Below are 72,089 nucleotides of genomic sequence, written 5' to 3'. Positions count from 1 at the left end.
AAGCTCAGTCGCCACCTGCCCTGTTGAGTTCGACTGTCGCCCCTCTCCACTACTTTGTCGTCGGTCACCACCACCACAACGCTGTTTCTGGTGACGCCGTGAGCGGCCAAGGGGACTACCGAGACCGAAGTTGAGTTGTGAACGACTAGAAGGCTCTCGGTAAGATTACTAGCCACCCACTCTCCCTTTTCTTCTTTTATTTTTTCGGTTAAACGTGGTGTACGTCCCAACTACCGCTGCCGACCTTGACCACCGAGCCTTTTAGCTCCGACGGCATTTCTACCGCCTTGTACGTGGTTGAGCGAGTACATTTTCGCATGTGGGGGTTGTTTTAGGAATTTATGGTGTAATGTGTACATTATTATGGCAGAGAATCAAGAAGAGCAAGAGGACCCAACACCACCACCACCATTATGGGGAAGCTGTCATCTCCAACCATCGGTTAACGTCATGAGGTTCCTGATTGAGCGTATATTCAAGTGTTGTTGTGCTTCAGGAGGGTGTGTTTGTGATGTAGTTTTGTTTAGCTGGAAAGCCAAGAATAGCCACCGCCACGAGCCACCGCCGACCGCCATGGTGTGGCTGTGTGTGTGATTAGTTTAGTGTGTGTGTGTGTGTGGGGGTATTGAGGTTTAGCATTGTAAAATGTAATTTGAAATTTGGAATAATGAAAATGAAGTAAACCACCACCGTAAGGTGGTGGCCACCGCCTCGAACCGCCATTGACCACCACTACCCGAGGTGGTAGTGGGTGGTGCCCCGCTAGCAAACCCTAATGGGCTTAGAGATTGGTTTTGGGCCTATTGGGCCATGTTTGGATGGAAAACCCTAATTATGAGTATTGGGCCTTAGACTTATTGGACCCACTTTTGGGCCATTGAGATGGGATTATGTATTAAGCCCAATCACTCCATCTCATTTATCTAGTAGAGTAAAGAACTTAATGGACTAAGTCCTTAATGAGCTAATTGAGAAAGTACTAATATTTGAGAGATTATCAGCACACACACGAGAATTATTTAATAAGTGAATATTAAATAATAATCATTGGCAGGAATTAATCTAAGCAATAAAGGACTTAATGGATTAAGTCCCTAGTGTGTTAAGTCCTTAATGGGTTAAGTGAGAAACGCTTAACCCTAATTGTCATTTCATGTGAAACCCTAATTTCACTTGGGCTTTGTGTTGGGCCATCCAAGAATAATTAAATAGACTAGAGTAATTAGTTGGGCTTTAGGGTAAGGCCCATATGAAGGATTGGGCCCAATTTGGAAAATTGGGCCATAGATGGGCCATAGTTGGGGCCTAGATGGTTGTAAGATATTGGGCCCTAGAATGATACATGTTGGACTGGACTGATCGATTGGGCCTTAAGGGAAGTCCATGTAGAGGTTTGGGCCCAATTTGGAAAATTGGGCCATATGTTGGGCTTTGATCCCTAGTTGACTTTGGGCCTATGGATTGGGCCTTGGGCTTGGGTAAGCCAAGCTAGGGGTAATGTAGCAATTATCCAAAGCATGTATTTTTAGTTATGTGTTAGAACCCAATTATTAATTAGGTGTTATTTGGTGTTGACAGTTCGGGAATCTGTCAGCCAGCAGCTGGGGTGGAGTCTGCGGGACTTCAGAAGTGTGGGATTGTGTCTACGGGACTTCAGCAGTGTGAGGTGAGTTTCCTTCCAGTAGGAATGGGTCTACAACCACAATGCCGGCCCGTTTAGTTAGCAGTAGTTCCGGACTTCAGTCTGATGCAGTAGTTCAGTATGTTTGGTGTCTTTGTGATACAGACACGGTATGAGTTATGTGTTCCGGACTATGGTCCAATGCAGTATGCAGTATATGTGTTTATATTATATACTATGATTATGTTATGCTATGTTCAGTTAGTTCTGGACCTCGGTCCGATGCAGTAGTTAGAGTGCTTGATGTCTTTGTGATTCAAGCATGTTTTGTGTTATGTGTTCCGGACTCTGTTCCGATGCAGTATGCAGTATATGTATTCATGCTAGTTGATATGTTTATGCTATGTTATGTTTAGTCAGTTCTGGACTTCGGTCCGATGTAGGGGACAAGGTCCCAATCAGTTCCGGACTTCGGTCCGATGCAGTTAGTTCCGGTCTTCGGTCCGATGTAGAGGGCAAGGCCCTGGTTAGTTCCAGACTCTGGTCCGATGCAGTTAGTTCCGGACTTCGGTCCGATGAATAGGGCAAGGCCCTGGTTAGTTCCGGACTCCGGTCCGATGCAGTTTCCGGACTTCGGTCCGATGCAGAGGGCAAGGCCCTGGTTAGTTTCCGGACTTCGGTCTGATGCAGTGGGCAAGGCCCAGTAGATGCTTTATATGTTATTGTATGGTATGTGGTAGTTTGGGGGAGCTCACTAAGCTTCGTGCTTACGGTTTTTCAGTTTTGGTTTTAGTTACTCAGTTTTCAAAAGAGGAGCTCGGGAAGATTGTAGTGCACACACCATTTGTTCAGCCTGGGATGTTTATACTCTGATATATTTGACAGTTGTTAAGATATTTTGAGATACATTCTTTATGATTCTTATATGACGATTGATGAATATGGTTTTATTACTATTTTAAAACGAAATTTTCAGACTGTATTTTTGGGATGTTACAAAGTTCTTGAGTAGTAAACTCAAGTTTACTCCCCAAAATTCTAGTTCAATGTGTTATAAGCTCCTTTGTGCAAGCCTACAAGTCATATCTAAGCCTTAGGGGCAATTTGGAGGGGTTTTGGGGCTTAAAAACCCCATTTAGGGGTGTTCACGGTCCAAGAGTGTTCTTGGGCCGTAAACACCTACTCTTGCCCCTATTTGATTCCTTAAACATGAATTTGCATGTTAGATAAGCTATACAACAAGTTAGGGTAGATGGCTTACTCATTTAGGGCTCGAAACGGGCGTTTTTTGCTCGAAATTAAGTTGTAGAGAAAGAGTGTAGAGAGAGGGTGAAAAGGGTGGAAATGAAGTCCACTCCCCCTTATATAGGGGTTTGAGTTGGGGATCAGTAGAAATCTACCCGATACTGTCGTTAAACGAGGCTTTTTGTCTCACCCGATTTAGTGGTCGTATGTTGACTTGGTTGAAACTAAACATTTTTAAGGGCATTTTGTGGGTGTTTCTAATTTGTTTCAACCCTTACCAAGTCATCATAAAAGTCCCAAATTAATTAACCTCTTCCAAAAGGTTAACAGACAGTTTAATAAAACGAGGCTTATTAACAGAAAAGGGGTTAAAAATGACGGAATAAATTTCGGGTTGTCACAATAACAGTTACAATATAACGCTATGTCATATACATATCAATATGACAGAAGCAAAGAGGGACAAAGAGCAACAAATGCATATGTGTATCATATCACAGACTTTCCATATCAACCAGTCATTTGATTACAAGGTTTACAATCAATGAAACATAACAATTTCAACTTGTTATACATCAATAAAACTTCAGCCCAAGTGGCACAAAAAACACAATTTCGGATTATCATTTTTCTAGAATATACAGGCTTTCAGCCCTATATAGCCCTATGCCAATACCAAAAGTTATGTGAGTCATGCTCTACATGGCCAAAGGCACAAAGCCAATACCAGAAGTGATACGAGACATGCTCTACATGGCCAAAGGCATAAATCCGATACCAGAATAATACTAGACATGCTCTACATGGCCAAAGGCTCAAAGCCAATACCAGAAGTGATACGAGTCATGCTGTACATGATCAACAGTATACAACCAGAATAACTCAGGAAAGAAAATTGAACATATAACACATAACATACAATTGTCCCTATATTGAAATCACTGTGAAATAACCGAATGATAAAATGGTAATTTGGGCAGCACTTTGTGTCTAAAAATGACTTTCTTTGACGAAACCGGGGGTTTTTGTAGAAAACTGGGCTTTGTGCTGGCAGAGTTTCGACTAAAAATATTATTTACTCCGGGTCTTCGGTGCACAGGGCCTTGCTTCGGGTGTTGGGGTAGTTCCCTAGGCTTCGGGGTGGTTTATAGTGGCTAGAGAAGTGTTTTGAAGTGTTTTAGAGCGAAAGAAGATGAAAATTAGCAACCATTTACGGAGGGCTTCGCTTGCTATTTATAGTAGAAGCCTGACCCTCGGTACGCTGGGCGTACCTGTGAGGACGCGAGGCGTTTGGTACGCTGGGCGTACTTGCGAGAACGTGGGGCGTCCAAGAGACGTGTCGCTGGTTTGGTTTTCGGGCCTCGGACGCATCGATGTGCGAGATACATGTCATCCGTCCGAAGAAAGAGGCGACATGGCCAACTTCAGACCTAGTCCGAGTACGCGGGGCGTAAACTCATACGTTGGGCGTACGACTTCGGATAAGTCTTAAATTTTATATTTAAAACTACAAAAGTTCATATATTTAGCATAAGGGCTCCGTTTTTTATGTTATTTATATCCACGCGTAGGTGAGAATATACTCTACAACTTTAGTTTAGACTCTGTCGGCTAATTTTGATTTCATTTTTAATATTATATTTTTAACAGGCCGGGACAGGAAAAGTCTGTTAAAAATTCATAACTTCTTCATCTAACGTCCATTTTCGTCTGTCTTTTTACTGTTGAACTACAATCGACAAGATCTTCGATTCTCGTTTAGATTGTGTCAACTAAAAATTGCTCGATATATAATTCGAAATTCGAGTTGTACACAGTAATGCCGAATCTTAGAAAAATCATAACTTCCTCATACGAAGTTAGATTTGGACGTTCTTTTTATGAAAGTTTTCGGTTTAACAAATACTACGACTTTCATTTCGATCACTAAGGCTAAAAAGTAGTTTATCGTAAACTCACATTTTACGTCATATGGCGTCGTGCCGGTTCTATCATGAAACTTCAACAAGTCATAACTTCTTCATTATAACTCGGATTTCAGTGAGGTTTTCGCCTAAATGTTTTTCTGAATGATTCTAAACATAGTTTTACTTTAAATCTCATAAAAATATCTTGTTAGAACTCAACACTCAAAATCATATCTTATTTAATAATATTCATTTTTAAACAAAACATGATAACTGAACGTGTATATTACATATAGGCAACAATGGACTTCGTGCCTATTCCTTAGGAGAATCCTTAGGAATGAATGAGTGAATGATAGATGATTCATAGGGTAGATACTTTAGAAATAAAGAAGATAATGGGGATGGGTAATTGGGTTAATTGTGTGATGATAAAGCGTAATAAATTTATTATTGTGGGTTGCAAACCCTATGTACTCACCAGGTTTCCCAACCTGACCCACTCAGTTTATTTGTATCACAAGTGTCGATACGAGGCTACATTACACTGAGAGATTAAAAGAGATGTAGATCACTACTGTAAATGAATGTAAGGTCTGTGATGAGAATAAAATTATCTTAGATCGATAGATTCAAACAGATATTAAAAGGATAATGACAAGAACAGAAAACGTTAAACACAAAGATGAATCAAACGAATGTCGAATGATTAATATGCTCCACCTCAAAAGAATTCAATGTCAATTGCTACTGTAGAGGTGTGCTAGGGTTACAATACAAGATCTTTTCTAAATGATAATCAATGAGCGTGTTTAATATAATGCATGCATGCGCTATATATATGTTCTAAACCCTAAAACAAAACACGGTTGGACAGGCCCAAACCGAGAACACAAATGGACCGAACACAAAGCCTAATGACACAATCACTTGGACCCAACAATCTCCCCATTTGCGTCAATTAGGTCGAGAGATCACTTCAGTTGAGTAATGGTGGTTTTCTTCACATTCTTGAACAGTTTCGATATGAGGGCAAGTAGAGTTTGACGAAAGTTGATATATGTGACATCCCCAATTTCACGGCCAGAAAAGACCGATTTGTTTATGCTTTGTTTTATAAATCAGAGTGATCGTTTAAAGAAAACGGTTGCGGAATTTGTTCCCAAAATAAAATATGATAACCTTTTATCAAAACATTTCTCAAAGAGAATGTATTTCCATTTAATAATAAAACCTCGGGGTGTCATGTTCTGATACAGACATATAAGCATAAGCAGAACTTACATTTAATTACACAATTGATTTATATCTCCTTTAAATCTCTCTGTGAAATATGTCTTTGTATTTAATACCTGTGATACAAAGAAAACTGAGTGGGTCAGGCTTGGGAGCCTGGTGAGCATATAGGGTTTTCATCCCACAATGTTATATCATATAAATATATATATATATATATATATATATATATATATATATATATATATATATATATATATATATATATAGAACATCCAAAATTATATAATTTCACCATATAAAAGCAACTCTTATCCCACCCCATCGATCCTCACAACGACACGATCTAAACTCTCGTATCTAAACTTTTCCTCTTTATCTGATCCCTACTCACGGATCTAAACTAATCTCTCCACCTGATCCATACTCTCGGACCTAAAACTAACCTCTTGGTCTAATCCATACTCCCGAATCTAAACTAATCTCTTGGTCGGATCCATACTCCCGGATCTAAAACTGTGCCCAATCCATACTCCCGGACTAGGGACAATTAACTATGTCTTAATCCATACTCCCGGATTAATAACAAGTTTACCTATTGGTCTAATCCATACTCCCGGATCTAAAACTGTGCCCAATCCATACTCCCGGACTAGGGACAATTAACTATGTCTTAATCCATACTCCCGGATTAATAACAAGTTAACCTATTGGTCTGATCCATACTCCCGGATCTAAAACGGCACCCAATCCATACTCCCGGACTGGGGACAATTAACTATACCTTAATCCTGATCTGATCCATACTCCCGGATCTATAACTGTGCCCAATCCATACTCCCGGACTAGGGACAATTAACTTAGTCTTAATCCATACTCCCGGACTAATAGCAAGTTTATCTCTTTACCTGATCCATACTCACGGATCTAAACTAACCTCTTAATCTGATCCCTACTCATGGATCTAAACTGACCTCTCGATCTGATCCCTACTCACGGATCTAAACTAACATCGTGATCTGATCCCCACTCACGGATCTAAACTAACCTCTTGATCTGATCCCTACTCACGGATCTAAACTGACCTCTCGATCTGATCCCTACTCACGGATCTAAACTAACCTCTTGATCTGATCCCTACTCACGGATCTAAACTAACCTCTTGATCTGATCCCTACTCACGGATCTCATCTACCCACGTCCTACCCAACATATTTGTAGATATAAAATACATATATAGTTTAACTCATTAAAAATCTATATAGTTCATCCATTCCACTAATACCTCAATTAAACAACAATATATAAACACATAGCACGTATTTCGTAGCAAATACTTCATACTTATGTGTTAGAAGAAAGTAACCACACACTCACACATATAAATCACAATATACTTAATACACTCAAACCATACTTGTATTATTATCGTGTTTATGAAAGGTAGTATACACTCACACATATAAATCACAATATACATAATACACTCAAACCATACTTGTATTATTATCGTGTTTATGAAAGGTAGTATACACTCACACATATAAATCACAATATACTTAATACACTCAAACCATACTTGTATTATTATCGTGTTTATAAAAGGTAGTATACACTCACACATATAAATCACAATATACTTAATACACTCAAACCATACTTGTATTATTATCGTGTTTATGAAAGGTAGTATACACTCACTTGATCAGAAGATGATCGGACAGCACTACGACTTGTAGAAGTAGTAATCCTCAGCAGATCTGGAAGATCTCTTCAAAAATCGAACTTCTCGCGGGCAGAGCTTCGGCTCGGGAACCGCACTTCTCGGGATCTTCGGGATCTCGGGACTTGCCTCGGGGCTAGAGAATAATATCGGGGCTTCGGGGTATTTCTGGCATGCAAATCGATGCAAAACGGGAGAGAGAAGAGAGAAAATAGCAACCCTAAACGGCTGGCCCTTCAAATCTATTTATAAGGCAAATTTGGCCCTTGCCACGTCGTGGCAACCTTGTTCCACGTCGTGGGCTTGGTCGTCACTGCATGCGTCATCCCAAGTTGCATCTGGGGGCCTCCCGGAGGTGTCAGGACACTTGCCACGTCGTGGCAAACTTGTTCCACATCGTGGGCTCTGACAGTTTTGGGGTTTCGCGCCCCGAGCTTCAGAAATTCATAACTTTTGCATACGAACTCCGTTTTCGACGTTCTTTATATCGCCGTGAAGGTGAGATTATGCTCTACAACTCTTGTTTAGACTCCATTGGCTAATTTTGAATTGATTTTTAATATATTATAAGTATATTACTTATATAGTATTTTTAGTAGGCCGGGACAGGAAAACTTCGTTCGAAATTCATAACTCCTTCATCTGAACTCCGTTTTCGTCTGTCTTTTTATCGTTGGACTACTATCGAAGAAATCTTCGACTCTCGTTTAGATTACTAAGGATAGATATCTATCTACCTTAAATTTACTATTTACGTCGCGCTGGGTCGCGCTAGGTCGTGTCGATTCTGTCGCGAAACTTCGACAGGTCATAACTTCTTCGTTATAACTCGGATTTTGGCGTTCTTTATATGCACGGAAACCTTGTGACATATACTAAAACTTGGTTAAGATTAATCCTTCTAAATAATCTTCCATCAAAAAGTCATTTTGATGCTTATCGTCTCTAAATCGACTAGCCCTAATCTACGGGCGTTACAATTATCTCCCCCTTAGGATGATTACGTCCCGGAATCATCAACGAAATAGGACTTGCATAATGATTCCACATGTTATTTATTCATCCTAGGTAATAACCGTAACTTCTATGTTTCCTCGAAAGAGTATTTAACTCTACGGATTTCTTGATCGCAGAAGATGCCCAAATCTTGCAACTGCTTATCGTACTATGGTGTACTTTCAATCGTAACCCTCGAGTTACCAAATAAGTCCTTATTGTGGACTCCTTCTTCTTCTTAGGATAAATACTTTCCTTTATCTATTGTAATAGATCGATGGGTCATGCTCCATTGACCTCTCATCGCATGATGCAACGCTTTGACTCAAGTCTCTTAGAGTCAAATTCCAAAATGGAATATACCTTCCTTCATATTCTAATGTGATATAATCACATTTCAGCATGTAGCATTTCTAGCTACAAACTTTATGAACAACGAGTGCGATACCAATGATCGCATTAACTTCAATCTCTGACCTAAGTCAGATGTTACATCTAACTCGGTCCTCTAGACCACGTACATACTCCTCGCCGTCGAACTCAAATTTAAATATGACCACTAGGGTCGGAACAAGAACCATATTACTAGTCATTACTGAAACAAGGGTAATGACACACTTGAACAAAACGGAATCAATTACTAGTTTCTTGGTAACCTTGTGACTTTCCCTGATCCAAGTGCGAGTCCTGTGCTTCCGGTAGTATATGCATCTACTACCTTTCACACCTAATCATACTCGTCCCAAGTATTGTCCCGCAGTCGACCAAGTCACCATACAAGAAAATCACATAATCAATCAACACGTCAGATAGCAAAACTAGGGTTTATATTATTTCTTGAAACGATTACACAAAGGTTCAAGTTCACCTTATACTACGCCTCTAGTAGGCTACACCACATGTTACTGTTCATATCGTTACTTTATAACTTGATCTTTGGATATAAAATCCTCATTCCTGATTCCTTGCATTGACATCTGCTTCATCAAGGATCATGTGGAATGCTTTTGGCTTTGGTGGTGCATTTGGCCTTATAGCCTCTTCTCTTCTTGGGCAGTTTTGCTTGAAGTGCCCTTCTTCGCCACACTTAAAACAAACTTCTCTTTTGGTTGGGCATTTGCTGGCGTAATGACCAGTCTTCCCGCATTTAAAGCAGGTCATTTCTTTAGAGCATTCCCCAATGTGCTTCCTTTCGCACTTGTCACACCATTGTGCTCCTCCCTTGAGCTTCTTCGAATCATACTTCGAAAATTTTATCTTCTCATCGGACCTTGAAGATCCTTCCATCTTTCTTTTCTCACCCACCTCATTTCTCTCCAGACCCCTTTCCTTTAACTGGGTCTCCACATTTTTAGCTGCTCGGACTGCTGTCTTCAAAGTAGTTGCCATCTTGACCGTTGGGCCAAAGTCGCCAGGCCGTCCATTTGCGAACCTCTCAATTTTTGAGAGTTCAGTCGGCACTAAGTATGGAAATAACTTCATCTTTTCGGTAAATGCAGTAGCATAATCATCAATGCTCAATTTACCTTTCTTCAGGTTCTGGAATTCATTGTTCAGATCAATCAGATCTATCTCTGAGCAGTACTGCATCTTTAACTGCTCCAGGAATGATTCCCAAGACATCTTCAGGGCTTCCCCTCGAGGCATCATATCTGCCAGTAACTTCCACCAGCTCAAGACTCCGGTCTTCAGTTGTCTAACTGCAAAGACAATCTTCTGTTTGTTGCTACAATCGCAACTCTCAAACACCATCTCCATTTCGGAGATCCAGTCCATAATCTCAACAGGCTTTGGGCTTCCAGAAAGACTTGGCGGCTTGGCGCCCAAGAAATTTTTATACATACGCCCATCCCTGTTTCTTTCCCTCTCTGGGTCATTCCTTTCTACTACTGGGGGTTCTGCTCGTCCAACCGTCCCACTGTAGTTACCTCCCTCTGAATGCCCTCCATTCACTTCAGGCTCTTCCACTTGAAGTGACACTTCCTCACGATTCTGTTGGAGTAATCGCCTTGTCTCCTCCATTTGGCGATCCAACATCATCTGTATCATCGCTTGCATCCCAGCCATTGTCATCGGCTCTGGTGCTGCTGCTACAACAGGTACTTGCGCAACCACATGTGGTTGATTCATGTTTTCATCAGCATTTCCAACCCCACTTCTTGTTCTCACCATTTTTGATCTACACACCCAATAAGGTGAAATTAGATCCTTAATCACGATAGATATTCAAATCATCTTTATCTCTCCGAAACGTTTACATGCTAGTTCTAATATCGTAGACGTACGCTTAGAATCCTATACACATAAGGTTTCCAGATCCGGTCGGCAACAGACCATAGATCCGAACAAATAATAGCACCAATATAGCTGTCACACAAAACATTTAGCACATAAAAGCATTTTAGGCATCACTCCTAAAATAAAATAGTGCTTGTGTCTATTTAGGTGTACTACCTAACATATTTTAGACACACTCCTCACAATCATTACTTAGCATTCTAAGTTTAAGTCTAGAAATTTCCTACAATTCCTAGTTCGCTTAAACTAACGCTCTAATACCAACTGTGACATCCCCAATTTCACGGCCAGAAAAGACCGATTTTTTTATGCTTTGTTTTATAAATCAGAGTGATCGTTTAAAGAAAACGGTTGCGGAATTTGTTCCCAAAATAAAATATGATAACCTTTTATCAAAACATTTCTCAAAGAGAATGTATTTCCATTAAATAATAAAACCTCGGGGTGTCATGTTCTGATACAGACATATAAGCATAAGCAGAACTTACATTTAATTACACAATTGATTTATATCTCCTTTAAATCTCTCTGTGAAATATGTCTTCGTATTTAATACCTGTGATACAAAGAAAACTGAGTGGGTCAGGCTTGGGAGCCTGGTGAGCATATAGGGTTTTCATCCCACAATGTTATATCATATATATATATATATATATATATATATATATATATATATATATATATATATATATATATATATATAGAACATCCAAAATTATATAATTTCACCATATAAAAGCAATAACTCTTATCCCACCCCATCGATCCTCACAACGACATGATCTAAACTCTCGTATCTAAACTTTTCCTCTTTATCTGATCCCTACTCACAGATCTAAACTAATCTCTCCACCTGATCCATACTCTCGGACCTAAAACTAACCTCTTGGTCTAATCCATACTCCCGGATCTAAACTAATCTCTTGGTCGGATCCATACTCCCGGATCTAAAACTGTGCCCAATCCATACTCCCGGACTAGAGACAATTAACTATGTCTTAATCCATACTCCCGGATTAATAACAAGTTTACCTATTGGTCTGATCCATACTCCCGGATCTAAAACTGTGCCCAATCCATACTCCCGGACTAGGGACAATAAACTATGTCTTAATCCATACTCCCGGATTAATAACAAGTTTACCTATTGGTCTGATCCATACTCCCGGATCTAAAACTGCGCCCAATCCATACTCCCGGACTGCGGACAATTAACTATACCTTAATCCTGATCTGATCCATACTCCCGGATCTATAATTGTGCCCAATCCATACTCCCGGACTAGGGACAATTAACTTAGTCTTAATCCATACTCCCGGACTAATAGCAAGTTTATCTCTTTACCTGATCCATACTCACGGATCTAAACTAACCTCTTAATCTGATCCCTACTCACGGATCTAAACTGACCTCTCGATCTGATCCCTACTCACGGATCTAAACTAACCTCTTGATCTGATCCCTACTCACGGATCTAAACTAACCTCTTGATCTGATCCCTACTCACGGATCTAAACTGACCTCTCGATCTGATCCCTACTCACGGATCTAAACTAACCTCTTGATCTGATCCCTACTCACGGATCTAAACTAACCTCTTGATCTGATCCCTACTCACGGATCTCATCTACCCACGTCCTACCCAACATATTTGTAGATATAAAATACATATATAGTTTAACTCATTAAAAATCTATATAGTTCATCCATTCCACTAATACCTCAATTAAACAACAATATATAAACACATAGCACGTATTTCGTAGCAAATACTTCATACTTATGTGTTAGAAGAAAGTAACCACACACTCACACATATAAATCACAATATACTTAATACACTCAAACCATACTTGTATTATTATCGTGTTTATGAAAGGTAGTATACACTCACACATATAAATCACAATATACTTAATACACTCAAACCATACTTGTATTATTATCGTGTTTATGAAAGGTAGTATACACTCACACATATAAATCACAATATACTTAATACACTCAAACCATACTTGTATTATTATCGTGTTTATGAAAGGTAGTATACACTCACACATATAAATCACAATATACTTAATACACTCAAACCATACTTGTATTATTATCGTGTTTATGAAAGGTAGTATACACTCACTTGATCAGAAGATGATCGGACAGCACTACGACTTGCAGAAGTAGTAATCCTCAGCAGATCTGGAAGATCTCTTCAAAAATCGAACTTCTCGCGGGCAGAGCTTCGGCTCGGGAACCGCACTTCTCGGGATCTTCGGGATCTCGGGACTTGCCTCGGGGCTAGAGAATAATATCGGGGCTTCGGGGTATTTCTGGCACGCAAATCGATGCAAAACGGGAGAGAGAAGAGAGAAAATAGCAACCCTAAACGGCTGGCCCTTCAAATCTATTTATAGGGCAAATTTGGCCCTTGCCACGTCGTGGCAACCTTGTTCCACGTCGTGGGCTTGGTCGTCACTGCATGCGTCATCCCAAGTTGCATCTGGGGGCCTCCCGGAGGTGTCAGGACACTTGCCACATCGTGGCAACCTTGTTCCACGTCGTGGGCTCTGACAGTTTTGGGGTTTCGCGCCCCAAACTTCAGAAATTCATAACTTTCGCATACGAACTCCGTTTTCGACGTTCTTTATATCGCCGCGAAGGTGAGATTATGCTCTACAACTCTCGTTTAGACTCCATTGGCTAATTTTGAATTGATTTTTAATATATTATAAGTATATTACTTATATAGTATTTTTAGTAGGCCGGGACAGGAAAACTTCGTTCGAAATTCATAACTCCTTCATCTGAACTCCGTTTTCGTCTGTCTTTTTATCGTTGGACTACTATCGAAGAAATCTTCGACTCTCGTTTAGATTACTAAGGATAGATATCTATCTACCTTAAATTTACTATTTACGTCGCGCTGGGTCGCGCTAGGTCGTGTCGGTTCTGTCGCGAAACTTCGACAGGTCATAACTTCTTCGTTATAACTCGGATTTTGGCGTTCTTTATATGCACGGAAACCTTGTGACATATACTACAACTTGGTTAAGATTAATCCTTCTAAATAATCTTCCATCAAAAAGTCATTTTGATGCTTATCGTCTCTAAATCGACTAGCCTAATCTACGGGCGTTACAATATACCACTGAAGCATCTCCGAAAATAGCTTCCTGTCTACATCCCTGTTCTGATCGCACCTGTATATGATCTCAACAATATGCTCCAAGCATGAAGTGGAGAAGAGGCGTTTGTCAGCAAGAGCGAATAGGAATTTTTGACCTTCGCCCCTGGTGAACATGGCTATGTGGAACTGAGGGTCGATCTTTCCCTTCACCATCACATTGATATCGCTTGCCTTCCCTATTGGTTTGATGATGGGCTTCTTTCTCAGGGTATAGGCGATCTCCTGATCCATCTTTGCAACTTCAAGAATGTACCACACCAGCATTCGCTTGATGTGATCAATGATAGGCTCATACTCTTGTTGATTGGTCAGAAAGATGTTGTTCAGGAGAATCCCGTCATGAGGATTCAGATTTGGTAGATCAGCAAAGGAAATCATATGAACCGAACTATCAGATCCTCGAGTCACTTTAAATTTTACGTTGATAAACTTCCCTGCCGAAGTGGGTTTCAACACCTTGACTGTTGTGATTTTATGATTACTCCAAGTGAGGTATTGCGGTTGAGAGAACGTAAGATAATACTCAAGCAGGTCTCGATCAACCTTTGGGTCAGGAGAAGGGATGACAATAGTTGACTTGAAACAATGAAAGATAAATGCCTTTCGGGTGATTGGCATGTCAAACTGAGAATCCTTGGAGATTCAATTACCTCCTTCAAAAGTTTTTCCATTATCCACAGAGGAAACATGGATTTCCTTCGTTCCAAGGCATCATTTTGTTTTCTTTCCAGCTCTATAGCAATCCCTGCGACACGAAGTTTCTCTTCAAGCTCTCGATCATTTTGCTTGATTTTGCGATCTTCGATTTTTGGATCTTTTTCTTCGGTTTCAATCATATCTTCCGTTTCATCCTCATCATCATCACCAATTTTCTTTTTACCTTTGTCCTTCATACTGCCTAAAGCTTCATTACCCTTCGGTTCAACAATGACTTGGTAATATCAGAGATTGAAATCTTTACAAAAAAAAAAATAGATCTTTTGGGAAGAAAAGTCTTGGTGTTTAGACAAATTCATAAAGATCATACAAAAATAAAAAGACTTCAAGGCACAGACCTTCAATTCGTTTAAGGCATTGGGTTTTGGGTCTCACTTAGCACGCGGTGAAACGAAACTAAGATCATCAACACAGATGTTGTGTAACCATAAACCTCAGTGGTAAATGCTGAGAGTCTCAAGGGTTACGATTATGAACCGAAATGAGATGGAGAAATAATAATAGGTGGTTAAAGAACCGAAAGTACCTGTGCTATTAAAATAGACCAAGCAGATAACTCTTAACTCAATATGAAAAGAGTAAGGTAGCTCATGACTTCAGTGATTTTATCAGCCTAATTGGGAAGAAACGATTGGTATATATCGAATCAGTAAGGCTTCACTCAAAGTCTTGGAGGCTTCGGTCGACATGTAGCAGCATGCTTCTAGGGACACTTAGCTAATATATAGATAAAGAGTGTTATACCTGCCCCATTCTCCATCATGAAAGTGCATCTGTGATACCGAATTACAAAAAGAAAATCCTTTTGGATTTTACAAACTTTCTGTAAAAGAAATAAAACAAGAAAAGAAAATAATTTTGAGTTTTATGCATTTTCTGAAAAAGAAATAAAAACAGAAAAGAAAATATTTTTGAGTTTTATGCATTTTTTTGAAAAAGACTTAAAAACGGAAAAGAAAATATTTTTGAGTTTTATGCATTTTCTGAAAAACAAATAAAAACAGAAAAGAAAATATTTTTTGAGTTGGATGCATTTTCTGAAAAAGAAATAAAAACAGAAAAGAAAATAGTTTTGAGTTTTATGCATTTTTTGAAAAAGAAATAAAAACAAAAAAGAAAATATTTTTTAGTTTTATGCATTTTTTGAAAAATAAATAAAAACAGAAAAGAAAATATTTTTTGAGTTTCGTGCATTTTCTGAAAAAGAAATAAAAACATAAAAGAAAATATTTTGGTAATGAATTGAAGACAGAATGTAAAGTAAACAAAAGATGTACATAGTATACAAAGGATATATATAAGCTCCAAACCATAAGATGAAACAATCGCTCGCTTTCAAAAATAATAAGAGGCGAAATAGACCGAGCCTTCGGTTCATTTCGGTTCCCGAAAAATCAGGAGCCGAAATAGACCAAGCATTCAGTTCATTTCGGTTGTTACAAAATTTTAAGCCAAAGCAAAGGTTATACTTAATGAAACGAGTGTGGTTTTGGAACTGACTCAGCTTCCATCATTCCTAAGCCTTGTAGTATTTTATTAAACGAAGCTTCAGGCAAGGCCTTAGTGATGATGTCAGCCAATTGATCAGAAGACCGAACAAAGTGAATTTCAACATTCCCATCTTCTACATGATCCTTAATGAAGTGATATATCAGTGCTATGTGTTTTGTCTTGGAATGTTGCATTGGATTATGACAGATCCTGATGGCGCTTTCAGAGTCGCAATAAAGAGGAATCTTCTTCATATTCAGGTCATAATCTCTTAATTGGCTTTGGATCCAAATGATCTGGGAAGTGCAAGATGTTGCAGCAATATATTCAGCTTTGGCTGTAGAGAGCGAAACGCATGTTTGTTTCTTGGACTGCCAGGTAACGAGTTTACCGTCCAGGAATTGACATCCTCCTGTAGTGCTCTTTCGGTCAAAACGGCATCCTCGAAGATCAGCATCAAAGAATGCTTGAACAAAAATTCCTGATTTAGCAGGATACCACAGACCGAGAGAAGAGGTTCGCTTCAAGTATCTGAAGATGTTCTTAACAGCCACCATATGAGGTTCGCGTGGATTAGCCTGGAACCTAGCACAGTAACAAACATAAAACATAATGTATGGTCTACTAGCTATTAGATACATTAGAGACCCTATCATTTGCCTATAGATAGACATATCATTAGTCGGTTTCTCCAAAGATGGTGTTAACTTCGTTCCAAATGTCATAGGAACTTTTACTTTTGAATCACCCATCATGCCAAACTTACCTAGTAAGGTCTTCGTATAAGCCTCCTAATTGATAAATATACCTTCGGGTCCCTGTCTAATATTCAAGCCAAGGAAAAAGTTAATGGACCCATTGAACTCATCTCAAACTTAGTCTCCATCAACTTCCTAAATTCAGCTGTTAGGCGGGGATTTCGTGGAACCGAAGATGATGTCATCGACGTAAACTTAGACGATCATTAAGTGGTCACCCTCTTTCTTGCGTAAGAAGGTAGGTTCAACCGAACCTTGTTTAAACTTTTACAATTTTAGAAATTGAGTAAGGGTTTCATACCAGGCTCTAGGAGCTTGCTTCAACCCATAGACGGCTTTATCCAGAATATAGCAGTGATCAGGATACCTTTCGTTCACGAAACCTGGTGGTTGCTCAACATATACAGTATCCTCTAGTTCTCCATTCAGGAAAGCACACTTTACATCCATTTGAAATACTTCAAAGTTTTTGTGTGCAGCATATGCCAGAAAGATTCTCACTGATTCTAACCTTGCTACAGGGGCAAAGGTTTCTTCATAGTCTATACCTTCTTCCTAAAAATATCCCTTAACAACCAACCTCGCTTTATTATGAATCACTTTCCCTTCTTTGTCCATTTTTTTTCTTAACACCCATTTTAAGCCAACTATATATGCATCCTTTGGTGTGAGAATTAATCTCCAAACTCGATTTCGCTCAAACTCATGGAGTTCGTCTTGCATTGCCTATACCCAATCGGAGTGATCGAGTGCAATATTAACCGTTTCCGGTTCTATTTTTGAGACGAATGAGTTAAACATGCAAAATTCTACTTGAGAGAACAGAGCAGTTTGCTTCGCTTTTATTTGAGACCGAGTGAGGAGTCCCTCAGATGATTCACCAATTACTAGAGATTTTGGATGATCTCTTGTCCATTTTGTGAGAGGAGGGTAGTTTGGATCATAGGCAGGATCCAATTCGACATTTATTCCCTCTTCCAATTTTGATTGAGTATCTGAATCATCATTCGTATTATGATTCTCTCCCTCGAAGGATGAGACGGTTTCAACATCAGGATCAGAATGCTCCCCCTCGAATGGAACGCCATGGGTCTTTGCTGGTGATGGATTTTCCTCTTGGAATGACAAATCAGGGTTGTCTGATGTGGATGAGCCCTCCCCCTGGAATATAGAACTTTCTTTTGGAGGTTCACTTGGACATGGCTGTACGGTTGGTCCTTGATGTTTGCTTTTCATTTCTTTTGCTGCTTCATCGATAATTTGCTTCAAGTTGTCCATCTTGTTGTCAGCCGCCTTTGTTTAATAATTAATTTCTCTCTGGTTCATCAAAGAGCAACATGTATTCTTCAAATAGATTGGATATAGGGACCAAGACTTGACCTGATGCTGGAAAGATTTCCTCTGTTGGTCCTGTACTTGACTAAAGTTTCTTCACATAATCATCATCAAAGGTGACATAATAGGTTTCTTCAATTGAACGCTTATTCAGAACCCTATATGCCATTGAAGTTAGCGAGTAACCAAGAAAGATCCCTTCATCTGCCTTCACATCGAACTTGGTTCGGTTCTCTTTAGAGTTGAAAATAAAGTACCTTGAACCGAACACATGGAAGAAGTTGACATTTGGTTTCCGATTATTCAGGATTTCGTATGGAGTGATGGAAAAGCGCTTGTTAAGGAAGGATTGGTTCCGGGCATAGCAAGCAGCAACTATTGCATCAGCCCAAAAGTATAAAGGTAAGGAAGCGAAGCTAAGCATGGTTCGGGCTGCTTCACACAAGGAACGGTTTCTCCTTTCAACTATGTCGTTCTGTTGTGGAGTGTAGGGAGCACAGAAGTTATGAGACACTCCCTTATCAACAAGAAATTCTTCGAACTCTCGATTTTTAAATTCCAGCCCGTTGTCACTTCAGACGTTTCTAAACACTTTTTGCAGTTGAAGTTCCACTTGCTTTATAAATGTTTTAAGCTTTGTAGTCGCCTCTGATTTCTGTTTAAGAAAGAAAACCCAAGTGAAACGTGAAAAGTCATCAACAATTACCAAAATATACTTACTACCACCGATTCTTTCGATTGCTGAAGGACCACACAATTCGATGTGTAGAAGTTCAAGTGGTTCAATGATCTTTGTGGTAACATGTGTGGGATGACTCTTTCTGCTTTGCTTTCCGATTTCGTATGCAACGCACAAGTGTTCCTTATCAAATTTGAGAAGAGGAAGTCCTCATACATGATCACCGATAACCAACTTATTGATATCCTTAAAGTTCAGACGTGAGAGCCTTCGATGCCATAGCCAACTTTCGTCAGAGTGTGCTTTTGACAAAAGGAATACAGATGGCTTTCCTCGAATTGGGCTAAGATTTAGAGGATACATCTCTCCTTTTCGCTTAGATTTTAACAGGACAGTCTTCATCTTCTTTTCAACAATCTCAGAACCTTCATCATCGAATGAAACTTTCAAGCCAGTTCCCACGACTAGTTGTGAGACGCTGATGAGATTGTGCTGTAATCCCTCTACATATGCTACCTTCCGGATTGAGAATTGTCCGTTTGTGATCATTTCGTAGCCTTTGATCATGCCATGAGAATTATTCCCGTATTTGACCATCCACCATCCTTAAGCGACGGAAACTCCCTTAGCTCTTCCCTCCTTCCTGTCATGTGATGTGAGCAGCCACTCTCAATGTTCTATTCGTCGTCGAACTGCTCGTCACTAATAACCTGCAAAATTTAAGCAGATTTAGGAACCCAAAGTTTCTTGGATCCTCGCGAGCCTTTTACAGGACAGCGAATTGCAACAGAAAGATTAACCATGTATGTTCTTTTTATTAAAGTGGTTTCTTTTTTTCTTTTGATGGTAAAAACTTTGATTTTATGATTTTCTTGTTTTGGTTTATTTGAGTTTTGATTCTCATTTAAACCTTTCTTTTGATTCCTAGGGTTAGCTAACGTCTTCTTGGTATGAACTTCAGAGTGCGAGACTAGCTTCCATTTTCCTTTGATATCCTTGATTGGGTTCGGCTTCGGTTGTTGATTGACTTTAGGACCGAATCTGGTCTTTCGGTTCTTATTGCTGCTTGATTTAGCGCTGAAATTGATTCTTCGGTTCGTTTGGCTCCAAGACTGACAGTGAGTACATGAACCTTTGTTTGTTTGAGGGCTTACTTTCGCCTATGGATTCGATACCTTGTGAATGTGATTAGCATTTTGAGAATTCCAAAATTGCTTTCTCTCTTTGAGATTCTTCTAGTACCTTCTATTCCTTTGACGTGTTTGCTCAGCAACCTGTTTTTGATATTTGTGAATTTTTGCCTTTGGTTTCGGTTTATCTTCACGAGATTCACTTGGAGATGATTCTCTAGATGCCTTTTCTGGTTCGCCTTGAATTTCTTTAGTACCACTGGTACTTGTCTTATCAAATCTTGAAGGCTTGTTAAGAGGTTCAGCCACATATCTACCGTTGACTCTCCATGAGGTTTGCTCCGACGGACCTACTGTTTCATCTGCATTGTCAATGGGAGCTGACCATAAAAAATTATCACACCCATCAACATTGTCTTCATCTACCGAAGAGGTTAACTCAACTGTTTGCTTCTTGGTAACTCCAGTGGTGAGATATACTTGATTCGGTAACGTTTACACCTTTTTGTATACCACGACCTTTTCTTTAAGGACTTTGGACTTGTCCTTGGACATACGAGCGAATGCAACTGGGTTTTCAGATATGAGAGGTTTTGCTGATTTGGGTTCGCTTTTGAGGAATTCAGAGTAGTCGACCTCATCGCATTTAGAAATTTCACTCATATCACTGTCCTCATCAAATTCAGAAGTATTTTCAACATTCATCTTATTTTCTAAACTTAATTTGGTACTCAATGAGTCAAATTTTTGCATGGTTTCGGTCTTTATTTTCAACTTGTCATTTTCATCCAGTAAATTCGTAAGCATGTCCTTATGGTCTTTGGACTTTATAAAGGACTCAGTTTTGTCCATACCAATCCTGTAAGCATCTGAAACCTCATATGATGATACAATAGATTCACAATTGTAGCAATCTACATCAACTTCTTCCTCCTTAAATTCAAGAAATGGCAAAATCATTTTGTGAACCTTTTGCCAATATCACAATTCAAATGTAACTGAGTAATATTAGTGTAAAGACGTTTAGCTATTAAACAAAAAATATTCCTTTGTTTTAAAAACTTCAAATTGTCACGTTGTAAATAAATCAACTCATCTTTCGTTCTAACTAAATCAAACTCTGTCTTCTCAATCCACATCCTTCGCTCCTCACTCTTGGATGTCACCCTACTAAGTTGATCGGTTATGTTAGCATTTGTGAGACGTGTTTGCATTAGACTTCCACTTAAACTAGAAAATTTGAATTTTAATTCGTTTAATTCCTTTTCATAGTTTGTAGCAGGTATTTTAAGTGATTCGAGAATGGATTGTACCTTTTTGATCAACTGATCACAGTCATTGATCCTTTCACTCATACGTTTAGCTGCAAAACACTTATCTTCCTTCTGATTCACCTCATCATGCTCTCCTTCGGTTGTGTAACCCCTCATTTGTGACACTCCAGCTGTCACCATCAAGCATCTCCCAGCGAACTCAACACTATCTTCTTTCTCCACAAGGCCCTGCCGTGTGTAGGTTTACGTACCACTTCATCTTCAGAGTCTGTAGACTAGACCTCCACGCCACCGAGCTCATCATCCACAATGTTCTCCTACACAATCAAAGCATTCATAGAATTGTTAGTAGCTTTCTTCTATTTTATCTCTTCCAGCGTGCACATATGATATCTTCATCATCTTCACCCTCCTTCTTCTCAGATAGCTTTCTTAACATGCAATCCTTGGCAAAGTGGTTTTTTCCATGGCAGAAGTTGCAATCGTATCCAGAGTCTCCCACCAATTTGCTCTCCTTCTTCTCTTCTTCTTTCGGAGGATTGCTTTTATTATCCTCTTTCTCCTTTTCTGAGTTGTAGCTTCCCTTCCAGTTTCGGTTCTTGGAAATGGGGAACTTTTTGCGAGCAAACCGTTTCGAGTTGGAAACCATCATTGCATACTCTTCGCTTGTCAGATCACATTCCGAAATTTCTGACTCTTCTTCATCTTCTGCCATATTCTTCGCCTTAGAGAGAAGGGCCAGGGATCCCATACCAGACACCACTTTCAATTCCTTTGTCACAACACTTTCATGAGACTTGAGAATACCCACCATCTTCGCCAATGAATAGTCTTAAACTGCTCGTGAGCCTTCACAGTTGATGCCACAGCCATCCATTCGAGTCTCAAACCATTCAAAAATGTGACCTTCTGTTTGATCACTTCTCTTCCAATGTCGTGCTTGATCATATTGCTCAGAAGATGGTTGAAACGATCGAATGCCTAAATGAGTTTTTCCTCTGGCTTTTGTTGGAAAGCACCAAACTCAGAGAGCAATAGAGTTTGGATAGAGTGTTCCAGGTCCTCATCAGTGGAATACATCTCTTTGAGTCTATCCCAGATCTATTTTTCTGTGGTGCATGGACTTACCAGATGAAAAGCATCATACTGTAAAGTGAATCTTATAATTCTCATGGCTTTAAGATTACACAACAACTTATTTTTTTCGTCTTGAGGAATCTTCTCCACGTCAATTAAGAGTTTGTTGTACTCCTTTTGAGTCTTAATGGTTCTGCTTGTTCCATAATGAACAAAAGGACCTAATGCTATTTCTTCCCATATAAGATAATTGTTGTCTTCAGAACCAACAACGTAGTCTTCAAAGTGATGCGTCCAAACTTCATAATCTTGAGTGTATATAATCGGGATTCTAGTTGTGGATCCAATGTTGTTGGAGATATTGATCGGATTGGTTTGTGAATCGTCGAGAGACATGATAACCTTTTCAGATATCTGCTAAGAATCAGACTTGTAAAGATTAAATTAGGGTTCTATCAAAAGCAAGAAACAACGTCAATAAAGAGATGACGACTCCTACAGATTCGATAAAAGCGGAAACCCTAGAATTGTTCTTTCAACAGAAGAGATGCGTATATATTACACAGTCTCCTGCTCTGATACCAATTGATGAGAATAAAATTCTTTTAGATCAATAGATTCAAACAGATATTAAAAGGATAATGACAAGAAAAGAAAACGATAAACATAAAGATGAATCAAAAGAATGTCGAATGATTAATATGCTCCACCTCGGAAGAATTCAATGTGAATTGCTACTGTAGAGGTGTGCTAGGGTTACAATACAAGATCTTATCTAAATGAAAAACAATGAGCGTGTTTAATATAATGCATGCATACACTATATATATGTTCTAAACCCTAAAACAAAACACAGTTGGACAGGCCCAAATCGAGAAAACAAATGGACCGAACACAAAGCCCAATGACGCAATCACTTGGACCCAACAATCTGTTTATGCTTATGTTTTTATATTGACAATGACATCCCAAAGTTTTAATATAAACAAAATACATTTCTTTGTAAATGCTTTGATAATATATTTATCATGTTTTCAGGGAACAAATTCCGCAATATTATTCTTTAAAAATGAATACTCTAATTTTCAAGTAAGTATAAATAAAAATTTTAAAATGACCGTGAATTTGGGTATGTCACAGTTGGTATCAAAGCATTAGTTTAAGCGAACTAGGAATAAGGATTTATTTCTAGACTTAAACTTAGAATGCTAAGCGATGATCGTGAGGAGTGTGTCTAATATAATTTAGGAAGTATACCTGAATAGACACAAGCACTAGCATATTTAGGGAAGATACCTAAAATGCTTTTATGTGTTAAATGATTTGTGATGCTTTATGATGCTATCGTTTGATCGGATCTATGGTCTGTTGCCGACCGGATCTAGAAACTTTATGTGTTTAGATTTCTAAATGTTTAACTAAAGTATTAGAATAGGCATATAACTTTTTGGAGTGATAAGGAGACTTATACGTCTATCGTAAATCAAGCTTTCCTATCTAAATTCTCGTCACTGCACACCGAACGTTTGATTTGGTGAATAGATCGACATAGTGGGAACTCGAAGCGGATTTGGAAATGCTAATGGAAATACTAACGCTAATCAGCAGCATGTGATTGAACGCGCACCAGAAGTAGTGGGTGCACCCGAGCCAATCACTATGGAAGGAGTACAAGCAATGATTCAAATGATGTTGGATCATCAGATGGACGAGACAAGGCGTCTACTTCAACAGAATAGGAATGAACCTACTATGCCTGTTGAACAGCCTAAACTGAATGAAGGTCAATCAAAAGAAGGAAACTATAGTGCCAAGATGAACCGCCAGTGGTTAGGGGAAATAACCAAGACGAAGGGATTAAAAGAAACGGATGCAAGTACAAAGACTTCACAATTTTCAAACCATCAACTTTTACTGGGAAAAAAGTGTTTGGTTTTGAGCATTCTAACACTCCTAAGTGTACATGCAACCCTAAATACCTTGGATCTATGTTTTCTCTATTATATATGCAAATAAGAACTTCCAAGGTATTATCCTAATCTAGCATACAAAACAATGAGTGTAACAAGATAGAATACATACCTCTTTAATGTAGAAAGTCTTCATGAAGCTTGAGTGCCTAGCCCCAATAGTGTGGAAGCCTCAAATGGAATCACAATCACCAAAACACTTAGAATAACTTGAGAGAATTCTACAACTCATGAAATCGGCTAGCCCTTTCACTTCACACTCTAGTGGCCGATTTAGTCAAGAATAAGATGCTTATATAGTTAGGGTTACACCATGTAAACCCTAATTGACATGGCCTTTCATTTCCATGATCCATGGGTACAAATACACCATGGAGCATCCATGGACCATCCTATGGGTTTTAGCCCAACTTGATTATCCATGGAGCATTAGCCCACTATATAAGTATGGATGATTTACACAATCAACCCATATATTTAATTAGTCTTCTTTTGATCACTTAATTAATCCTAGATTAATTCTTGATCAATACTAATTAAATAATCTTATTATTCTTATTATTAATATACTAGAACTTATAATATATTAATAACCATAAGTGTCTTATTTCTCTCATTATAGTCTATCCAAGTGCATGATGGTATGCAACCCAAATGGACCATGCCGGGTCGGGTCAAGTCCTACCAATTATAGTTATGGACTTAGACATTAATCCAACAGTCTCCCACTTGGATAAGTCTAAAACTATTATTGCGTATGACTTCAGGAACCAACCGGCAATCGTAGCTCTCAAAAGCTTCTGTCGAACTCTGACCTTGTAGATGAACTCTGACCTTTGTCAATGACTTGTCCATTAGATAAGGGATCATATATTCCTCCATTCTAGATATCATATGGACTGAGACATGGATTATAATCATTCTCTCTGTCCATTTGTTGTTTCCCAATTTGCGATTTATGACGACTGACTAATTGAACAAATCAAATCAGTCCTGGCCCGGCCGAGCACTTCCATTTGTCATCATCAAATCATCGAGGGGCCCACAGATATCGCTTTTATCCCGAAGGTAAAAGGAATGGATAAACTTTGACTCATATGGCTTGTTCTACTACTTGTTGAATCATACACAAAGGCACGTTTTATAGCACCAAGTTACCAAATGCGTTTTTGTGCAATCAATGTACAACCAACTCATAGTAACAACTCATATCTCTAGGTTTGAAGAATATAAGATATTATCGTCTCATGATCACTCGTGATAAAATCCATGAAGTGATTCCAATGAGCGCGGGTTGAATCCAATACTCAGAACTTATGAGCACTCATGAGTGTTGTAGCCCTTTGTCCAACACCTTAGACCTCTACAAGCCAACCCATGACAGTCTTAATTCATATCTACTTCCAACATATGACCGACTGTGGATGGTTTGAATAACTTAGTCATTCCGAAAGAATGACCTAGTTTATTCGGGAAGTCAAAACATGCAAAATGAAACACAATAATAATTGAATCCAATATGGTATCAACCCTTTGAACATAAATAAAACACCTTTTATTTATCACCATATGATTATACATTATTCATTGTATACTGTTTCAGCTATCGACTTTATTCTTGAATTTAAAACAATAGTTGTCCCATGCTCCAAGCATGTACACTATGTTTTCTTAAACACTAGTCATGCCATACACCAAGTATGCATACTATATTTGTCTATGATCTTTACTTTGTGAACAAGATCAATTGAACATAACTTCAATGATTCTCTTTTCACACTCCCAAATCCTTACTGCAAATGCAAGAATTCCAAATTCATGCCATTTACTGAAATCTGTTAGATTCTAAACTTATATGCATTGATCTTCTTGTAATGATTATGTACAAAATCAGAAAGACTTGACAACAATCATTACAGAGAATTCCAAAGGAGATCAACTCCTTGGAAACATCCTTCTTGCATTAAGTTTCCTAATCATAAACAGATTGAAAATTCTAATTTTGAAACATTTCTAGATTCCATTTTGACTATCACTTCTGAACAAGAGTTGCCTCCTTACAGATTATGTCAATATGGTCCTTCCAGAATTATCACTATACTTCCAACTGTCCTTGAGCACCCAATCTTTGGTAAACCTTAGATTGTTCTCGACAATTGTTTAATCCTTTTAGTCATATCCAGTTCTAAACCTTTTCCCTTCTTAATGCCCCAGGCATTTGGAAAATTTTAGAAAGGATGAATATAGCACATGTAATCGATCCTATATCCGAAGCATATGGGACACGATTCATGATGTCTCACATAAAGACTAAACCAGTATTTTGCTATAACATTTCCATTTCTATTTGCCAAGTTCTCATAATTCAGATTATGAAAAGGGATGTCGTAATCATAATCGAATTTTAGAACGCAAATAATGGACCCGTATACATAATTTCTTTATGTTGAGCCATTCCAACATGAAATTCATATATATCCTTGACTAAATGATTAAAACCTCACGATCTAAGCTTATAGATTTGAGATGAAGTATAATTTCCTCTCCCTTAATTATAGCAAAACAACTTTTCCCAATTGAAACCTTTTGTTTTCTATAATTAACATTGCTAACTTGCAATACTTCTCATAATTATCGTGCTCCCACTAGCATGATGATTATTAGCATAACACTTATGCTCCCACTAGCTTTGACATGTACCCAGAAATCAGCTAGACTTCTAGAAATCAATACTTCATTGACTTTCTTACCAAAGTTCAGATTTCTGATACTAGATTGTTTTGATAAGACTTTATCAAAATCATACACCTTCCCTTAGATAGCACACTTATGTGTCTAAACAATTATGAAGAGGTATGCCGTAATCATAATGGTTAGACCTTTTTGCCACTTCTCACAAGTCCAGGTTAGTGTGCCGGTAAACTACACACGCTCCACTAACGACTTTGAGAATGCAAATATCACAATTGCTATCTATATAAAATCTACTTAGTGAAAGTGTTTCCTCACCGTCATTTTCATGAATCGGAGAGAAACCTTATGACACTTAGATTTATATGGTGTATGAGTTCCTACCCATATGAATTTGTCAAAACCATAATCACAAGACAAAGATAATGACAAATCCAAACTCATATGGACTGAACTCAATCTTAATTTCTTGCCGCCTGGCAGCTCAAGGGCCTGCCATTGCTTCCAAGTTGTTTGTGCAACACTTTGAGAACTCTAAGAACTCATATGCAAAGCCAACTTTAACTGGAATGGGCATAGAATAAGTCAACACAATAGGTTATAAACCTCAATTCGTGTGCTAGTGAAGAACTTCAGGTTTTATTCTTGATTAGTTCTTGAGACTTTCAAGACCTTTAAGACTCCCACTGTCCTCTTGACCTATAAGACTCCCTTGTCAAACATCCAAGAGATAGTGCAGATTCTAATCAAGACAAACACTTCACACAATTGGCCTTAGTTGGTCTTTGTTTTATCCAAAACATCACAACTTACCAATTTCAAATGTACAAGAGTAGAAAACTTTTACTCTTACATTTGACAAGTGTTTTAAACCTTCTTTGAGACATGTCACTCAAGTTACAATCTTGGAGTATGACTCTAAGACTTGTATTGGAACGAAGTATGACTCATCTTCTTGATTTAACCACTTCAACAATTCAAGTTCCTCTTCTTAGTCATAAGAATGCACTAAGATTTTCCTTAGAGAACTAATTTTGATATGGTTTCTTAGTCATTAAGATGATCACAAAACTGATACTAAAGTACTCTCCCATCTTTTTAGATTTGAGAAACTTTTATCCTTCTGCCTAAGTTGATTCTTCTTATTCGTTCTTCCATACATTGGAACCTTTTTCCAATGTCTCAGAGTTACACTTAAGCTTGTAAGTATAATCATATTTACTGAACTTTAGTAAACTATTACGAATAGTCTTATCAATCTTTTGTGGTGGACTTAACCAGTGCACAAGACTATGTACTCGATCCCTTATTCCATTACTTGACTCACACATCCATGTGAATAAGTAATTAGTCTTAATTTTCCAAAACTTGAAAGTTCTCATTCATCATGCTATACAACTTGCATGATTCCAAGTTCCGGTCCAATTGAAACTTGGGTGATGAAAATCTTTCCTTATTTGGTAAATCTAGACATTACCACAAATGAAAGAATCAATTTCATATTTCCACTCTTGCTCTTAATGGAATCATATAAGCAACAATTTTTCCTCAAAAGCCATTGTAAGGATATTTTAAAATAAATAAAATAAAAAAATTTTCTTTTATTTTAAAACTTTGCGGAAAAACTTATCCTTACAGTGCATAAGCACATGAAAACTTGTTGTTATCTATTCCTAAGCAATATATCATAACTCCTAAGAAGTAGCTCAAGAATCCGATCTTCAAACTATGCGATAGAAATTCATCTACGCAATCTGATTCAGCATATTCTTTCTTTAAGTTTCTTCACTTTTCTTTGATTCTTAAAACATCACCATGTGACCCAGTCACATCATGTATCAAGAATCTCAGAATAGAAACTTAACAGAGTTAGATAGTGGACTTTACCTGAAGTAGAGTCAAACTTATTGACTTTAACATCCTTAGGTAAATTTGGCAGCTTCGCAACCAATGCCCCTTCCTTTGGCAATATAAACATATGGACCTTTTGATAATGGTACACGAGACTATCACAGACTTATCTTTTCTCTTTACCATTTGGTCAACAGAGTTGACTATGGCTGATCCCTTTCCATTGGGAAGAGAATGATTTTCTGGATTTCTTGCGTCACTATTGTCAATGTCCATCAAGTTTTAAGGAAGTTGATCTTAACAAATAGATAAGATCATTAAGGGTCTTGTCATAGTATGTTTCATAGGTGTTCCAAAAGAACTCACTATGTGACTTAGAAAGTAGTTGAACCACCAACTTTCTCAAGACTTTGACACCCAACTCTCCCGGCTTGTCAATATGTGACTACATCTCCAAGATGTGATCACACCTAGACCTTGCCTTGCCAATAGGGCTTGAGTGACCTTAAACTTTTCAAGAACTTGTGGGTTAGGGAGAATAATTGGAGGAGGAGAAAGAAGTATGATATCCATGGGACATCATCTTCATTAGGAAACCTTGTTTCAAGAGATTTGGGAAGATCATAGGTGTCTAAACCAGACATCTTTTGGGAGATATTCAAGATAGTTGATTTAAAGTCCTTAATATGACACCCAATATGAAATATTAAGGCTAGGACCCAACAAACTATTTTATAACTTAGAAGAGGTATGCCGTAATCTAAGCTATAAAATATTTGAAGGTAGGTGAATGACGATTCACCAATTTCCACCAAGATAAACAAAATGTATTATTAGGTTTTAATTGGTTTTGAAACTCCTAGATCTTTGAGATTCATTGAACTGTTCAAAGGCATGTTTCAATCTCGAGTGTGCCCTTCAGGTTTTGTGACTGGGATGCCGAGGATCACAAAACAAGGTGTGAAGTAACCATGCAAATCACTTGGTACCCTTAATAAATTACCCATCAATCGATGTGCCGGTTAACCACACACGCTCCATCGATACTATGATAAATATTAAGTCACCCTTTACCTACCTTGTTCAGTCCAAGTTAGTGTGCCGGTTAACCACACACGCTCCACTAACGACTTAGACAAAGTGTAAAGTGTAATTTCATGGGTTAGCACCTTATTCACATTTTTCCTAAGTAACTAAGATTGGGTATTATTAAGAGTTTAGTTACTTAGTATTTATCATTAATACTTTTAATGAAAGGAGAATTATAGTCTTGTCAAACCCGTTCGGCTAACGACCCTCCACCAGTCAAGCAAGCGGTGGGTGAGAGTGGACACCCATTAAGTTGCCATTTTATAGGCAACAACCTTATACCCACCTTATAGACCGGCTTCGTGAATGAGGCATACTAGCGGTAAGACTGACTTTACTCTTATACATATATATATATATATATATATATATATATATATATATATATATATATATATATATATATATATATATATATATATATTATTAACTTATAATATTATAAAGTATAAGGGTTGAATTTTAACTTTTAAAATTCTAAGGGCTAACTTGGAATTAAAGTATTCATAAGGAAAACTTTTCAAATTCCAAAACTTGAGGGCAAGTTTTGAAACTATTCAAAACTAATTAATTTCATAACTTATGTGTTTAAAGTAGTTTTAATCCAAAAACTCTTCAAGTTCCATAACTTGAGGACAAGTTATGGAAGACTTTAAACTAATAAAAGAACTAACTTTTCTTTATTTTATAACTTATGGATTTAATTATGGTTACATATTTTTCTTTAATGAAGTGACTCTTGAACTTCCATAACTTGAGGACAAGTTATGGAGTCATAAAAAATTATTCAATGACACAAGACTCTTCATTTTGTAACCATTGCCAACTTTTATGAGTTTTATGAGTCTTTAATGTGACTCTTCATGTAACTTGAGGACAAGTTACACAAACACATTTTATACTCAACTCTTAGATTAAAATGGATTGAAAACAACTATTTCAATTAACTTTTCTATTAATCTAAACAACTCATAAGAACAAGATAATTCAAATCAAACTTTTTCATGTAATTAGTCTAAACCTTAAACTAATACAAAACATGAATCTATTGACAATTATCTCTTTGAAAATGGATTAGCATGAACATTACCACATCAAAAACAAGTGTATAAGTTCAAAAACAACTTAGGGTAATGTTCCTAGTCCATTTCTAGCCAAAAACCTCGAAAATATGCTGTCTGGGGCTCTTACTCGACGAGTGCATGAACCTACTCGGCGAGTAGGATGATTTTACTCATGGACTCGGCGAGTTCATCAGTGGACTCGGCGAGTCCGGTTCCCAGAAAGCCAGAAAATCGAGTTTTTCAGCATTTTTCAGCAATTTGCATCAAGTATAATAGAAAACAAGCCTAGGCTCTGATACCATTGTTTGGTTTTGAGCATTCTAACACTCCTAAGTGTACATGCAACCCTAAATACCTTGGATCTATGTTGTCTCTATTATATATGCAAATAAGAACTTCCAAGGTATTATCCTAATCTAGCATACAAAACAATGAGTGTAACAAGATAGAATACATACCTCTTTAATGTAGAAAGTCTTCATGAAGCTTGAGTGCCTAGCCTCAATAGTGTGGAAGCCTCAAATGGAATCACAATCACCAAAACACTTAGAATAACTTGAGAGAATTCTACAACTCATGAAATCGGCTAGCCCTTTCACTTCACACTCTAGTGGCCGATTTAGTCAAGAATAAGATGTTTATATAGTTAGGGTTAGACCATGTAAACCCTAATTGACATGGCCTTTTATTTCCATGATCCATGAGTACAAATACACCATGGAGCATCCATGGACCATCCTATGGTTTTTAGCCCAACTTGATTATCCATGGAGCATTAGCCCACTATATAAGTATGGATGATTTACACAATCAACCCATATATTTAATTAGTCTTCTTTTGATCACTTAATTAATCCTAGATTAATTCTTGATCAATACTAATTAAATAATCTTATTATTCTTATTATTAATATACTAGAACTTATAATATATTAATAACCATAAGTGTCTTATTTCTCTCATTATAGTCTATCCAAGTGCATGATGGTATGCAACCCAAATGGACCATGTCGGGTCGGGTCAAGTCTTACCAATTATAGTTATGGACTTAGACATTAATCCAACAAAAAGATCCAATCGAAGTTATGTACTCGATCTCTGAGATGGAGCTAGCTTTCATAGCGTGTGGTTGCAAGGGCAAGCTACAAACCACTTATGCAGTGCATCAGTTTAGAGGTGGTGCTTTTCACTGGTGGAAGATATTGGGGAAGACCATGAGCCCCAATGAGCCACTACAACTAACATGGGCAAAATTCTTGGTCCACTTCAAATGCAAGTTCTGCAAAGCCCAAAATATACTAGAACTAGAAAACCAATTTCTGACATTAAAGAAGGGAAACATGTCCATTTACGATTATACCAATGCTTTCATGGACAAGATGGAGTTTTCTTTCGCATCGTCCTTGACGAACCAACGAAATTCGATAATTATATGAAGGGACTACCATGAGAATATGTTTTTCCAGTATGCTAGGCACCTGCTCTCGAGGTGGCTATCTGGGCTGCTAAGTCTGTTGAGGAGATGATCAATAGTAGAGTCACCAACAAGGTCAAAGTTGGCGAGAAGATAAAGTTTGAAGGATTTTTAAGGTCCAACGAGAAGAGAAAATTCTCGAAGTTCGGTTAGAAGAAGTTCGGAGAAGGAGGAGGATGAGGTGAAGCAAGATGGTGTGATAAGTGCAAGAAGAAACACTTTGGAAAATTTGGTGAGGAGGTGATGTGTTTCAAGTGTGGAAAGTCTAGGCATTACGCCAATGAGTGTACATTCAACAAAAGGGTGTGTTACGGATGTAGTGAAGAAAGGCACTTCAAGCAAGACTGCTTAAAGAGGAATGGAGCTATAAAGCCAAATGCACCGCCAAATCCAAAGGCAAGAGCATTCCAGATGATCCTCGATGAAGCAGATGACAAGGCAAGGGATCAGGAGTAAGGGAACTTATATCCGAAGATCAAGATATAAGGTAGCCATGTGGATAGTATCATGTGGTGTAGCCTATTAAAGGCATAGTATACGTTGAACTTGAACATCTTTGTAATCGTTTCAAGAAATAATTTAAAGCTTGGTTTTTTTATCCGATGTGTTAAATGACTATGTGAAATTATTGTATGGTGACTTCGAAAACTGTGAGACAATACTTGGGACGAGTATGAGTAGGTGTGGATGTTAGTAGAGGACTATACTACTGGAAGCACAAGACTCACACTTGGATCAGGGAAAGTCACAAGGTTACCAAAGCACTAGTAATTGATTCCGTTTTGTTCAAGTATGTCGTTACCATCGTTTCAGTAATGACCAAGAAGATGATTGTTATTTCGACCCTAATGGTCATATCAAATCGAGCCTGAGTTAGATAAGTACGTTACGTGGTTTAGAGAACCAAGATCGATGTAGCATCTGACTTAAGCCAGACGATTGAAGTGAAAGATAATCGAAGCGATCAATAGAAGTATCGCGATCGTTGAGCATATAGCTAGAAATGCTACATGCTAAAATGTGATTATATCACATTGGAAAATGAAGTAGGGTATATTCCATTCGGGAATTTGACTCTAAGAGACCTAAGTCTAAGCGTTGCATCATACGATGAAAGGTCATTAGAACATGACCCATCGGTCTGTCATGATAATCGAAGTAAAGAACTTCTCTTAAGTTAAGTCTTTTTAAGAAGAAAGAGGAGTCTCCAACAAGGATCGATTTTTTAACTTGAAGGTAACGATTGGAAGTCCAACATAGAATAATGAGCGGGTGCAAGATTGAGCACCGCCTGCAGTAAGAAGTCCAAGAGTTAGATACTCCTTCGAATGAACATAGAAGTTATGATTATTACCTAAGATGAATAGATAACGTATGGAGTCATTATATACGCCCTGTCTCGTTGATGATTCTGGTACGTAATCATCCAAAGTGGGAGATAATTGTAACGCCCGTAGATTCGGGCTAGTTAATTTAGAGACAATAAGCATAAAAATGACTTTTAGATAGAATATTATTTAGAGTAAATAATCTTAACCATGTTATATTATATGTCACAAGGGTTCTGTACATATAGAGAACACGAAAATCCAAGTTATAACGAAGAAGTTATGACCCGTCGAAATTTTACGACAAAACCGGCATGACACCGGGAATCGTAAAAAGTAATTTTTTTGATAGATTACTTTTTAGCCTTAGGAATCTAAACGAAATGCGTATTATATGTTAAACCGATAACGTACATAAAAGGAACGTCAAAATTTGACTTCGTATGAGGAAGTTATGAGTTATCTAAGATTTGACATAGCAGTAGGCAGCCCGAAATTCGAATTTTAGATCGATCCATTTTTACCCAACACAAACTAAATAATAATTGAATATCTCATTAATAGGATCTCAACGATAAGAAAAACAGTCAAAAACGGAGTCTGGATGTAGAAGTTATGAATTTTACACGGTTGGTAAACAGTGTAAACTTCTTGTATTATTAAATTTAAAATCAGTCGAGAACTAGCCAATGGAGTCAGAAGCATAGTTGTAGATCTTTTCAATACCTATGCGTGGATATAAAGAACGTCTAAAACGGAGCTCGTATGCAAAATTTACGGAAGTTAGAAGTCGGAAGGGTGTTGTTGCGAAGGGAGTGACGTGGCACGATCTGACCCCTTGCTTTCTCCCCACGCCTTGCCACCAGATGGTGACATGTAAAACACCAACTCTAAGAGTTGGAGGCTTGGAACTCGCTGATTTGAGCCATTTTTCAACCTATAAATACCATTTGATGCTCACTCATTTTCCTCACACCTCAACCCTTCTCTCTCTCTCTCTCTCTCTCTCTCTCTCTAACTTCTCTTTAAACCCCTCCTAACCTCTAGTAACTTCTAAGTGCTAGAGGAAAGCCCCCAGAGTGCTACAAGGCTCTGATAAAAAGAGCTTTTTGGCTTGGAAGTTCTACCCCCTAGAACTTGGTTCCTGGACAAACCTCCCGGTAAGTGAGTTATGCTTACCCTACTTCAAGTATAGCTTATGTTTAAGTTTAATATCGTTATTATGAACTTATAAACAATAAATATATTATAAAATCTAATATACAAAGTTTTATTTTAATATCTTTTAACTACTCGCAGTACGGGGAATCTGGTTTCAAGGGCCGCATACGATTGTTGGATTTCAAAAGTGCTATAATGCGAAAATGGTCCTGCCCTCCGGTGTTTCATGTCTGGCCCTTGTCTGTACATAGTGGTTGAAAAGTATTGTTGAACACTTATAAAACAATATCACTCGTAAATAGTCGCTATAAATATTAACCTAAACTCTAGTAATAATGATACTAGGTTTCATCAAAGAAAAAATAGAATCGTTAGAAGCGAAGCGTTGCCCGAGTTTGGAATCATCACTTTAACAAGTGAGTGCATAGTTACTTTCATCTTACACATAGTTAAGAAGTATTTAATATAAATTAAGTGATAAGCGTGCAAATTATTTGTGTTCCTGATATATATGCTGGATGAACGATTTTTACATGTTTTAAATGATTTAAACTGTATGTGTATTTTATATTTACGAATATGTTGGGTAGATCAATGATGAGGGGTGAAAGATGATATGGATGAATATTGACAGTTGCGCCACAACCTGTAGATGTTTTTGAACTACAATGTACTCTAAACATCCTAGCAGCTGCGCCTAAAGGATAATATTGGCAGTTGAGCCTAATAGAGAACATCATAATCCTGGCAGCTGGGCCTAAAGGATAATATCGGTAGCTGAGCCTAATAGAGAACATCATAATCCTGGTAGTTGCGCCTAAATGATAATATTGGTAGCTACGCCTAATAGAGAACGTGATAATCCTGGCAGCTGCACCTAAATGATAATATTGGTAGTTGTGCCTAATAGATAACATTAGCAGCTATGTCATAGGAAACAATGGACTTCATGCCTATTCCTTAGGAGAATCTTTAGGAATAAATGAGTGAATGATAGATGATTCTTAGGGTAGATCCTTAAGAAATAAAGAAGATCATGGGGATGGGTAATTGGGCTATCTGTGTGATGATGAAACATAATAACTTTGTTATTGTGGGTTGAAAACCCAATGTACTCAGTTGAAAACCCTATGTATTCACCAGGTTTCCCAACCTGACCCACTTAGTTTATTTGCATCACAGTTGTCGATACGAAGCTACATTACACTGAGAGATTAAAGGAGATGTAGATCACTAGTGTAAATGAATGTAAGGTTTGTTTATGCTTATGTTTCTGTATTGACAATGACATCCCAAAGTTTTATTATAAACAAAATACATTTATATGGAAATGTTTTGATAATATATTTATCATGTTTTTTGGGAACAAATTTCACAATATTATTCTTTAAAATTGAATACTCTGATTTTCAATTAAGCATAAATAAAAAATTTTAAATGACCGTGAATTTGGGGATGCTACAACAAACATGTTTTGGAAATCATTGATTAGAAAATCCCAAAGGTTGTTTCAAAAAACACTTTGTCGGTAAGTTGTTCGTTTAAAAAAGGAATTGTTCACATCTAGCTTGTGTCAAGGCTATTTGTGCATGGCAGCTAAAGAAAAAAGAATTCAAACCATGGCAGCCTTAATGACAGGGTTGAATGTGTACATGTAGTCAACACCCAAAACTTGAGTAAAGCTTTAAGCAACTAGACACTCTTTAATATGTTACATTATGTCGTTAGAGTTGTACTTTTTACGGTAAACCTATTTAGAACTGACAAACTTTTAGTTTGGAGGATCGGGAACTAATTCCCAAGTCTTCTTTGACTAATAACCAACGAGGATTCTTCGTAGTATATTTAAATTCGTGTTGTTCGTTGGTTGGGAAAAGAGCCTAAAATAAGGGAGTTTGTCCAATATAAGTAAGATCAACTTTATGATCGGGCTTGAATATGTAACCTCCATTAACACATGCTCCCTTTTCTAGTAGATATGCACACCAAAACCAGCTCATCAATTTGAAACTGGCCCAATCTCAAAACAGGTTTTGGTTAAAACCGAATTTCACCAAAGCGGATCGGATTGGATCTGATAGACTGGATTATAACCGGATCCAAATCCTATGGGTAAAAATTGTATTTGATAAAGGATCGTAAATCGGATTTCTTAAAAAAAAATAGATCTAAAATAGCACCAAAATCCTGTAAAACCCACAGAAAAATGGTTCAAACCAGTTTGGAATTGGATTCGGATTTTGACCGGAACCAGATCGGATTTAGTGTGACGTAAGCAAAACTAGATCAGAGCTTCCATTTGTTCACCTTGTGTTGACATAATTTCCATTGTTTCGCGGTTCTAAATAACAAAGAAGGGGTTAGAAAATAAAACATCCCTCGGAAAATCCTTTGTTAAGTTTCTAATTGAAAGATGATTCTTAGTAATATTTTGAACAACAAGAACATATGAAAATTAAGATCTAAAGAAAGTGATGGGTTACCAATATGTGAGATGGGTGAAACATTTCCATTGCCAAAAACTACATGATTGTTCCTACATAACTAGAAGCAAAGTCAAGATTGGAAGTCGAAGGTATTGTGTGGGTAGTTGCCTAAGAATTTGCATACCAATTAGGGTCATTATTAGTAACATGACATTGACAATGAAAGGCATGTTCCAAATTGGCATTCATATTAAAGCCTTGTGAGCAAAATAAACCAGGTCTAGGCAGGGGCTAGCATAGTAGCCATTGGTGGGACATAATTGTTTGTAAGGAGAACGTCGACCAAACCACCAAAATGTGATCCACAACCACGTCCATTGGTGGAGCCACCATGAGAGGTGGAAGTAGATGGTTGTTAGCGGTGGTCATTGAAGGCAGCTGACGGTGGTGCTAAATTATGAATGGCAACAATAAATAGCTCATGACCTTCTGCTTGTGATACAAGGTTAAGAAACGAGGATCTTGGTTTTATCGAACAATAAGTAGTAGAGAAAGTTTCAAAGGATGATCCAAAACCACATAGAAACCAGTGATTTTTGTTAAATTCTTTAACGAGGTGACTAACAGCAGTGAGTTAATCACAGATTGCTTGAAACTTTAAGTTAAATTCAAAAATAATAGACATACCCTTTTTAAGTTGATGGAGGGAGTCCTTAAGATCTTTCATACATTCTTTAGGGTCATGACGATAGGTATGTTCAAGATTGCACCAAACCTCATAATCCGTTGTGAGACTTAGGGTTTTTGCCATGATAGTTTCAGTTAAAGAGGACTGAATAATAAGGAATGAATGTTGATCAACATCAAGATGCTTTTTGTTGTCAACTTTTGGAGAAGAAAAATTGGTTACATCATTGGTTTGAGGAGGTTCATATAGTTTTCCAGCAATATGACCAGAAAATTTATGTACTCGAGGAGGGGAAGAAGTTGATTTTGTCATTAAAGATAATTTGTGGGTGATATTTGATTGTGATCATGTGAATAATAGTGTTAAGAGGAAGAGAGACAACAAAAGAAGTGGCAGAGTGTGCGTCGATTGTCGTGTGGGAAAGAGAAGAGATTAACACAACAAGTTGACACTATATAAGATTTAGGTAAAATACCTCTATATATTTTTCCATTGAGTAATCAATATATAATACAAATATAGGAATCAAACACTAAAATACAAGAATACAACATTATGTGACATCCCAAAAATCACAACAATTTAAAACTTTCAAAAACAACCCATAGTCATAAAATGTTTACAAAATCATTGTTTCCAAATTGTTTATCCATATCAGAGTATCCCAAAATCATAAAGCCATAAATAGAGGATGTTTACGGTCACGTCTTCACCTTCCCACGATCATCAGAAGTACCCGAAACAACAAACTAAAATCATAAGCCAAAGCTTAATGAGTTACCCCAAAGTACCAACACACAAACGGATAACATATACAACAGCATGTCGGGTCCAATCAACCATCCGGTTGAAATACCCCAGGCCAGTCAACCTCTGGGTCCAGCCATCCTCAGGACGGAATACCGCATGTTAGAGTGCCAATATCCAATGGGTCCAGTCATCCTTGGGATGGTATACCCTTGGGCCAAATCAACCATCGGGTTTGAATGCGCCCGATCTGTTAGCACATGCACAAAGCAGTAAAGCCTCAACCACAACTCAAAATATGTCGACATATACATAACAGATAAACATATAATCAGCCAACAGACAAACAGGCAAATCTATATATCACTACCGCATAGCAACACCCTAGAAACTAGGATCCAAATCTAACAGATCACTACTTCATAGCAAAATATGGTATAACAGGATACCAATCAAATGGGCCATCCTTGGTGCCTTCGACCCGTACATACAGTGAGCAAGACTCACCTCACAGTTTGAACAATAGCTGATGAGGTCTCAACTCTGAATCTCAACTCTAACTAGTCACCTATCGAACCAAATGACCAATTATCAACCACAATCCAAAATAACCAAAATACACTTAAGTCAAACTTGATCAAATCCAAGTCAAGGTCAAATTCAAACTGAACCCAAAAAACTCACAGCCAAGGGTCACGTCGTAGCCCCTCCAATGGTCATGTCATGATCCGAAAATTGCAAAATAATCGGGGATCATCATCCTCATGTCGTGAAACCCCGAACCCTCACGTCATGTAGACGCCCAGATCATAAGTTCTTAATGAAACTCTGGATCCTTTAAAACAAGCAACCAAAGTTTCCATATAGTCTTATTCACTCCAGAACATCATAAAATTCGTGGCTTTTTAGACATGCATGTCCAATACATTTCCCAACACCAACTAGGGCACAATTTGGGAAATATGACATCAAATATCATCCAAGAGTCACAAAACTCCACCAAACTACAAATCTAGCAACTATAACACTCAAGGGACCATGGAGATCCATAAAGTTGGAAACTTTATGGATCCCAATCACTACATCAACTTGAATATAGAGAAATAAGCACAAAAACCTATATCTAAGCTTAAGGACTCATAAAGCAAGGAACTTGGAACTCATAACAGGTCCAGAATGTGCCAAGATGGACAATGGTGAGGCTTGAAATATAGGAATGATGAACTTGATGCTCTTCCTCTTCTTTTTGGCTAAAAACGCAACAGATAAGCTCAAATACCAACAATGGATGCTAGGGTTTCAAAAGGCAGGGTAAGGAGGTGATTGAGGCTAAGGATGGGATAACCCTAGCCCTCACTTGCTTTAAATATGAAGCGAAACTCTCAAAACTAGGGTTTTCCACACAGACAAATTTCACGTCATGAGCTATCCATTGCTCACGCCGTGAGTCTCAAAATGGCATGCACGATCATTTAATTCCTCACAACTTGACAAGAAATCCCACATCGTGAGAGGGGTCAGAATTGAAATTTTAACTTCATCAAACAATAAAATGTTCACCTGAACTAAGGGTTACAATTCTCCCCCACTTGAATCAGACTTCGTCCTCGAAGTCCGTGGTGGCAAATAACTCAGGATATTGCCCCCGCATCCCAACCTCCATCTCCCATGTCCACTTGGAGCCTCTCCGATGCTATCACTGAACGTTTACAAAAGGAAACTCCTTGTTACGCAGGACCTTCATATTTCTTTCCAAAATAGACACCGGTCTCTTGATATAATGCAGACGTCATCGACCTGAATAACATCAAAAGGAACCACCGTCTCACTGTCTAACACACACCTCACAACTGAGAAACATGGAAAGTGTTGTGGATATGACTGAGCTCACTCAGCAAATCCAACCGGTAAGCCACCCTACCTACCCTGGCGATCACACAAAAAGGACCAATATACTGGGGACCGAATTTCCCCTATTCTTGAATCGTATCACACCCTTCCAGGGTAAGACCTTCAAGAGTGCCATACCGCCGACCTGAAACTCCAACTCTGATCAGCGTCACTCAGCATAGCTCTTATGCCGACTCTGAGCGGTCTCCAGTCTCTACCTGATCTGGTGAATACGCTTTGTAGTCTGAAGGACTACTTCGGTCCTTCCCATGACCTTTTGACCAACCTCTCCCCAGCATACGACATCTTTGACCATACAAGAGCTTAAAAGGTGGGGCACCAATGTTGGAGTGATAACTATGGTTGTAGGAGAACTCCATAAGAGGTAGGTAGGAATCCCAACTCCCACCACAATCTAATACACAGGTCTGCAATATATCCTCAAGGATCTGGATGGTCCGCTCACTCTGACCGTCGGTCTGCGGGTGATAAGTCGTGTTAAAATGTAGTCTCGTGCCCAGTTCCTCATGGAACTTCTTCTAGAATCGGGAAGTGAACCAAACATCTCGGTCTGAAATAATGGAGACCGGAACACCATGACGAGCAACAATCTTCCGTACATACACATCGGCCCACTTTTCGGCCGAAGAGCTCTCCCAGATGGCCAAAAAGTAGGCACTCTTGGTCAATCGATCCACGATAATCCATATAGCATCAAAACCCTTGGCCGTCTTCGGTAACTTGTTGATGAAATCCATAGTGATCTATTACCACTTCAACATGGGAACCTCCAAAGGCTGCAGCTTCTCATGCGGCCTTTGATGCTCGGTCTTGACCATCCTACAGGTAAAGCACCTCTCGACATACTAGGTTATCTCCCTCTTTATACACGGCCACCATTAGCTCAATCTCAAATCCCGATACATCTTGGTGCCTCTCGGGTGTATAGAAAAGTGAGACTTAAGAGTCTCCTCCAGCATTATCTGCCTGATCCCACTAGAAACTGGAACCCAAAACTGACCACATCGGGTCAACAACCCTTGACTATCAATGATAAACTTGTCGATCTCGCCCTTGATCCTTTCCTGTTTCGAGTCTCCTTCCGAATTCCCTCTTCCTGAGCCTCCCTGATCAAACCCAAAAGTAGAGAATCAACGGATATCCTTGTACAAACTTCCCTAACTGAAGACCCAGCTGACTTGTGGCTCAATGCATCCGCTACCACATTCGCTTTACCCGGATGGTAAAGCATCTCGCAGTCATAATCCTTGACCACATCCATCCACCTGCACCGCCTCATGTTCAAGTTCGGTTGATCCATAAGATATCTTAAAAGTCTTCTGATTTGTGTAAACAGTACAATGAACCCCATAAAGGTAATGTCTCCAAATCTTGAGGGCAAACACCACTGCTCCCAACTCCAAGTCATGAGTACGATATCGCATCTCATGAGGCTTCAGCTGCCATGAAGCATAAGCAATCACTTGTCCTCTTTACATAAGGACCACCCCCAAACAGGTGATAGATGCATCACAGAATACCAAAAAATCCTCGACACAATCCAGAAGGGTCAATACTGTGGCCTCACATAACCTCTGCTGAAGAGTCTCAAATGCTAACTGATGCTCACGGCCCCACTGGAAATCCACTCACTTCCTTGTTATATGAGTGAGGGGTACCACAATCTTGGAGAAATCCTGAATAAATCTCTGATAGTATCCCGTCAAACCCAAGAAACTCCTGATCTCTAAGGGAGATTTCGGAACCTCCCACTTCATCATGGACTCTATCTTGGCTGAGTCGACCAAATCTCGTCTTGGTTAACGAGATGTCCCAAGAATTAGACCTCTCACACCCAGAACTCACACTCTGAGAACATGACATACAACCATTGCCACCTCAATACTCCCAGAAGCTCTCGAAGGTGCTCCTCGTGCTGCTCTCTGGTCTTGGAATACACCAAGATATCATCAATGAACACTATAACAGATCGGTCGAGCATCAACTTGCACACCCGATTCATCAAATCTATAATCACTACAGGCACATTGGTCAACCCAAATGGCATCACCATGAACTCGTAATGCCCATAACAAGTCTGAAACGCGATCTTCCCCACATCCTCTCCTACTCTCACCTGATGATACTTGAACCTCATATCGATCTTGGAGAACCAAGATGCACCCTGAAACTGATCAAAGAGGTTATCAATCTGCGGAAGGGGATAATGGTTCTTCACTGTTAACTTGTTCAACTCCTGGTAATCAATGCACATTCGATGTGAGCCATCCTCCTTCTTGACGAACAGTATCGGCACTCCCCACGGAGAATTGCTCGGTCTAATGAACTACTTTCCTAATAGATCCTAAAGCTAAGAGGATAACTCCTACATCTCATGAGGTGCCAAGCAATATGACACCTTGCAAATTGGAGCCACACCTGGCATTAGATCAATCCTAAACTCAACCTGCCTCTCGGGAGGCACACCGGGTAACTCCTATAGGAAAACATCAGCAAATTCCCTGAAAAATGGTACTTATGAAACTGAAGTTTTATCTCCAACCCGAGTATCAACCACATAAGACATATAACCGACATACCTATGTTAAATATACTGTCGAGCCCTGGCCGCCAAACAAAATCCTAAACCAACCCTAGTACCCTCATAATCGATCTCCAGTTCTCCCCCACTTGGGTTCCAAACTACTACCCATTGACCCTCGCTATCGATCATGGCACCAAACCCACTTAACCAGTCCATCCCCACTATCACGCACACACCCCCATGGGGATAGGGATCAAATCAATCGGATAGGGCACCCCGAAGATCTCCAATACACAACCCTAATATATACTAGATACAGAAACCCCATGTTCGTTAGCGATAGAAACCCGCAATATACACTCCAACTCACAAAGAGGCACACCAAAATCCCTACTAATAGATCGCGATACAAAAGACCGACTTGCGCACGAGTCAAATACAACTAGAGCAGGCATAAAGTTCACTAAGAATATACCTATCAGAAACATAAATATAAGCATCCCATAAAATAATTAAAAGAATAATAAATAGAAACATACCAGTCACAAAGTTTGGTGTTGCTCTGGCCTCCTCAGCAGTAAGCTGAAAAGCATGATCGCGAGCCCTCGTTGGCTCCGCCCAGCCCTGGCTCCCATCCGTGATCCTCATAGTAGCCGACACTGGAGCCTGTGCTGGTCTAGAAGCAATCAAGGGACATTGGCCCTTTATGTGGTACACCTGATCACAATGATAGCAGATCCTGATGCTGGATACTGGAGTCTGGTGTTGGCAGTCCCTCGCATTGTGGCCCTGCTTGCCACATTTGTGGCATCCCGAAGAAATCAACAAGCTCCATCATGAACCTTGTCATATTTCCCATAAGTATGGCCCCTATGACTCCCAGATCTAACATCAGCGGCCTTGAACCGCTTTGGCGCAGGCTACGACTACGTCGGGGCCTGCCTCTACTCTTTCGCCTAGAGCTCCATCTCAATCTCACGTCGCCTAGTATCCTCCTGCAGATCATATATATATATATATATATATATATATATATATATATATATATATATATATATATATATATATATATATATATATATACTCCAGGATCCTCTCAATCATAAATCAAACTCTGATATGTGTACAATCAAGTCGGCGCCTTCCCGTGATCCTGAGAAGTACCTGAAACACATAACACATAACACAGTAAGCACAAAGCTTAGTGAGTTCCCCAAAATACCACATACAGCTCATTAGCCACTCTAGGCTATAACTCAATAAGACCCTTCGGTCAATGTGTCTCAGTGGGACCTTCCGGTCCCAACTCAATAAACTCATAATAACAATATTCAGCATAAATCACAAAGACACAATGCAGAATATAACAATACACAGATAAGCACATAAGACAGCTCAATCACGCAAAGATACCACTCTTGGTAAATATAGTGAGAAGACTCGCCTCATAAGCTAGCAAGTAAAAGTCTCATTCTCGGGAATCTCGAACTAGCCTCCTCCTAACACATTAGATAAGTATCTCTAATCAATACCCCACTCTTACTCAAATACACCAAAGGTTCTTCCCTCACTCTCTCTCTAACTCTTGGAATGGGTAAAAGACCATTTTACCCCTCCATGCTCTCCATTACTTATGTTGACCTAAGCTTATAGTCAATAGAAGTCAAACTCGAGTCAACAGTCCCAGTTTGACCTTATTCGTTGAGTGCACTCATGTGATTCATCTTATTCAGAGGTCTTCGTGAGGGTCTAGCTCGTCGAGTCAACCCCCTAACTCGTCGAGTAACAACATAGCCAGCTCATCAGGACAAACCCTAACCGACGTGTCGAGTCAGCTCCTGGACACGGTGAGTCCATTCAGACTCTTTTCTCATTCAGACGATTTTAAGGTAGAAAACCTTCCCAAACTCTTGATATATACTCTTAAGGCTCATTTATCACATAAAGTCACAGACTTTACGTCCATGCAGGGCACTTAGGGCTTGAAATGCCAAAACACACCATAAAAAGGGTTTTTTCACTCAATAGCATTATTAGGGCTGAATAAAGTAGGAGCTTTTGGACTCTAGGGACCTCACATGGTCCAAACCTCAATATGAACTCAAAACACTCTAGGTCCTCATATTCGATAGAAAAAGCCATAAACTCCCAAAAACATGAGATCTACTTCAACAAATGAGAAAGGTGCAAGCTTTATACCTTTCCTAGAAGCTCTGAGGTGAAATAGCCACAGATCTAGCGGCTCATTCTCGTGTCTTGGATTAGAGTCCCTCTCTTCTCTTCAAAAGATGCACCAAATGCTCAAGGTTAGCTCAAAAATCTCTCTCTAAGAACACAAGCCAATTAGGGTTTACTCCCAGGGAGGTATAGCCGCAAATGAGGCTATAAGTGCCTTTAAATAGGCCCCAAACCCAAGGATTTAGGGTTTCTCACCACAACATCTACTCGGCGAGTCGGCGAATCGACCCTGATCCGATCCAAACCCTTAACAATTATATGGGTTTGGAGCATAGTTTTTAATCCGTTTACCCATTAACGACCCGTACCCGCTAACCCTTTTATTAAAAGGGTCGGGTATGGATCATCACCGATCCGCTCCGTTTATAACCCGCCCCATATAAATTTTAGAAATATAAATTTATATTTTATATTGCCTAAAGTTTACATTAAATTCCAATAAGAAGTCCAAAGATAAAAGGCCAAAGACTAAATTGTTTTTACATAGGTCTCCAGGACTCAACTTCTAGACTTCCAGTCTTCTCCCAAGAGTCATGATTTCATTTCATTTATATTTCATCATGTAATCACCAATTTCATTTATAAATAAATAAGGTCATTTATCAACCGGAAGAAAGTTTGTAATTGCTATTCTCTATCAATGCAATCAACGATCAAAAACCAATTGGAAGTAACTAAAATAATGATTTTAATTCCAATAGAAAGTCCTCGAGTACATAATATGTTATCTAAATCAAAATTTAGTTTTATTTAATAAATTTGATTTTATGATTTAAGTAAAATGTGTTTGATTATTCAAAAAACCTACGGGTTACGGGGCAGATTTGGATATCTGCTGATTCGGTGGATAAGGATATGGGTTTGATTATTCAAAACCCTGCGGGTTACGGAGCGGGTTTGGATCGGATTTTGAAATTTGTTAAAAGGGTTTGGATCAAGGTCGATTCACTCCAAATCCGCCCCATTGCCAGGTATATATATATATATATATATATATATATATATAGTTGTGGATTTACAAGGCTCTAGCTTTGGAATATGTCGATAATAAGGTGTGGTTTGCATTATGGAATCCTATTAGCATCTTATACTTATGAGTTTAGTAGAAAATTCAACTGCTCTTTACATGCTAGATGAAATGCCTTGATGATACTTCAACTTGATTAATAGAAGCATGTGTGAAATTAATAGCAACATTTGTGATTGTTTGCAATTATAATGGTTTTATAGCTTCAACTATTTCTCAAATTAAAATTACTTAAACCCTAAACCATGAGGCTTCCTCCTTGAGCTTAAGCAAATTCTGTATGGGAATAGTGAAGTTGAACCTGTTTCTAAAGCTTATGCTCAATTGACCCACAGTTCTTCAAAGAAAATACACTTTGCTTAGTAATTGTTTCTCTCCCAAAGTTAAACTTAGAAGTAAGGATCTTTCTAGCATGGTTCACCAATCACCAATAATCATGGTTTTTGCATTTTACACTTTTAGGATGCTTATTACACTTTACATATGCATATGATTTCTTCTGATTCATCTAATTTTAGTTTCAAACTTGAATTCCTTTCATAGGCTCGCAAAGATGCTACTCAGATTGTTGCAAACCTACAACGTCAACAAGTTCAGTCACGGTTGATTGCATATGATTATTTGGAGGCAAATATTGATGTAGTGGATATCTTAGCATCAAGGTAAGCATAAGCTTTAGAATTTTACCCTTTTGAAGGTGATCTCATTTATTTAGTGTTCATGGTTGTCTTTTCATATGATAGAAACCAAATGGTTTCTTTACTCAATAAGCAAGCAAACAAACTCAAAGAACAACGATAATCCTACCTTTCAAGATGAGGTGTTTTATCAATTCTTCTCCCAAGAAACAAATGTCACCGTTGTTTTGATGTGTCCAAAACAAAACACTATAAATATGGGTGTTTGTTTGAAAGAGATATTTACAAAATTGGGTTAGAATTACCTTATTCTAATAGGCAATGATTGATTTTGGTATTCTATGTGGTTGCAATACCTTATTCTAATGTTATATTTGAGCCAAAAATGTACGAAACTTTGCTATTTGTTTTAACTTTTACATATCTGTATAATCTTTGATGTGTATTGAATATAAAATGAATCATGTTCCTTAAAGTTTATTTTTTTCTTGAATTTTTTTTTTCATTTAGTTATGAGAATCATGAATCATGTTCCTTAAAGTTTATTTTTTTCTTGAATTTTTTTTTTCATTTAGTTATGAGAATCCAGATATGGCATTACATTATGGTGCAACGTTGATTGAATGCATACGTCAACAAAGTGTTGCTAAGTGAGTTTACTTGATATCATTAACAAGATTTCTCCTTCATCCTTCATTTATATATATATATATATATATATATATATATATATATATATATATATATATATATATATATATATATATATATATATATATATATATATATATATATATATATATATATATATATATATATTATTTATTTGTTTTAAAGGTATGTATTGGAGTCGGAGCATATGAAGAAATTCTTTGACTTTTTTCAGCTTCCAAATTTCGATATCACAGTTGATGTTGCAGCAACATTCAAGGTTTTAAAAATTCATTATCTTTTGCACACACAATGACACAATTAATTTGTTGTAAAGATTATATATTTGTACTCAATTTGTGTTAAAGCATATTAAATGTTGTAGGAAGTCTTGACACGACACAAATCAACAGTTGCTGAGTTTCTAAACAAACTACAGTTGAAGCAGCTGTGATCCCGTACCAAAAATTAGAAAGTGTCACCTGGTCGGGTTCGAAAGTCGTATAAATGTATTTTTCACACTTTGAATTCATTATGTACTTGTGGAATCAATGAAATGACAATGAAAGACGACAAAGTCCAATATGTTTTTTCCAATATAATCAAGAAACACTGATTAGATAGATTTATTAGGGAAAATGGAGCTTAAAGAGGCTAAAATGACAATTATAGGAAAACCGATTGCTTCAAGGCGTACCCCTTGGTGTTTGTTTGTTTATTTGTCCTAATAAAAAAAAATTCAGCTAACCCCGCAATACGGGATCCTTCCCTAGTTTAAATGAAGTTCCAAGTAAAAGATAATATATATATATATATATATATATATATATATATATATATATATATATATATATATATATATATATATATATATTCCATTCGGTTCTTAAAAAACCTATAATTTTTCACTAAAATCTCTATTATGTGCTTCAGTATAGATTGAGCTCCAACCTCTCATATTCAATTTAATTCTATTAACCTCTTATTTAATCCCCATTTTGGATGCCCTAGTATATATAGTTTTTTAAATTATTCAGTTAATAAATCTTTAAACCAAGGGAGTACTGAGAATTTGTTTAGAACAGTATTTTAATGATGACTGTGTTCGTGACTATTTTTCGTTTGGTAGTAATATAATAGAAAAGTTATATAAGAGATTTATACTTTTGTAACCCAGTATCTCAAGTCGCTAAGTCATAATTCTTGTAGTGCCCATTTTGATCCCAACACATAAAATTCACTATTTCTAGCATTTGCTTTTCCAAGGTACAATCTAATCATTTAAGGTAGATGGGACATGAATGACCACCCCATGTGATATGTTATCATATTGCTTATTGTCGACATTATTCTATATTCCATTCCTCCATTATCGATTAGGCACTGTAACCAACAGTCGCAGGATTCCATTGCCCCATGTTAAACGAACTACATGTTGCTTTTGAAGCTTCATCCATGGCTTCCTTCGTAACACCATTGTTACACATGTTAGCAAATGTTCTTGAATGTTTCAAGCCATATTGTGTCAACGATCCGCAGTGTGTCTCGAATGTTCGAATCTGAATCAATCAAATTTTCTAAAAGTTAATAACCAACCTCCAACCAAAAACAATTAGCAAAATGAATGCGAAAAATGATAAGTATTCAAGTTTCTTTGTCACCATCGATTTAAGACACTCCCAATCGTCCACAAGGACAGATCCTTCAGGTCTGACTGATCCGTAGTCTTGGTCACCTAACTTGCCTTTGATCGTTTCGACACTACTGTCCAAATGCGCCCTATGCGTTGTTATTTCTTTGATGTTCTTGAGTAGTTCAATCTTCTCTTGTGGTTCTCCTGTCGATTTCTCATACTGTAGAATACGATGTTATACATTATGTCAATTTGTTAATAGAAAATGCATAAGTTCAAGTGTCGATCGTGTACTTTTCTTTAATTAAGTGTACATATACCGTTTGCCACATTGAATAAAGATCTGCAACTCTTTGGTCGACAACACCCATGGAGCCTAGAGATATGATTGAATTCGTAGTGGTGTTCCACGTGCTAGAACCTTGATAAGTAGAAACAGTCTCTTTGCTTATATGTTGTGTACCATATTGCATCACATGTGATCCCTCTTCCGTGTTGTTATTTAAAGTCCTTATCTTTACCTACAAACATTTTATGCAATTTTGCATCCCAAAAATATATCATGAATACTTGTATATCTTAATTAAACGAAGAAAATTAAACCCATATACCAATTACCTTCGAATATTGTTGTTCCAAGGTTTCAATCGTCAAGTCTTCTAAGTCACTAAAAGAACACATGTCATGTTAGTGACCATATATCCAACGACATAATATCAAATATTATGACATGCATGCTAAAGTATTACTAAATAAAGCGACACCGAATGAAAATGTACCTGTTTTCCATCCATGAGATACTGTATAAGTCACCTAAACATGTATGGAACTCTGGAGGTGGAGGGGGTGTCATGTCTGGACAATATGTGCCCCAACTACTTTCGTTTGCATTCGATGCGGTTGTCACATAAATATTCATATCTTCGGGCAACAAACCTTCAAAAATACTTCCACTTTCACATGATTCGATATATATCACCTATTTTCAACGCTCAAATCGATTAGTTGATCAACATTCAAATGTAAATCAAGAAGAAAATCAAAATGCATCTTATTATATACCATTTTATCGTAGGTACCACTCGCGTTCTTCATTTTCAAAACTTCAATGAAATCATTCGCATATAGGTGAGGCACAGTCGGCATACCTATATATGTTGATAAATTAATTAACCCGAGAATTATGTTGGTAATTCAAGAACAAAAGCAAAGTGTGATTAAACGCATACCGAGAATTCCAGGAGCACCATGATCAGAGTAGAAAACAAAGATCTTATCTCCAGGTTTACTCGCTACAACTTTCCCGCTTCCACCTGTCACTCCCGAAGCATTGCCCAGAAGAACAGCATAAAAATTGGCCACTGTCACGTATCCTCCGGTGTAATCCTACAAAAGTGTATTTAGCGACAGAATTATTAAATCGTTATAACAGTTTGCGACACTTTGCAACGTGTTATAGACTTATAGTGAGCTAGTTATAAGGGTACCTTTGGGACACCAGCGTAAACATCTGAGCCGTTTGGACTGTTAATAATGACACCGGGTCTTGGGTTCATTATGTTACTCGCAATGTCATCGTACATGAACACAATTATATTTTCATCTTTCAATCCACCCTTTTTCAGTATTTGATATGCATGACAAACATCCGCCTGAAATCAATTGCTATTTTCATTACATGTCACGTTTTTTACAAGTAAAGGTAACTAGTAAATGAAAACTTAAGGAAATTAAACACAAACCTGATGACGATAGTTGTAGTACCCACTTGAACCAGCTACGAGAACAGCCCATTTTGTGCTATTGACATCTTTAGTGGAAGCGAACAGACTACTACGGGTAGCTTCTGAGAGTTTCACTGTGAGTAGAGTTAGTAGTAACAAGGCAAAATGGAAGGCAGACATGTTGAGAGAATGGATTGTATTCGTTCGAATGGTTCATGTATTTATACTAGAAATGCTAATGGAATCTCTGTATATAGATTGGTTACTGGAGCAAGAAATATCACTTGTAGCTAACTTGTTTGGCATTTCTCAAGGGCCACGCATTACGTGACAAGAATGCAATAAGAAACATTATGAAAGAACGTATGATTTATAATTTATTGACGTTCATTTGTTGCGATGCTAATGATTTATAATTTGTTGAAGTCCACATGTTTGATCCGAGAGATAGTACAATTGTAATGGGGTCGTTTTGGACCCAAACACTGTGTCTTATTCATTCGGTGAATGCGAAGAATTTTGTGAGTTTATGCTGTCCCATAAGACGGCCATTTTCTATAGTGTACAAAAGCAAAAATCGAATAAATATAAATGGTTAGTCATGAAAGCAATTAGGCTGAAATAGAAAATAGATGTTGAGAGAAACTTGTCCCTCTATATACTAGAAAGAGAAAAGAAATTGATTTTATATAGTGTTCCTAGTAATTCAAGTCATTCTTATTTATAGAAGGCTCTCCATTTTCAGATATAGAGTGTTAACAAAGTATTTTCTTATGAATCCTCCAATATTGCATTCCACCAAATATAAGTATAATACAATACTAAAACGCTAAATACAAAATGGGTACTATACATTGGGCCACTCTTATACAAAAATACAAGATCGCACAAATATGAATCCTCCAATACTGCATTCCATATACAAGTGCAAAAATACTATACAATTCATATAATATGAATAACATATGGTTTTGATTTATATTCTAGAAAACTTTTATAAATAGATTTGTTCCATGTTAACAATTTTAGAGCCGGGTTGGATATAGAGTTTGGTGAAAAATGAAGGAATTGGATGACAAATATGTTTTTTCGGCCTTTGCTTTAGTCGTTATTAATGGCTACCGAGTATTTGTGTTAAGTATTTTCTCATAACTCAATATAAATTATTACAAGGTACTAAATATGTACAGAAAGGACCATGGGTTGAACGTTATCTTCATACTAACTATATACATAAATTACATATTGACTAACATACTCTTCTAGTTTTATCGGGAATATACTTTTGAATTTCAAACTCAATTTGAAGTTATACAAGAGGTATGGAGAGGCCCTTAGTGAATATTTTAGTGTCTTGTTTAAGAACTAAATGGCATGTTGAGAACACGAACAAGGCACGTAACAACTTGATCTGAACAAAATAAATGTCAATCTCCCTATGTTTTGCAACGTTTCAAACCAAAATTTCTTTTTCAAAACATAAGTGAAATGTCCAAAAACCCTTTTCTCATAAAACACAAGTATCAATTTGTTCCAATACCATATATTCAAATCATAAATTGTATCAAAATAATAAAAACAGCGAAAGTTCAAATAATAAAATCATCAACGATGCACGTACGGTATAATCAAGTTGGACTCCCCCCCCCCCCCCCCCCCCCCCTTAATAGCAGAACCAATTGACAACATTGAATCAACAACTATAAGCAAAAAGATTAGTGAATTTTAAAATATACCACACACCACAATACACATACAATGCATATAAACCGGTCTCTCAGATCTCGTGTCGATCCGCATACAAACATGTCTCTTGGCTTTCATTTGATTTGTATACAAACAAGTCTCTCAACTCTTGTGTTGATCCACATACAAACAAGTCTATCGGCTCACGTGTTGATCCGCATACAAACAAGTCTCTTGACTCCCATGTCAATCTACATACAAACAAGTCTCTCAGCTCTTTTGTCGATACATCTAGTGACAAATGGCTCTAGTGCCAGTCAATTCATCAATAGTGGGTATTTAGGCTCACAACTATTGTGTTGATCTACCATCAACCCTGAGTAATCTAAGCTCACATCTCTCATGTCGTTCCACCATCAACTCCTCTATATAACATATCCACATATCATACAATCAAGAAACCAAACCTGCATAATAAAAATTTATCGTGCATTTACATCCTACCATAGCCAAATACACAATCCCGCAAGAAACAGTCTAACGAACTGCCTAAACACCAAATAGAGGCAAAACCTCGGTGTAAAGATTTAAATCCACCAATTAGACCAAAAGTCAAATTGGTCAAGAGGACAAGGGTCAAAGTCAAGTTCAACAGCCCCAAAAACCAAATATATGTGTCACACTAGCATACAGGCGTGCCACAGGGAATACGAAAAAATAAACAATCTTCTGAAACAGAAGGCACGTCTCGCCCCTAGACATGCGCGTCGCGCCCTAGCTGATATTCACCTATTTCAAAAATCTCTTAAACCCTTTAAGACAAAGGAAATACTTTCATATCTAGTTCCAAACAATGCTTTAAGGGATAAAGTTTCCAAATTTATCCATACACTAGCCACATACCAACTATAACTCAAACCTTATATTACTCCAATATGGTCATTTCATCAAGCATGGAGTAAAGAGAACTCTTGCAAGCACTCTCTACTCCACCATAATCTCATATCTAGACCCAAAAACTGATGGGTTTTAGGTAAAACAAATAAACTAGAAAACAATTCCTAAGTTTACATGCAACCTACTTTGGATCTATGTTTTAACTATTGAATATATAACTTTGAATTGCAAAACAAGAACCCTAAAGGAAGAGGCTATTTTTGAAAATAACAAGTTAGGGTTTTAGAATCACATACCTTTCAATTGTTATAGTAAACAATTGGCAATCCTTAGATCTTGATCTTCTTGGAAGCCTAGCACCACAATTGTAATGCCTCTAATGAAGTCACACACAAGATCTAGAAAGAAGGAAAGTATAGAGATGTGACAACCCAAGTTGTCCCGTTACATTTCCCCGTTACCGTTAACGGAATATTCCACTGTAAAAAAGATCCGTTAATTAGAGGTCGCCAATTTAATAAATATTTCATTTATTTATGTCGTTTAGTCGTGATAAGAGAAATAGAAACTCATAATGCACATTTCCATTTAGTTGGAAAAGTTAGTTTTTATTATTACGACCACTAAATCGGGTGCGACCAAAAGCCCGTATAACGGTAGTATTGGGTAGAATTCCACTGAGCTCCAACTCCCACCCATATATAAGGGGGAGTAAACTCCATTTGGAGCTTTTCCACCCTCTCTCTCTCTATACTCTCTCTCTAGACCCGTTTTCGCCCCAAATCCGCAACCAAACGCTTCCAAATCGTAAGTCCACTTATCCTAGCTTATTCTAAACATTATGATTTGTGTTTATAGCCCAAAAATCGGACTTAGAAGCTATGGGAGAGGAGTTTACGGCCTAAGCTCCTCCTTAGGTCGTAAACACCTTAAATGAGGCCAAAAAGACCCCAAAATGTCCCTAAAGGCTTGGAAATAAATTAGGGATTTAGCCTAGGAATGTTTAAACATTAAAACACATGATTTTAGGGGGTAAAAGAGAGTTTACGGCCTAGGCATATGCCAAGGCCGTAACCACCTCTTAAACATGTCAAAAAGGCCCAAAAACACTCCCAAACCACCCTTGGACTTAATACATAAATTAGGGGCTTATCATTTCGGGTTTAAACCATTTAAACACATCAAAATGGAGGGACAAAAGGAGTTTACGGCCCATGCATGTACCAAGGCCGTAAACACCCCTAACCATGCCCAAATGATAGTTTTAACTCCCCCAAATGGCCTCACACTTCATTATAAATTACTAGCAAGGTATTAGGGGCTTGAAACTTCACAAAACTCAAGGAATAAGAGTTTACGGTCGTAAACTCCCTTAGGAGTTGTCCCTAGGCCGTAAACTCCATTGTGATGCCCTTAAAGACCTTAAACTCACTCATGCCTTTTGGGATTGGACCTAGAAAAATCCCACTATCAAGATTGAAGCCTTAAAACACCCTAGAACCCATCACCATGAGTTTACGGCCGTAAACTCATGGTGAGTAGTCCCTGGGCCGTAAACATGGTACTAAGAGTTTACTCTCGGAGAGTAAACTCCATTCCTAAGCCATACACACCTTTAGACGCTACCCGGGACACCCCAAACACTTAACCAAAGTGTTTTCCGCTCTTTAGGGTTTGTATACTTGTTTAATTAGTATTATATGTACTAATTGTATGTAAACATATGTTATCATATGTTAAATAGGTCACTAAGTGTGTCCAAGTCTTTACTTGACACCGAGCACCCAACCGGCGCCTTCGTCAGATCCACTTACACCAGGTAAGTTCATACCCCTGAATGAACCTTTCAATGTTTTTACATGTTTTATAGGGGGGAATACAAGTTAAACATGTCAGTTATCATATCAATCACATGTGATTGATAACCCGCATGCACAAGGTTTTACAACTGTACACTGTTTTTACCGAGTAGGATGCTATAAATGGTTTTCAAAAAGGTTTTCACTTGTTCAAAACTCTTACTTATACTGTTTTTATCAAAGTTCATTTCAAACTGGATTATGAAAAGTTTCCAAGGAATTTATAAAGTTTTTCAAACTTATTTTACCAAAGAATACCAAATGTGATTTTCCCTGAGTATAAAGGTTTTTCCCAAGGCTTTCATCGAAGTTCTCTTTCACGACGTATACTTTTACTTGTTAGTTACTGCTGCTTCGCTTTTACTTATTTTATACTCCTACTTGGTAACGCTTTCACTTCTTGAAGCGCTTATACCTGTTATTGCCTCTATTTCACTTATATTGGTAGTCACTTATACCTGATAGACGCTCTTACTTCACCAGTCGTCGCTTCTACTTCGTGGTACACTTATACTTGAAAACGTTTCTACTTCGTGATACACTTATACCTGCTGGACGCTTATACTTGTTCACACTCTTACTTAGTGATATGTTTCTACTTCACTTATACTTGATATCGTTGTTGGATTAGGTGTCTAAGCCCATAACTATAATTGGTATGTACTTGAATTGATAGCAGCACAGTCCTTTTGGGTTGCCCTCAAACCTAGCAACCAGACAAGGAAATTATGAAAGGAGAGATATTAATTTATTAATAAATTAATAAATTAATATAAATGAATTTATTAATATGTTAAAAGATTAATATATTAATAAGAAATTATTTTGTTTAATTACTTGTTAGCCAGAAATTAATTAGAATTAATTTTGGGGTTAAAAGAATTAATTATAGAGTGCAGGGACTAGTTTGCAATTATCTAATAGTTGAGTGGAAGGCTCTAGAACCCCCTTGGATAAGGTTGGACGAAATCTTTAGGGGAAACCCTAATAATTTCGTCCATAGGGGCTTGGATAAGGCCCTTGGGTTTGCTTAGGCCCTAAGCAAAGGATAACTAGGGTTTCCCCTAAACCCTAGATCCCTCAGCTATATAAGGAGCCTCCTGGTTCATGTTTTGGTCACTCTTTCTTTTGAAGAAACCCTAAGGGCCGAAATTTTTCATACTCCCTCTCCCCTCTCTCCTCTACTTTCCTTCTTGCTAGTTTGGGTGTGATTCCATTAGAGGCATTACACTTGTGGTGCTAAGCTTCCAAGAAGATCAAGATCAAGATCAAGGGAATTATCAATTGTTTACTATAACAATTGAAAGGTATGTAATTACTAAACCCTAGGTTGTAAATTTCGATTATAGCCTCTCTCCTCTAGGGTTCTTGTTATGCAATTCAAAGTTGTATGTTCAATAGATAAAACATAGATCCAAAGTAGATTGCATGTGAACTTAGGAATTGTTTTTCTAGTTTATTTGTTTTACCTAAAACCCATCAGTGGTATCAGAGCTAGTGTTTGTTTTAAATTGAATTGTTATAATTGTTGAATTGCAAATTAGGGTTTATAGCTATTAAACCCTAAAGGCCATTTTTTCGATTTTTAGGGTTGTGGATCAAAGGGTTTTTGAAAACCCTAGCCTCCAAAGAACCCTAATCGAAATTAGGGTTAGGGTTTTGAAAACCCTAGCCTCCTCCCTTGAAAATTTCGAAATATGCTATAAAGATTAGGGTTTCTTTGTTTTGGATAATAGTTGCCTTATTGGATAATTGAGAAAAATAAGGAAATTATCCTATCCCCATATTTTCGAAATCTAGAAGGGATATGGATTAGGATTAAATTAATTATTTAATTTAATTAGATAATCCTTACAATATTTAATAAATTAATTAAAAGTTAATTAATAGATAAATATTAAATCTAATTAATTGGTTTATTTAAATTTAAAATTTAATAGTTTAACTTTCGAAAAAAAAAAATTATATAAACCCTTGAAGTTTTAAAATGTTATTAAAACACACCTTATATATATATATATATATATATATATATATATATATATATATTATAATTAAAAGTTAAATATTATATATGTATAAGAATATGGTCAGTCAAATCGCTAGTATGCCTCATTCACGAAGCTAGTCTATAAGGGGGTATAAGGAAACTGCCTATAAAATGGTAGTTGAATGGGTGTCTACTCTCACCCACCGCTTCCTTGATTAGTGGAGGGTCGTTAGCAGAACGGATTTGATAGGACAACTACTTCCCATTAAAAGTATAATGCTATTAAAGAAAGTACTAGAACACTATTTTTCAAAATCCCAACTCTAGTTACTTTAGGAAAAATGTGAAAAGTATGCTAATCCATGAAATTGCACATTATGCTTTATTGGTCGTTAGTGGAGCGTGTGTGGTTAACCGGCACACTAAAAGGCACTAATAAAGAGTAGTAATGGGTATCTTATAATTATCATTTTGATGGAGCGTGTGTGGTTTACCGGCACATCAATAGGTAATGATAAAGACAATAAGGTTACCAAGCACATTTGCATGGTTATTCACATCTAGTTTGTGATCCTCGATATCCCAGTCACAAATAGTAGAGCATAATCCGAGATTAAAACATGCCATTAAATAGTTTTAATGTATCTCAAAAAGAATTAGGAATTTCACTTCGTTTATTTTGTCTAATGGTGGAATTGGTGAATCGTCATTCACCTACCTTTATGAGATTTGAACTTGGATCTCGGCATCCCATTTCTAAGTTGTAAATCGTCATAGTTGGGTCCTAACCTTGATATGATATCTTTGGGTTATTATATTGATGTGTCTTGGAATCTAACTAAAACTATCTTTCTTTTCAGATGTCTACTCCTGGAAACACTTCTGCTTCATCATCCTCCAGCCACAACTTCTCTCTACTAAACATCTGCTCCAAAGTCGTTATGGATGGCTCCAACTATAACGATTGGATGCGTAACATCAAGATGGCGCTTAGATTCGAGGACAAAGAGTATGTTCTTGAAAAGGAGCTCAAAGAACTTGATGAGTCAAAAGCCACTCCCGAAGAGTATGCTGCCTACAAGAAACACTATGATGATGCTACCAAAGTGGCATGCATCATGGTTGCAACCATGTCCCCAGAATTACAGAGGTACTATGAGGACTACTGGCCTTTTGAGATGAACAAGGACCTTATGGAAAAGTACCATAAGCGAGCTCGTCAAGAAAAGTTTGAGGTAGTCAAGTCACTCATGGCTTGCAAGATGAAAGAGGGGGAATCAGTTGTATATCATGTGCAAAGAATGCAACGCTACATAGAGCGTTTGGTCAAGCTCAACATTCACTTCGATGAGGAATTGGCCATTGACATGGTCTTGAACTCGTTGCCTGATTGTTATGGTCAGTTTATCTTAACTTACCATTTGAACAACACTGAGCAGACTTTGGCCCAATTGCACAACTTGTTGCAGACAGCTGAGGCAGGGATGAAGGGTAAAAGTATACCCTCCATACCTGCAAGTGCCCCTGTCTTGGCCATTGGACAGGGAAAGGGGAAGAAGAGGAAAGGTCCTCCCAAGCAAAACTGGAAGAGCAAGGCTCAAGCTGTGTCATCTAGTAATGGCCCGAAGGCTAAGCCCAATGGTTCCACTCCCCATGTTTCTGATCCAAAAGAGGCCATTTGCTTTTATTGCAATCAAAAGGGGCATTGGAAGAGATCTTGCCCACAATATCTGCAAGATATCAAGGATGGCAAAGTGAAGCCATCCTCGGCAGGTATTTACACTATTTCTGCTAATAACTCATTATCTTCTCATTCATGGGTCCATGATACAGGATCTGGATTTCATATCTGTTCTGATTTGCAGGGGCTAAGGGAAAGTGAGGACATAGAGCATGGGAGAATAAACTTGATCATGGGGAACAGAAAGTCTTCACCAGTTACCAAGATCGGAGTTTATCAACTTTTGCTCAGTAATGATGTTAGATTAGATTTAATAAATTGTTGCTATTCGTCTGAGATGACGAGAAACATTATTTCATTTCATGCATTGTTCAGACAAGGTTTTAAATATTCTTTTAATGATTTGAATGGTTCAATTTCTGTTTATAAGAATGGTGTTTTTGTGTTTGAAGCTTTACCTTGTGATGGTGTGTATGAAACAGTGACTTGTGTTGATAGCTTAGGAAATAGTGTACTTAATATTGACTTGTCTAATAGTGTAGACAAGGCATGCTTGTGGCATTGTCTTCTTGGACACATTAACAAGAAACGCATAGCCCAACTCCAAAAGGATGGAGTGTTGGAATCATTTGACCTAAAATCAGATGATATTTGTGAATCATGTCTTTTGGGAAAGATGACAAAATCACCATTCACAGGGTCTTATGAAAGAGGTGAAGGTCCATTGGATCTCATACACACAGATGTGTGTGGGCCCTTCAGATCAACCACAAGGGATGCTAATCGATTCTATGTGACTTTCACTGACAATTATAGTAGATATGGTTACATCTACTTGATCAAACATAAGTCAGAAACCTTTGAAAAGATCAAAGAGTTTAAGCATGAAGTTGAAAATCAATTGGGCAGAAAGATCAAGATACTTAGATCCGATAGAGGCGGGGAGTATCTTAGTACCGAGTTCAATGACTATCTGAAAGAATGTGGGATAGTCTTACAATTGACTCCTCCTAGGACACCACAGTTAAATGGTGTAGCTGAGAGGCGTAATCGAACCTTGTTAGACATGGTTCGTTCTATGATGAGTCGTGCCTCGCTTCCTATTCATTTATGGGGGTATGCCTTAGAGACAGCCGCCCACATCCTCAATCTTGTCCCTACAAAGAAGGTTGCCAAAACACCTCACGAAATGTGGACAGGGAAAGTTCCCTCGTTAGCACATATTAAAGTCTGGGGTTGTGAAGCTTTCGTAAGACGAGAGACTCACGACAAGCTAGCAGCTAGAAGTGAGAAATGTGTTTTCATTGGTTACCCAAAGCAGTCTTTTGGATATTTGTTCTACAGACCTAGTGAAAACGTGGTGTTTGTAGCTCGAAGAGGAGTCTTTCTGGAAAGAGAGCTCATATTCAAAGAGGACAGTGGGAGTACCATTGACCTTGAAGAGATTCAAGAGTCAACCAATGAAGGAACCTTATATGACACTAGCACTCAACCAGAGGAAACAGTTCCTGTTGAACCGGTTGATAAATCATTACCTCTTCGAAGATCCACTAGGGTGAGTGTGCCACCTGAGTTGTATGGTTTTCATATTACTTCAGATGGTGACACATTCATAAGTGACAGAACACTGGTAAACTTAGATGAACCAGTCACTTATAAGGAAGCAATGGCAGGCCCAAAGGCTTCCAAGTGGAAAGAGGCAATGGACAGCGAGATTAAGTCCATGTATGACAACCAAGTTTGGAATTTGGTTGATAGTGCACCAGGTCGGAAGACAGTTGGGTGCAAATGGATCTTCAAGAAGAAGACAGACATGGATGGGAATGTGCATACGTTCAAGGCTCGACTGGTTGCAAAAGGTTTCACTCAAACCCCAGGGGTTGACTATGATGAGACTTTTTCGCCGGTGGCTAAGATTAAATCTATTAGGATATTGCTCGCCATAGCTGCCTTTCATGACTATGAAATCTGGCAGATGGATGTCAAGACTGCGTTCCTTAACGGGAAGTTAGCTGAGGATGTTTACATGAGTCAGCCAGAGGGTTTTGTTGATGCAAAGTTTCCCAATAGAGTATGCAAGCTTGAGAAATCCATTTATGGATTGAAACAAGCATCTCGCAGCTGGAATCTTTGCTTCCATGAGAAAGTCAAAGAGTTTGGTTTCTCTAGAAGTGAAGATGAGTTTTGTGTGTATATCAAGGCTAGTGGGAGTATAGTAACTTTTCTGGTGTTATATGTCGATGACATATTACTCATTGGAAACGACGTTCCAACCTTGAATGAAGTTAAGTCTTGGCTTGGAAAGTGTTTTGCCATGAAAGACCTAGGAGAAGCCGCCTATATTCTTGGGATTAGAATATTGAGAGATAGAAAGAAGAGACTAATTGGACTTAGTCAGAGCACATACTTGGATAAGGTACTAAAGAGGTTTAGTATGGAAAATTCCAAGAAGAGAGAACTACCTATCCAGAGCAATACCAAATTGAGTAAGACTCAATGCCCGAGTACAAATGAGGAAATAGATGACATGAGTCGTGTACCTTATGCTTCCGCTGTCGGATCGATCATGTACGCTATGACATGTACTCGCCCTGATGTGGCATTTGCTTTGAGCATGGTCAATCGCTATCAGGGAAACCCAGGTAGAGCTCATTGGATAGCCGTGAAGAATATACTCAAGTATTTGCGAAGAACGAAGGACTGGGTCCTTGTACTTGGTGGCAATGATACTTTGAGAGTAGATGGTTACAGTGATGCCAGCTTTCAGACGGATAAAGATAACTTCCGTTCTCAGTCAGGCTGGGTATTCTTATTAAATGGAGGAGCAGTTACTTGGAAGAGTTCCAAGCAAGATACGGTGGCTGATTCTACTTGTGAATCAGAGTACATAGCAGCAAGTGAAGCGTCGAAAGAAGCAGCTTGGTTGAGGAACTTCATCGGGGATCTTGGAGTTGTTCCAACCATCCAGGAGCCTATGGAACTGTTCTGCGATAATGAAGGAGCGGTTGCCTTGACAAAGGAACCGAGAGATCATGGTAAAACCAGACATATCGACAGAAAGTACCATTTCATTAGACATAGAGTAGAAGAAGGCCATCTTATAGTGAAGAGGGTGTCATCTGAAGATAACCCAGCAGATCCCCTCACAAAGGGTCTGAGTAGGGCTAAGCATATTCAGCATGCTCGGAGCATAGGACTGAAAGATGATATTAGTTTTAGTAGTTAGATTAGTCTTCTGAAACTTGTAACAAAGTAAATGTAATTGAATTTTGGTGATTAAATAATAAAGTATTATTTATAAGTTTGGGTTCTACCTTTTGTCAATTGTTTATTATTGTGTTTCATTTTTGCATGTTTTACTTCCCGAATAATAAGATTATTCAAACTCCACAGTCGCTCGTACTTTTGGAAGTAAGTAGTGAATCAAGACTGTCATGAACTGGATTGTAGATTGTCTAAGGATAGACATGGCAATGTATTTGCTGCAACGTTCATGAGTACTCAGAAATTGAGATTTGAGTATTGGATAAACCCTCGCGCAGAGTATTACTTCATGGAATTCATCACGAGTAATACTGAGACGATAATATCTTATAATCTTGAAACAGAAGATATATGAGTTGTGATTTACAAGTCGGCTATGCATTGGTGATACGAAAACGCATCAGTAACTTGGTGTTATAAAACGTATTATCATGTATGGTTTGATGAGTAAAAGATACAAGCATATGAGTCAATGTTTATTCGTTCCTTTTGCCCTAACAGGAAAAGCGATATATGTGGCCCCCTCGATGATTTGGTGTTGACTTGTGTGTTGGGCCCAGCCAGGACTAAATTGATGTGTTCAATTAGAAGTCCTACATCATCACAAATCAGGAATCGGGAAACATAGATTCTGGACAAAGAGGTTGATTGCATTCCATGTCTTTTGTCTAGGGATATCTAGCAGAACGAAGGATTATATGATCACTTATCTTAGGACACGTAACTGACTGGGTCAGAGTTCGGCAGCAACTTTTTGGAAGCTACAATTTGCTGGTCAAATTTAGAAGGCATACTAGCAATTATAGTTACAGACTTATCCAAGTGGGAGACTTTTGGATTAGGTGTCTAAGCCCATAACTATAATTGGTATGTACTTGAATTGATAGCAGCACAGTCCTTTTGGGTTGCCCTCAAACCTAGCAACCAGACAAGGAAATTATGAAAGGAGAGATATTAATTTATTAATAAATTAATAAATTAATATAAATGAATTTATTAATATGTTAAAAGATTAATATATTTATAAGAAATCATTTTGTTTAATTACTTGTTAGCCAGAAATTAATTAGAATTAATTTTGGGGTTAAAAGAATTAATTATAGAATGCAGGGACTAGTTTGCAATTATCTAATAGTTGAGTGGAAGGCTCTAGAACCCCCTTGGATAAGGGTGGACGAAATCTTTAGGGGAAACCCTAATAATTTCGTCCATAGGGGCTTGGATAAGGCCCTTGGGTTTGCTTAGGCCCTAAGCAAAGGATAACTAGGGTTTCCCCTAAACCCTAGATCCCTCAGCTATATAAGGAGCCTCCTGGTTCATGTTTTGGTCACTCTTTCTTTTGAATAAACCCTAAGGGCCGAAATTTTTCATACTCCCTCTCCCCTCTCTCCTCTACTTTCCTTCTTGCTAGTTTGGGTGTGATTCCATTAGAGGCATTACACTTGTGGTGCTAAGCTTCCAAGAAGATCAAGATCAAGATCAAGGGAATTATCAATTGTTTACTATAACAATTGAAAGGTATGTAATTACTAAACCCTAGGTTGTAAATTTCGATTATAGCCTCTCTCCTCTAGGGTTCTTGCTATGCAATTCAAAGTTGTATGTTCAATAGATAAAACATAGATCCAAAGTAGGTTGCATGTGAACTTAGGAATTGTTTTTCTAGTTTATTTGTTTTACCTAAACCCCATCAATCGCTTCTACTTCACTTAAACTCGATGCGCTCCCACTTCACTTGTTGTCGTTTCCACTTTGTGATACACTTACTTTTGGCATGCTTATACTTCACGATTCGGTTATTCCACACTGTACACTTATACTTCACGATATGAATCCACTTGTTACACACTCAAGCGTAGTTAGATGTATGTATGTGCTTGTCTAGATGCATATAAGTAATGATTGAAGGGCTTAGGAAGGCTTGTCCGCCCTATTTCCTTTTCTTTGTTGGGATGTGGTCTTGTGGGATCGGATGTCCATCCGAAGGTCGTTTGATTCATTAGTTATATATTATGTACACAAGCATAGACATATGGGTTACTTCAGTCAGTTCAGTTATGAGTCTCTACCTCTAGTTCAGCACTTACATTAGAAACCCACTATTTGGAAGTCTCTACCCACTATTTGGGATGCATCTTGAGGACACGGCCTTCTCCGTCGTCTAGTTGGTAACCAAAGTTTCCTGTAGGGAGAGCAGACATTGTGTGTATAGATCTATACGGGATTGACACCCCCGCACCCTGACTGCTAGCTACATTCCATGGCCTACCAAGCCAAGGGGTGACAAATGTCATATTCTCAAGACGCTCGTAGGGCGTCTGGTACTCTAGTGTCAGTTAGTATGGTTACGAGTATCCTGGGTTACCTTATAATCCATGGTCTTAAGGTAACGGTATTTCACCGGCAATTTACACTGTATGCTGGTAACTCAATTTCAGAGTCACACTGTTTTGACCTTGTGAGATGTATCTTTCATTTGATACTGTCTGCGGTCTGTATCCTCTGTTTTGACCTTGCGAGATGTATCTTTCATTTGATACTGTCTGCGGTATGTATTCTCTGTTTTGACCTTGCAAGATGTATCTTTCATTTGATACTGTCTGCGGTCTGTATTCACTGTTTTAGACCTTACCAGCTGTACCTTTCATTTGGTACCTTCTGGGGTCTGTGTCTCCATTTGTTAGACGGAACCAGGCGTGTCGTTTGTTCGATACTCTCCTGGAGTCTATGATGCTTTTGCCTTAGTCAGCAGTCCTCACTGTTGAGGCATATGTTATTTCCCTGACTTCTCTTGCTTTCTTTAATAATCAAATTCAGTATTTTGATAATGATAGCGATTAAGGGAAGACTACTTTTTACCACACTAATTCCGCCCAGTCTTGGTAGAAGACTGCTTTATTTAAAGAAAATATAGGATTTTCTGGAAAGAACTCTAATACACCGTAAATTCTTAAACTACTACATTATAAAGTTATTTGGATAAAAAGTCACTAAATGCTTATGAACTCACCAGCATTTGTAAAAATGCTGATACTCGCTTTTCAAATAACTTTTATTCTCAGGTCAGCATTAGACAGGTACATCCCCGGAGCTGTTGATGAAGATAGCTTAGTACCATGCTGTACTTATTATATTTACTTGTATTACTTTGATGTATTGTAAAGTAACCATGTAAAACTATTACTATTAATGCAATGTTTTGTTGTACTTTGATTACTATAATGCATGTGTTGTGATACTTGACATGACGTCATCCACCCCAGAACGTTTCCGCCGTTCCGGTTTTTGGGTTTGACAGATTGGTATCAGAGCATTGTTTATAGTGAGCTAAGTATATCAATTCATAAAAGATATACAGGCTATAAATACAAAAGGGATAAAACACTCTGACCAAGAATTATACTTTAAAATATAACCATATTTTACCAAAGTATAAGAACATCCAAAACCTAAACACTCGAACACAAGTATCACAAGAAGAACAAGAATAAAAGTCTTCGGATGTTGAGCATTACCGTCAAACCTGGACAGTTATGTAATCGTAAGCTAGAATAAATGTAACCTGATCAACTACATTTATTCGAGATGCGATGAACGTGTGCTTGGGAGTGATAGTGGTGTTGCAACAGGTCTGAAACTTACCAACTAGGAATGCTAGAGCCAAACATAAAGTTAAAATACTATAGGAGTATTTTGGAACACTAAAAGATTCACACTAATCTCAGAATCATAACCCGAAGATAAGAATCAAACAAGAATTAAAAATACCATAGGGGTATTTTAGAATCCATAACCAACCTTGTGTGAAGAACTAAAAAGATCCTTATTGATATACCTACAACTACAGAGGGTATACTCCCAAGGTTATATATAATAAGGATCCCATAGGCTAAGAATGTGTGGTTTCGCTCTACTTCCTTTTCCTTGTTTGGATGTGGATATCGAGTAGTATCACATATTCGAAGGCCTATCGGATCTAAGCTATATATGATTCGTGTACCCTGTGTAATCGTAGCAGGACTCGATATGGATCATTCAGTGAAATGTTAATAATCTCTTAGGATTCTTTAGACATTTCCATTCTCGCACGAACCCTGTAGAAAACCCTATCCACTTTAGTGCTCGGTAGCAGAGTTGATTCAGACCCAGAGGAGGTTCATTGAGAAGATTTCCTGATCGGAAATAAATGAACTAGGTTGGGACTATTGAATTCACCAAGTGCCTATATCTTTTAGGGACATCAGTGAGAAATTCTCCTAAACTTCGGAGCTTCCCAGTCATCCATCATGAAGTGATGACACCCAGAGTTGGAATCAGAAGGAAGGCAGAGTAGAAATTCAATATGTCTTCACAAGAGAAGAACCCTAGGTAACTACCCGAAGGAAACCAACGTCGATTCCAGTCAAAGATACGAGGCAGACAGAGGGAGCCAGTACATGGAACCCGAGAATTGTCTTTTCCTCGTGTTCGTCACGCTAATACACCCTTAAAATAATACAATTTAGTGAGTTAGTGGTTACACTACTCACGCTATGTGTTAGGTAAATCGTCGTTTCCCGTTTCCAGTTACACGATTAGAGCGGATTCCCGTACCTCTATTGAGAATATTTAGCCATAAGCCTTCATGAGCCTCTCTTTCCGCGGTTTCGTTCCGAACTGTTCTCAAATCTCTCCAGGCCGGAGAGTGAAAACTTTTCCCAGTATAAAGGTAACGTAGTAGGAACGACTCGCATCTTATGGCCTTTTTCCGATACTCATACTCCTACCTTGTACACCAGGACTACATCATAGGGATGTAGGTCGACACTTAGACAACCAGTACCCTAGGCACGGGAAAAATTTATGCCTAATACAGTCAGGACAAATATGTCCAGGGCTAGCCATCTTCTCTCATTACCTTGTATTCCTTTCCGTGTAGGAGAAACCATGCCACCGAAAAAGCATAACCAGTCCACAAGCAAGAAACCTACTCTCTTATTCGATGAAGCTACGTTCCAAGCTACAGTCTCAGCAGCCGTAGCAGCTGTCATGGCTCACCTGAATGCTAACAACGCCAATGTTAGTAAGAGCCCTATCGGAAATTCCGATCCTAGCAATGGACAGCAACAACCAACCCCTGCATATCCAGCCACCCAAGAACCTCACTCAAATCCACTGAAGAGAAAGATCAAGATCGAGGAGGGAAGTACCTCGGCTCAAGGACCTTCCGAAAGGCAACGAGCTGAGATGGTCAAATTCCCTACCAACCCTTCCATCCCTACACCTAGGAGACCATACTTAGGAAACCTTCCCCACTGCAGTAAGTGCAGCTACCATCATCATGGTGTCTGCCGGGAGCTCTATTGTGCTAGGTGCCACATGTTGGGGCATACTACTCGCGTCTGCAGAACCCCGGTTGAGTTCATTACATCAACCACCAATGTGGCGACCCGTACAGTTTTCCACCTATGTGGTGAAGTGGGACACTTCAAGAAGGACTGCCCAACCGAAGGGAAAGACAAGGACACAGGAGGAGTCTAACTCTAATGCTTAGGGAGAAGCATCAAGGAACCTGGTAGATTTTTGGTACGTCTCTCGATCCCAGATAACTAACCGAGAACATTAAAAGACTAATTCAAATGTAAATATTTTCTCCAATAAGGCGAAAGTCGCAGCACTGTTATAAAATTTAAATTCATTGGGTAAAACTATAATGGCTAAACGTATGCGTTACGGCCATGTATAGTTAAGATGGATAGACCTAGAGTGAGTGAATGCCGCCTTACTTCCTGTTCCTCGTTTGGTTGTGGATTTAGGGCGGAGTCGCTCAGTCAACAGTCCTCCCCACCTTAACTCTACATGACTAGTATATGTTAGGCGATTATAGAAATGCCTCGTGAGAATCCATTCATGAAAAGGTACTCTACTCAGAAACACTTAGAAATCTCTATAGTTCCGCGTCGACTCTATCGGTCCAAGTATCTGCGGTAGTTATACATAGGACGAAACCCGAGATGCCTACAACTTGTGTGCCTGTTCAGCGCATGACTCTATCGATCTTCACTTTATATCATGTCGAGGTATGCCAACTTCGATGACTCTACTGATCATGGTTCGACTTCGTGCAACCATGTGTACATCCTTAGTGTTGTGTAAAAAAAACTTTCTCTATAGCCATGCCGGCAAATAAAGGTTCTTCTGAAACTAAACATAATGCAAATAATCAAACCTAATGCGATCCGTCAATCATCCCTCTTATCTCAAACCTTCCGAAGTACCCAAGAGAGGGTACCATACACTGTTGACCGACCCCTCGTAATCAGATGGACACCAAAGTGAATGACACTGCAGATACTCCAGAAGACGATAACCACCCGAAGCATACCTAGTAGATTTCCTAGAAATACCCTTCATCCTATCCCATGGATCGGGAGCTAAAGTCAAGAGAACCCCTACAGATTGAGCTACTATAATGACCACAAATCCGAAATTGTTGTCATTCCGCTTGAGCCAACATAGTAGCTAACACCCTCGGTTGGTAAAGAAATCTGAGTCGTAAAAGTCAAGGACATTGACTACGACCATCCATTCACGCCTAATTCCCCGAATTAAGCATCGCAGCGAATATCCCGGAAATCCGAGAGCTGCGATAAATTAAACTCTGAGAAGAGTGGGTGAGAAGACTAAAGTTCCGAGTGATGGAACCTATACTCACTAGATTTGACCTAGACCGAGAAAACTCAGAACCTTCGGGAGAGTAGTTGCAGTAGATGCTCGCACTACTCAGGCACTTCGTCCATCCTATTATAGACAAGTAGTGCCTATCATCCTCCACCCTCTCGCATGGAGGAAATCGTCGTCGCCCTGTAGACGATAAACTGCATTCTCCGAAAGGAAACACTAGAAAACCGAGAACCACAGGATAACCTCCGCAACCAAGAATACTTGATCAAAGTGCGAGCGTAGTTGCATTCAGCCTCATGACCTAGATCCCGAAGAGATTATAGACTTGACACCAGCCTTGGTGTTAGTCGAGGGGTTATGTAGGAGCATGCGCTTTCCGCCCTAGAATTAACCAAAGTCTCGGAGAGTCATTGTACTATTAGGTGTGTCATGAATGCTATCTCACGCCGAAATAGTAGAACCGCCTCCCGAAATAGTCTAACACTAGTCTAGTGAAACCCTATCTCCCTGACCCGGAGGGTTTCCGTATCTCAAGATTCGTTAGTGTAGTTTCCTTTGCACAAGCTTGAGGTAGACACTCTTCAGCAAACAGATAACCATAGTCACGCAACCCACTCGACGATCTAGAAAGTCTCTATCAGCCAGTTGACAGGAAACGCGAAACCAAAGACCACCCGAGCTTTCTAAGAACCAACCTGAAGGACTACACTACCAGTACGGGAGAGAACGTTAGGAACTTCGGAATGGCGATCACGACAGTGATGATCTTGCCATAGAAGTACACTATGTTCTAAGTACTGAAAAGCTCTACCATTCCGAGAGCTTAGGACCATATGAGAATCCCCATGGAGACTTGGTCCAACCCTTTTTAGGCCGCTACTACCATCGGATATACCACAAGATTCACACCCGATCGATCCACTTCTTAGACTTGATATGTGATTTCCCAACAACACTCTTCGTGCCTCACTCATCTTGATAGAATCCATTGAGAACCCTAACCTTTTAGATACACCATTTGGAACCCACTAGCTACACTAGACGGAATCCGTATCCCATACGTGAAGGTCTGTCGGAATGACAAACACAAACTAGAGTTCACTTGGGAATGCGAGGACAACCATATAGGAAGTACTCTTTTACCTCTACTTGGCCATTCATACCTACTTCCTTGCCTAGACCTGAATTTCGGGACGAAATTCCCTCAAACGGGGGGATGATGTGACAACCCAAGTTGTCCCGTTACATTTCCCCGTTACCGTTAACGGAATATTCCACTGTAAAAAAGATCCGTTAATTAGAGGTCGCCAATTTAATAAATATTTCATTTATTTATGTCGTTTAGTCGTGATAAGAGAAATAGAAACTCATAATGCACATTTCCATTTAGTTGGAAAAGTTAGTTTTTATTATTACGACCACTAAATCGGGTGCGACCAAAAGCCCCGTATAACGGCAGTATTGGGTAGAATTCCAATGAGCTCTAACTCCCACCCATATATAAGGGGGAGTAAACTCCATTTGGAGCTTTTCCACCCTCTCTCTCTATATACTCTCTCTCTAGACCCGTTTTCGCCCCAAATCCGCAACCAAACGCTTCCAAATCGTAAGTCCGCTTATCCTAGCTTATTCTAAACATTATGATTTGTGTTTATAGCCCAAAAATTGGACTTAGAAGCTATGGGAGAGGAGTTTACGGCCTAAGCTCCTCCTTAGGCCGTAAACACCTTAAATGAGGCCAAAAAGACCCCAAAATGTCCCTAAAGGCCTGGAAATAAATTAGGGATTTAGCCTAGGAATGTTTAAACATTAAAACACATGATTTTAGGGGGTAAAAGAGAGTTTACGGCCCAGGCATATACCAAGGCCGTAAACACCTCTTAAACATGTCAAAAAGCCCCAAAAACACTCCCAAACCACCCTTGGACTTAATACATAAATTAGGGGCTTATCATTTCGGTTTTAAACCATTTAAACACATCAAAATGGAGGGACAAAAGGATTTTACGGCCCAGGCATGTACCAGGGCCGTAAACACCCCTAAACATGCCCAAATGATAGTTTTAATTCCCCCAAATGGCCTCACACTTCATTATAAATTACTAGCAAGGTATTAGGGGCTTGAAACTTCACAAAACTCAAGGAATAAGAGTTTACGGCCGTAAACTCCCTTAGGAGTTGTCCCTGGGCCGTAAACTCCATTGTGATGCCCTTAAAGACCTTAAACTCACTCATGCCTTTTGGGATTGGACCTAGAAAAATCCCACTATCAAGATTGAAGCCTTAAAACACCCTAGAACCCATCACCATGAGTTTACGGCCGTAAACTCATGGTGACTAGTCCCTGGGCTGTAAACATGGTATTGAGAGTTTACTCTCGGAGAGTAAACTCCATTCCTAAGCCATACACACCTTTAGACGCTACCCGGGACACCCCAAACACTTAACCAAAGTGTTTTCCGCTCTTTAGGGTGCGTATACTTGTTTAATTAGTATTATATGTACTAATTGTATGTAAACATATGTTATCATATGTTAAATA

General features: G+C 38.4%; 1 protein-coding gene and 1 pseudogene across 1 annotated transcript; one reads left to right on the top strand and one right to left on the bottom strand.

The window, feature by feature from the left end:
* Window positions 1-46,872: 46,872 nt before the first annotated feature.
* On the top strand, window positions 46,873-51,737 carry LOC111904342 (putative MO25-like protein At5g47540; annotated as a pseudogene).
* Window positions 49,366-51,833, bottom strand: LOC111903818 (vacuolar-processing enzyme). The gene is made up of 9 exons (XM_023899563.3): window positions 51,526-51,833; window positions 51,271-51,435; window positions 51,013-51,169; window positions 50,846-50,931; window positions 50,563-50,762; window positions 50,402-50,450; window positions 50,104-50,304; window positions 49,812-50,003; window positions 49,366-49,709 (listed from the first exon to the last, which is right to left on the bottom strand). Exons 1-9 carry the CDS (start codon window positions 51,685-51,687, stop codon window positions 49,527-49,529), a joined length of 1,395 nt encoding a protein of 464 aa, XP_023755331.1. The 5' UTR covers window positions 51,688-51,833; the 3' UTR covers window positions 49,366-49,526.
* Window positions 51,834-72,089: the final 20,256 nt, after the last annotated feature.

This window comes from Lactuca sativa, chromosome 6, assembly GCF_002870075.4.
Source record: "Lactuca sativa cultivar Salinas chromosome 6, Lsat_Salinas_v11, whole genome shotgun sequence".
Classification (NCBI taxonomy): Eukaryota; Viridiplantae; Streptophyta; class Magnoliopsida; order Asterales; family Asteraceae; genus Lactuca; species Lactuca sativa.
The sequence above is the reverse complement of the archived record's forward strand: the minus strand, read 5'-3'. Positions and strand labels throughout refer to the sequence as shown.

Coding starts and splice junctions, on each gene's coding strand:
- LOC111903818 (XM_023899563.3), bottom strand. CDS start 51,687: ATGTCTGCCTTCCATTTTGCCTTGTTACTACTAACTCTACTCACAGTG. Junction 50,932..51,012: donor TGGTGCTCCTGGAATTCTCG/GTATGCGTTTAA, acceptor CAACATATATAG/GTATGCCGACTGTGCCTCAC. Junction 49,710..49,811: donor GGGAGTGTCTTAAATCGATG/GTGACAAAGAAA, acceptor TGATTGATTCAG/ATTCGAACATTCGAGACACA.